This window comes from Mytilus edulis, chromosome 13, assembly GCF_963676685.1.
Source record: "Mytilus edulis chromosome 13, xbMytEdul2.2, whole genome shotgun sequence".
In the NCBI taxonomy this organism is placed as follows: domain Eukaryota; kingdom Metazoa; phylum Mollusca; class Bivalvia; order Mytilida; family Mytilidae; genus Mytilus; species Mytilus edulis.
Genome location: NC_092356.1, coordinates 19723886 through 19795974, shown reverse-complemented (window position 1 = coordinate 19795974; position 72089 = coordinate 19723886). Strand labels below are relative to the sequence as shown.

The following is a 72089-nucleotide window of genomic DNA, read 5'->3' as shown; positions in this document are numbered from 1 at the left end:
CAGTAGTAAATATAGTGTAAATATTGATATATTTAAAAGATAACAATTTGAAAATGTAATGGATGTCAAATGTGTACCGCCTTTTTATGTATTGCAATTGTTCGAAAGTCCTCAACAATGTGATCAATTGATTGATTCTAAAAAATAATCAGGACTGTCGACTTTTTCTTTATTCTGATGTTTATAGAATTCAGACAGCTATATACGTTATCAACAGATACCCGTATGATAATTTGCAAACTATTTTCTGAATATGTTGTCACCGCTCGACACAATTTATTCGTTACATATCAGAAACAATTGGACTTTTATTGTGGATATTTTGAATATATAATAATATGTGTATATATTTATCAAAATAGAAATATAGTTATATATAATTACTTCATTTTGTGTAACAATTCATGTGAATGATCCTCTTTGAAAACTTACATTCTCTATTCTGTCTTTCACAATTCAGCGTTTCAATCTGAGCTGTAAGTTCTTCCATTTGTTTTTCCTTTTTTACAAATTCAACATAGATGTCATGAAATGAATAGTCTAGGTCAGCATTTTGCAATATGCTGCAATCTACCTTCATCGTTGGACAGAGAATTTCTATAGCCTGAAAACAAAATTTGTATTCACTGGTAATACACATCAAAGTGCAACAAAAACAACCGACAATGAAACATATATATAACCGAACTATTTGATAACCGCTACCATATTCCTGACTTGGTACAGGACATTTGAAGAATAAAATGGTAAGCTAAACCGGGTTTGTGAATACCGCGTTGCAATGATAAATATACCGCTAAAATGACTACATTAAATGACAGGAATATAGTGCAAATCAAAACAAGAACACTCATGACAGAGAAATATATAAATAAATCATAAAATAGTACATTTCGACATGTTAAGGTGGTACCCAACACCTTCACTAAAATAAATTTGGCTCGTTTAATTTTCGTAAAATTTTAACAAGTTATTAACTTTGACCCTTTGACAAAAATATAAAAATTTCGAAAAATTTGAACCAACCGTTTTATCAGAAAAATTACACTGGTTATATAGCAGTTTGACAAACACTAATTTTGATCAGTGAAAAGCTTAATATTCCTTTAACAATGTAATGTAAATAAAACTTATAGCTGATTTTACAGAGTTATCTCCCTGCAGTGTTAGGTACCACCGTAACCACAGAATAACAACGAATACCACACAAGTAGGGTATCTGTAATAAAAATCCAATACGACAAATGCATAAAAAATTGAAGAAAACGAAATTAATAAGGAGATACAGAACATGCAGAATGAACGAAAGATATTGCAGGTAAAATAAAAAACGTTTTTATACCGTCGTTGAGAAAATTAATTTCATCTTGAATCACATAGTATTATTTTGAATCTTTCTAGTTATTGTTTTAAGGAGAATGCACGTGCGCCTACGAAAGATTGTATTGTCAACACTGGAAGAAAGATTAATTGTTAAATTTCTTTTTGTACTCAGGAAAGTATAAGAAAACAACCTTAATCGCTCAAATGCACAATTTGGAACACTTTATTTACGTAGCATTAATACATGAAGAACAATTGGTGGAAAAAAAATACCAAGGGAAAATTCATAAGTCATTATGTAATAGAAAACAAAATGGCATAATTCGAAAAACGACCAAAAACAATCAAAGTCTACAAAACATATTATAAGACAATAAAATAGGGACTGAGCAACAAACCAGACTTAAACCAGGATGATTCCAAATGACCCGGAAGGGAGAACAGAACCTGATCCAATAATGGCACCCGTCGTGGTGGTCCTGTAAATTCATTTGGCTACGAAAAATTCAAACATATGTTTCGTCTTCTCTAATCCGTCATATTCATCAAAATTGTGATTGCCTTATTATATTTTCAGAAAAATGACTTAAACTTTACCGTTTGGGACTCAGGCACAAGCTTCATTGTAAGCAGCAACCGTTTATTCAGATAATAATGATAGGACATTTTAGTTGTAATCTAACGTTTTAACTAGGATATATATATATAAAAGAAGATGTGGTATGATTGCCAATGAGGCAACTATCCACAAAAGACCAAAATAACACAGACATTAACAACTATAGGTCACCGTACGGCCTTCAACAATGGGCAAAGCCCACACCGCATAGTCAGCTATAAAAGGCCCCGATAAGACAATGTAAAACAATTCAAACGAGAAAACCAACGGCCTTATTTATGTAAAAAAAAAAGTATACTCTTTTCAAAAGCACAGCTGAAATGTAGCTACATCGAAATAGACGTTTACAATTGAAAATGGAAACAAAGTCTTTAATTTTTCACAAGTCAGAATACAATTGACATTGGTAATATAGCTACTGTTTTCTATTTTCTACTGGGTACGTTAACGTAGTTTTGCTGGTTGATTTGTCTAATACCAAGGGTAACATCAGTACTTGTTTTGTTAACTGTAACTGTTTCGATGCTTCATTTTTATCGATATGTTTTATGATAGATTATATAACTGTACTAAATATTTGGTCAGCGTTCCAAAGACAAATAGTTGATCTACGTTTTCTCTTTCATTTTTGATGACTTAAGAGTAGTATGTATCTGGTGTTTGCTAATATTAGACTCTGTTTCAAAACATGTTAAACGGTACTGAATTTAAAATTCAAAATGGAAATGGGGAATGTGTTAATGAGACAACAACTCGACCAAAGAGCGAACAACAACCAAAGACCACCAATAGTTTTTCAATGCAGCGGGAAACTCCTGGACCCGGAGGCGTGATTCAGCTGGCCCCTAAACAAATATGTATACTAGTTCATTGATAATGGATGTCATACTAAACTCCCAAATATACACAAAATAAAATTAAAAAACATACAAGACAAACAAAGACAAGGTGCTCCTGACTTGGGACAGGCGCATCAATTAGACGGGATTAAACATGTTTTTTTTTATCCCAACCCTCACCCAATACCTCTAGACAATGTAGGAAAACAAACACACAACAATACGCACAGTTAAAGTCATTTCAAAAGAAATCCGAGGCCGTTGTCAGAATAGGTAACAAAAGAAGCTAAAAATAATGACAATGATACATAAATTAACAAGGGATTACAAGCAGAGTTACTAACATGGATATGCCAGCTCCAGACCTCAAATAAACTGATTGAAAAATTATGTCTTCATCATATGTATATCAAGTAAAATCCCTCCCGTTAGTGGTTTAGTATTATACTCTCATAAAATATATAGTATGCTTTGTTTGAATATTGATATGCCTTTCGATTAATATGACATACTGTACTGTTTTCACTTATCAACATTTTATGGTGGAGTGTTCAATATACCGTTATAATACACCAAAGCGTACTGGTCATTGGAATTTGGGATACATCAAACCAGGAACTTTGTCCGTGAGAAACAGGGATTATTTGACGTCCATCTTTTAATTCATTCATACATTTGTGTTTAATTTAAAACTATCAGTCTATATGTGTTCTACAAAGATCACGAGTCTATGACCTTTCATTTGATATTTTAATTAGTAAATAAAATTGAGAATGGAAACGTGAAATATGTTATACAAACAACAACCCGACCAAAGAGCATTAAACATCCTAAGACCACCAAAGGGTCTTCAACATAATCCCACGTCCATAATAGGTCTCAGCTGGCCCATAAACAAAACTGTGTACTAGTGATACATAAATCAACAAAGAACTACAAGCAGTTACTGACATGACCCCAATTAAACGTAATTAAACGGATTGAGATATTAATGTTTTGTGTCTTCATATAAGAAAATGAATAACAGCACCTCCCATTAGGAGTTTAACATTATACCATCATAAAATATACGAGAAGAATAAAACATGTATAATGTCAACAACTGGTTTTAAAATAAATGTGTTTTATGCCCATGCAAAAACCCTATGTATGAATACATATATTTTTTTTTTTAAATTCATCTTTAACGACCTGACAACAGTATCGTAACTATATCCCTTCTGAAAAAGTCTCTTTGAAGGTTATTTAAGCTTTTGTGGTGACAAACGACATTGTTTGTGCTTTGTATAGAATATTTCTAGTATATAGGGTAGAACAATTAAAACGGTTAACAGATTTGAAATCTCAAATATGAGAATGCAATTGATCAAGTTCTTCCAACGTTTTTTTACACTCCAAAAGTACAAAATGAAGTAATAATTCAACTATTTTTTAAGAGGCATTATTTGAACAATGTATTATCAGGTTTTTGAATAGACAGCTGAGTAGTCGAACAATGGATTATAAAATAAATCTATATTTATGCAGCTTCGGAAGCCAGTAAATACTTGGTACTTTCGTGTTAATCGAATTTGCTAACAACGAGAAAGATAATAGTTTATGAAATAGGTACGAAAGATACCAAAGGGAGAGTCAAGCTCATAGATAGAAAGAAAATAAACTGACAACGTCATGGCTCAAAATAAAAAGATAAACAGACAAATAAAAGTACAGAAGACACAGCATAGAAACCTAAAGACTAAACAACACTAACCCCACTAAAACTTGGGGTGATTTCAGGTGCTCCTGAAGGGAGATTATGATTGTTACAGATGTCATTTTCCGAAAATGGAGTCAGTTGGAATGTGGTGGACCCGTGATATCCTTTTGCAGAACCTCAATATAAAATAATCGTCAAATAACATAATATCATTGCAGTCTTATTAGCTTGGACATTTACGAATTTCGAATTTCTAATAGAAATAGGGCTATTATGGTTATTTTTCAGGATAAAACTGTTCTTTAAAATATGTTCATTATGATTTTAAAAAGAATCTAAGTATTTTTCGTCAGATTTTTCTCGTTTTAATTATTGCATGCAGCAAGTATGGAGTGAGTCGTCGGTGATGCTTAGACACTCATTCCAATTAATAATTGACAGGGTTCAATATTTAGGTCCTTGAACGAGGAATGATTGCAAGTGATGTTTAGATTTCTTTTTATAACATTGAAAATAGAGCCAAAAATGCATTTGAAATTTCTACAATTTCATGACGTAGGTGTATTGACACTGATGTTTAAATCTTTACAAATTTCGTTATATCAAACGCATATTTCCGGGTAGATTTTTTGTTTGCATAACAAAAAAAATGAGCTCAGTATTATCAAAATAGTCAGGAATTTGTTTTATAACGGATTGATTATTAAAAAAACGGTCAATTTTTGACAAAATCAAAACTTTATTGATTTTAATATTTGATGTTGATGAAATGTTTTAATAATCTTTGGGCAATCCATGATTGGAAAAAGTAAAAACAAACGACATTAAACAATATGCAATTGTAATTTGGACGATTTCATAATGAGGACTGCTATATGTATATGGAATTGTGTTGCTTGATTATTAGATAATGTCTGTCGAATTTTTTAAAATATGAATTAAGTCCGAAACATTTGTTTTGTTGATACGAAATTTTCTGGTATGCAATTTATTGTACGCCCAAAAGAAACTATATACAAAATGTTAACACAATGGGTTTTTGATATATCACCATTTGCCATGATATTATCATTAAAACCGATATAATAGACTGTCTGTATTTTTTAGTACAATTTTATTGAATTATTTTCCGTGATCTTAAACATTTTGAATGAGATTCCCCAGACTGCTTATAATTTACTACTTCTAACTGTCAAAATGTTAAAAATATAATGGGAAAATTGTTCTTCTTATGATGTTTAAAAAAATTAAGGGGGTCTTTTAAAACTATACCACAATTGCGTGCATTTAGATAAATAGCGTCAAGTTTCACCAACGTACTGAATAACGCACCCCGGTTTAGTTCAGGTAAGTAAATATATTATACTGCTAGTTTTTCATTTTATATCAATTTCAAAATTGAGAAAAATGTGCCATCATTAAAAGTGATCCTAATCGTAGTGTTTGTGGAAAGACGAGGACATGTAAGTCATGGCATAAAACTATTCTATAGAAAGGTAAATAGTTATCAAAGGTACCAGGATCATAATTTAGTACGCCAGACGCGCGTTTCGTCTACATAAGACTCATCAGTGACGCTCATATCAAAACATTTAAAAAGCCAAACAAGTACAAAGTTGAAGAGCATTGAGGATCCAAAATTCCAAAAAGTTGTGCCAAATGCATCTACGGTAATCTATGCCTGGGATAAGAAAATCCTTAGTTTTTCGAAAAATTCAAAGTTTCGTAAACAGGAAATTTATAAAAATGACCACATTATTGATATTCATGTCAACACCGAAGTGTTGGCTACTGGGCTGGTGATACCATCGGGGACGAAACGTCCACCAGCAATGGCATCGACCCAGTGGTGTAAATAGTTATCAAAGGTACCAGGATTATAATTTAGTACGCCAGACGCGCGTTTCGTCTACATAAGACTCATCAGTGACGCTCATATCAAAATATTTATAAAGCCAAACAAGTACAAAGTTGAAGAGCATTGAGGATCCAAAATTCCAAAAAGTTGTGCCAAATACATCTAAGGTAATCTATGCCTGGGATAAGAAAATCCTTAGTTTTTCGAAAAATTCAAAGTTTCGTAAATAGGAAATTTATAAAAATGACCACATTATTGATATTCATGTCAACACCGAAGTGTTGGCTACTGGGCTGGTGATACCCTCGGGGACGAAACGTCCACCAGCAGTGGCATCGACCCAGTGGTGTAAATAGTTATCAAAGGTACCAGGATTATAATTTAGTACGCCAGACGCGCGTTTCGTCTACATAAGACTCATCAGTGACGCTCATATCAAAATATTTATAAAGCCAAACAAGTACAAAGTTGAAGAGCATTGAGGATCCAAAATTCCAAAAAGTTGTGCCAAATGCATCTAAGGTAATCTATGCCTGGGATAAGAAATCCTTAGTTTTTCGAAAAATTCAGAGTTTCGTAAACAGGAAATTTATAAAAATGACCACATTATTGATATTCATGTCAACACCGAAGTGTTGGCTACTGGGCTGGTGATACCCTCGGGGACGAAACGTCCACCAGCAACCACGGTGTTTAATTATTAAGAATGATTTTTATTATTAATATATATTCTACATAGTTTTAAATTTGAACCTATACGTAGGAACTATTTTGTTTTAAATATAAACTACTTTCAAAATATGTTCATTTTTGACTGGGTTCGATTCAGTCGTTTTACACCTTACAAAGTCTATCTGAATTATTTTCACAAAGAATTCCGCTCAGGCTGTTGCTATGGGCCGTCTTACACTTGCAGTGATGTGCGTTTTCTTTACTCTGTGTTGAAGGCTTCACTATGACGTTCAGATGAAGAACAGCAATGAAAGTATTCTTCCTTTGTTATTTAATAGAGAGCCATTTGTTTTAAGTTATTTTTTTATTAGGAAGTATAGTATCTTACCTTAGAAACTGCAGCAAATGTTGCATTGAAGTCTGCATCAGACATGGTACCCGAGTCGGAATGCGCAATTTGATTCCTGTAAAACTTGATTCTAGATACAGCAGCTCCTTCACTCATATCAGATGGTCGTGGTATATGGTCCTGAATAGTTATCGTAGTCAGGTTTCGGAGAAGACAAACCATCAAAGTTAGGTCGAAGTTATTTGATTTAGGATCGGAACCTAAAAATTAAATTTATTAGGTACGGACTTTTGCGCACATATGATGTAAGCCTAGCAAATAAAATTCATTACAACGCGTTGTACAGATTAATATCTGTTGTATTAATTTAGTTGTCGTCATCTACATTTATTTAATAAAACATGAACTTTCCATTTTGATTCAAACAGAATATTTCTTTCGAATGTTATTTGTCCTTAGTATTTATTTATCAAAATCATTACCCGTATATATCCGATGTTTTGTTGTTGAATTAGTACTGATCATGAAATAGGATTATGAACGAGTGCACATAAACATTAAATATATTTACCTGAAGGAAACAATAAACTCCATTGCGTCTGAGTAAGGACATGTTTCTTTTTCAGCTTATCAAGTGTCGTCCAGTTCTTTGAAAAGATTGATTTCAATCCACCGGGATTAAACTCTCTATCGAACAAGATTCTAACAGCCGTAGGAGAAAGTTTTATTAGTAAGTTAGCGACTCTAAGAAAATTGGATTCCTCTTTTGAAAGTACTGGTATTGCTGACGCCATTCTGAAATATTGATTAGTACTTACATGGTACATATATTGTAATTTGTTTGCTTGTAGAACTTTGTATCAGTATTAGAATTAAATTTAACAAAGAAAACATTCTGTATATTTCTAGTTTGGTGAAGGGGAAAGTGCACTCTGATATTTTAAACATTCAATCCTTTGCTCGAGGATGTTTGCTGACGAAATAATGAAAATGTAGCTGGCGTCTCACCTCTTAAACCGAACTGCTCAATCTTCGACTGTACATAACAGACACGAATTTTTTATGAAGGTCAGTTCAGTATTTTTCTGCTCAAACTTTTGGCTCAATTTAAATGGGAAAACTACCAAAAAAATGATTTGAAAAAAGCAATCGGGTGTATGCACAAGTAATCAATAAATGCCTGCTCACTACACATTTTGTAAACTCAAAAGATATGGCTGAACAATGTATTAATCATAAAAACAGAGGATGTGCATCCATTCTAAATAGAAAAGTTTTACCAAGATTTAAAAAAAGAGTACAAGCATATTCGATAATATTCATTGCCAATCGTTCGACATACGATAAGATTATGATTTCAATTAATGGCATGCAAGTGAGAGGTTTTCCTATTCATAAACATGTTAAGTACAATATTTTCTACATAACGACATGCCTGTACCAAGTTAGAATTGTGACTATGATTTTCCATTCGTTAGACTTTTGATTTTACCATTTTATAAAGAACTTTCCGTTTTTGAATTCCGCTTGGAGTTCGGAACTTTTATTGTTATTTTACTTTTTTACTACAATACCTAGATAACTGCAAATTTTTTTTTTTAAAACATCTTGTCAAACCGGTCCTTAAATTATTTCTTCAAAATATGAAATCCATCATTTAAGTGCCTCTGAAAATATATGTTGCGTATCATGTGCATACATTAAATTAGTCACGTCATTTGTAAATTTGTTTAGTTGTTATGTTTATGTGTTTCAGTAGAGACTTATTAAATTGACACGTGATCGAAAAAAACTTGATCAGCATAATAATATTAATAAAAATTGATGTTTTTCACATAGTTACATATGTACATACAGTTATGTTCCAGAATAACAATATGTCTGCATGGAAATCTGTTTGTATAAATTTCATTATATTTGTTGTGGCGATAGAGGCTAGATATTATTAATATTAATAACAACATAATCCTCCCTATAATCATAAAAAACGTTTTTTTCCTCAGTAGTATTATACAGTTTTTTGTTACTGGTTGCTGGAATTGAGCCAAATCCAGGTCCAGATCAGAGTTACAAACAGAATTTGAAAATAGTACACAATAATGTGTGTAGTTTACTTCTTAAGTTAGATCTCATTAACAATGAGCTACATGAGTATGACATTATTTGTATATCAGAATCTCATCTTGACAAGTCAATTACCGATGACCAAATTAAATTAAATGGGTTTTATAAGCCTATTAGGTTAGATAGAAATAGACATGGTGGAGGTGTGGCCATTTATGTGAAAAATAGTCTACATTTTATTATACAGAATGACATATCTGTAAACAATCTTGAGTTGCTTTGGGTTGAAGTGAGGAATTATAGAAATGAAAAAAATTTAGTTGGTGTTTTATACCGACCTCCAAACTCAAATTCTAATATATGGGACTTATTTAATGAGTCAGTAGATAAAGCACTTGATTGTAATTTGATAATTTTCCTTTGTGGTGATTTCAATTGTGATATGATGTCAAACACAAGTAACTCTTTTAACGTTACTTAACCGTTTGAACTTAGAAAATATTTTTTGGGAGCCTACCAACTTTACATCCCAAACTAGAACTTGTATTGATTTATGTTTGACTAATCGCAAGAACTTAATTAAATCAGTAACTGTTCTTACACCGATATGCAGTTCTCATTCTCCTTTTGCAGTCGAAATTTCATTTAAAACTTTTAAACAACACTCGTTTAAAAGACAAATTTGTGATTTTAAGCGTGCAGATTATGAAGGTCTTAAAAAACAGTTGAACGATACTCACTTGGATGATGTTGTTTTTAATTCAAATAATATAAATGATGTTTACATGAACTTTTTCAGAACATTCGAAAGTACTGTAAATAGATATATACCTACTAAAACTATTACAATAAGACCAAATGATAAACCTTTTATGAACAACTTTATACGAAACAAGATAAGACATCGTAATAGAATTCACCACAAAGCGAAAACTTCAAATAATCCAGATCACTGGACAAAATTTAGAGAAATTCGTAATGAAATTATCAGCTTAGTTAGAAAGGCAAAAGAAGATTATAAGTGCAAACTGACATCTCAACTTATTGACAAAAATATTCCTCCTGGTAAATGGTGGCGCACTGCCAAGTCTGTATCAAATTTTACTAAAAAAAGAGATCCCCCCCTCCTTTTTTTGGAACATGATGGCCAAATTTTTATTCATCCATTGGACAAATCAGAGATCCTGAACAATCATTTTGCTAATATAGCTAATATTGATACAGAACCAGAAATTCCTGATAATAATGAGCCTCCTCCATGTCATTTAAATAAATTTGTCATCACTGAGAAAGAAATTTTAGATCAGTTAAAAAATCTTGAATGTTAACAAACCAGCTGGACCTGACGGTATCAGCCCTAGAATTTTAAAAGAGGCTGCTAGCTTTATTTCTAATGGTAAGTTAGTTAATATGTCTCTATCAGTTAAACAGGGGTTCTTCTGTTATTTAAAATTACACATGTTAATCCTATTTCTAAAGGAAAAGGTAGTCCACATTAAGCTCTAAACTATCGTCCAATATCTGCTACTAGTATTGTTTGTAAGATTATGGAAACAGTTCTATTTAAACATTTGTATAATTATATGAGAAGTAATAACCTTTTGTCAAAGTTTCAATCTGGATTCCAGCCAGGTGACTCTACTGTTAATCAGTTAATTGAAATATATCATAAAATTATTAGTAAAATGGATAGTGGGAGGGATGTAAGGTTTGTATTTTGTGATGTATCTAGAGCTTTCGATAAAGTTTGGCATTAAGGACTCTTATTTAAACTTAAACAATCTGGCATAAATGATCAGCTCTTATCTTGGATAGAAAGTTATCTTTCAGATCGTCAACAAAAGGTCGTTTCAGAAGGTTTTTCGTCAACTCTAAGAAGTATACATGCAGGTGTTCTCAGGGATCAGTTTTAGAACCCTTTCTGTTTCTCATTTATATAAATGATATAGTATATGACATTTCTAATAATATTAGACTTTTTGCAGATGACATTTATTTATTTGTTATAGTAGATGATGATCCTGCTGTAGCATCTGCTGCTTTGACTGATGACTTGGATGTTACCTCAAATTGGGCAAAATCCTGGGCTGTTCAATTTAACTTAAGAAAACTAAAAATTATTGTATTTACTAGAAGGGAAAGGGAACACCCACTTGTATTTCTTTTGGGATAAATGGGGAAGAGGTTGAGAAAATAAATATTCACTGTCATCTTGGAATAACATTTCAGTCATCAGCTTCATGGAACTCACATATTGATATTATCTATACAAAAAGCATGCTCTCGTCTATCTGTGCTTCGTCAAGTTAAACATTTATTAGATAGGAGTTCACTTATACGTATTTATTATGCTTTTATTAGACCTAGATTAGAGTATGGTGATGTTGTATGGGGCAATTGCTCCCAGCACAAGTCTAAGCTTCCTGAAAATATTCAGATAGAAGCCGCTAGAATTATTACAGGTTTACGACGTAATTCCTCCAGACAAAAACTTTATATTGAATTAGGTTTTGAAACTCTGGAGAATAGACGTAATACACATAAGATTATACTATTCTATAAAATATTAAATGGGATGACACCTGCATACTTATATGAGTTAGTCCAGTCATATCTTCCCAGACAAACCCCTTATACTTTGAGGAATGAAAATAACACTTTTCATCCGCCTCTTGCTAGAACTAGCTCTTATTTTAATAGTTTCATTCCTTCCACTTTAAGACTTTGGAATAGTCTTCCTTTGAGTTTACAAAAATCCCCAAGTTTGGGTATATTTAGAAGTGGACTGGAAAAGTTTTATATGTTTGCAAGGTTCTTAAATACATGATGAGTAATTGCTTATATACTTAAATATACTTTGCATTTAGTAAGTAACACTGTAAACATATATTTGCTCGTGTGTGCTCATAAGTAGTATGCATGTTCCACTATATTGCATTATTTTAAAAACAGTTGTTATAATTGAATTATACCTTGAACATGTAATATGGAGAGAGCTTTTATAGGCTGTGCCTGTTGCTCAATCCTTTTCATATCTTAATGAATAAAATATGTATAAAATCTAGATATCTTTAAGACGTCGTTATTCCTGTAAGTTCATATGTCTAATCTTATTTCAGTTTTCAATATACATGTAAATTGCAGTTTTCAATATAAATTGAAACATAACAATTTAAAAAAAACATATTTAATATTTTATTTACAAAGACAAAATCATATAAAAGAGTAACTGGTTCATTCATTTTATAACTATTTGTATGTATAACATAAAATAATAATAAAAAAATGCACCATCCAGAGCAGAAAAATGATAGCAAGGAGCCTGTAAAAAGTAAAATCACAAACATACTGAACTTCGAATAAAATTAAAAAACGGAAAGTTCCTAATCAGATGGCAAAATCAAAAGCTCAAACACATCATACAAATGGAAAACAACTGTCATATTCCTGACTTGGAACAGGCATTTAATTATGTAAAAAATGGTTGATTAGATCTGGTTTTATGGCTAACTAAACCCCTCACTTGTATGCAGTTATGCAGTGTTTGTCGTTGGTTGCAGTTTATAGCATCTGTGCTTTTGTTTTTTTCACTTGAGACATTTGGTTTCTCGTTTGAATGATTTAACATTTTGTCACGCTGGTGCTTACTGTCGCTTACTATATACAGGATGCATTGTTCTGACTATTGAAGGCCTAAATCTACAAAATTCGGTTTCTGGAGGATATTTGAATAATTAGCAATCCTACTTTATCTTCTTCTTTTAGTAAGGTTTTTGGCATAAGAACTTTTGTAAGTACCTTTTATCAGGTAATCAGTATGTTGACGATGTAAATATCAGTTGTGAGTCACAATAGGAAGAGTTTGTAGAGTGATCGCAGCAAACGAGATCAAAAAGCCTTCATAATGTGTCGGACAGCTAATATTTTATAATACCAATATGCAGCTAGATAACCTGATATAAGACTAAGCTAACTAAATATTACGAGTATGTTATATGGATAAACATATTCATGGATCTACAATATCGATACCTGTAACTTGGCATTGCACGAGGTCATGTTTTTCTCTGGCTGTTTATGACGTCTTTACACTAAATCCATTAGATGTTGGATGTGTACAGATTGATAGTTTAGTCTTAGATGCATGATTTTTTAATTAGTTGTTAGTGGCTTTAAACTAGCTGTCAGATAACTGCGAGTACTCTCAGATCTGTTCATTGTGTCTTTTTGTGTCGGGATGTATAAGTACCGGGCCACGTCCACTTGTATTTTTGTCCATCTGATGAGTTCAGCCCTTTTCAATTGATTTTTATAGTTCGTTCTTATGTTGTACTGTTATACCACTATCCCAGGTTAGGGGGAGGGTTGGGATCCCGCTAACATGTTTAACCCATCCACATTATATATGTATGTGCCTGTCCCAAGTCAGGAGCCTGTAATTCAGTGGTTGTCGTTTGAATAATATGTGTTACATATTTGTTTTTCGTTCATTTTTTTATATAAATAAGGCCGTTAGTTTTCTCGTTTGAATTGTTTTACATTGTCTTATCGGGGCCTTTTATAGCTGACTATGCGGTATGGGCTTTGCTCATTGTTGAAGGCCGTACGGTGACCTATAGTTGTTAATGTCTGTGTCATTTTGGTCTTTTGTGGATAGTTGTCTCATTGGCAATCATACCACATCTTCTTTTTTATATTATCCGACTGTATTTGCATCTTTTGGAAGTGTTTTCTTATTTTAACCAGCAACCAGAAGATGACTTGCTAAGTTTAGGTCAAACTTATCAACGTCGGTTCAAATATTATGTCGCTGATATACTGAATATCAAAAGTAGAATTCCAGTACTACTGATTTTTGGTACAGAAATAGTTTTGCAAAAGAAGCTGTGTATAGAAACATAGATATAATATCTATGGTATAAGTAACTTGCTATGTTATATGAGTTAAGTATATACTTATACGAAATTTCACAATACATAATACAGAAATATATTGATAGTTTATTCATGTTACACTCCTTTTCAACAAGGTGTTACATAATAATTATTCCAGTAAGACATTTTGCATGTCTACAAGCGATGAAATTGAAATCGGTGTAACATGTACTTAAAAAAAATAAAATGTCTTGACATTTTTTCATTACACACTCCTTCTATTTATATCTACTACTGGGCATTTTGCATATGGTATATTATAAGGACTATAACTGTATTTGTCATAAAGTTGTAAATATCATCAAAAAGACTAGTGAAGTCAATATTATTAATTCTTTAAATTATGATTGCGTTTGATAAAAACCGCAATTTTTATACGTGTGCGTGTAAAACAAATTTTGTTGTAGAGGGGTCTAAATACAGAACAAACAACATTTTCCAAAAAAAAAATCCAAACTCCGATGAAAATATTGAACTAAAATATTAACCTCACAAACTATTCTAATATTATATCGGAAATTGAAATAAAAATCAACTTCCCAATTTTTTTCAAAATGGCGACCAGGAAATAATTACCTTGGAGTTTTAAATAACACTATTAAAGATGACGTGAACATGTTATTCAATGTATGTTTAGATTTTATACCTTTGTTTGCAAACACAAATACAGAAGGATATTATAAATCGCCGTCAATGTGCTAGCAGTATCTGTATTTAAAAAAATAATTGCAGTTATGAAAACCTTCATCACATAACAAAAACAAAAACAAATACAAATAAGGTTAGATAGACATTTCCTAATTTGTCCGACAATGACCTACACAACTTCGGTGTTACAATTCAATACATTAGGTTCCTTCTTTGCCTTTTACAAAAAATAATAGTTGTCGCTTTATTATTTTTACCAAAGCAATTTGGATTTTCTTTATGTCAAAATAGTTTTAGTTTTTACCTTATAAACTTTTCAAATGCTATTCCTAAATTCGATATCAAACCAGTTGTCTAAATCTTCTCAAAATGGCGACCAGAAAATAACTACCTTGCAGTTTAAAAAAAAACTAGATGACGTTTAAATACTATTTAATTTAAATTAAGATTTTATGTCTTTGTTCGCAACGAATTAAATACGTTAAGTTGTAATGCATCGCCGGCAATGTGCACACAGTTTATATGACCGTCTTTGTATTTAAACAAAATTCGGTTTTCAAAACTATCAACCCATAACGAAAAGATTAAAAATAACTGGTAAAGGTTAGCTACACATTTATAAATTTGTCTGACAATGACTTCTTTTGCCAATGAGCGACTACAATGGTGATATTTCTACCGTGACATTATATATAATATATTTAGTGAAATTGAATCTATTTGTTGAAAACGCTTTGGCATAGTCTCAAACCGAAAACTTCTCTTTAACAGTTACTACTTGGAAATCTAATATACAACAGTGCTTATCTAGTTCTTAATTAGGCGGTGTTTTGTACTAATATCATGACAATTATATTAGTCCTTTAAGATAGTTTTCGTTCTATTTCAGAATTAACAAGCTAGATGGCTTTGCTGTAATATCTTTTCCTTTTTAGCTCACCTGGCCCAAAGGGTTAAGTGAGCTTTTCTCATCACTTGGCGTCCGGCGTCCGTCGTCGTCCGTCGTCGTCCTCCGTTGACGTTAACTTTTACAAAAATCCTCCTCTGAAACTAACGGGCCATATTTGATCAAACTTGGCCACAATCATCATTGGGGTATCTAGTTTTAAAAATGTGTCCAGTGACCCAGCCAACCAACCAGGATGACCGCCATGGCTGAAAATAGAACAAAGGGGGTAAAATGTAGATTTTGGCTTATAACTCTGAAACCAAAGCATTTAGAGCAAATCTGTCAGTTGTTAAATTGTTTATCAAGTCCATATCTATCTGCTGTGAAATTTTCAGATGATTTGGACAACTGGCTGTTGGGGTGTTGTCCCAATTGATAAATTTTAAAGAAATTATGCCGGTTTTGGTTATTATCTTGAATACTAATATAGATAGAGATAAACTGTAAACAGCAATAATGTTCAGCAAAGTAAGATCTGCAAATAAGTCAAATGTCCAGAATGGTCAGTTGACCTCTTAAGGAGTTATTGCCCTTTATAGTCAATTTTGAACAAATTTCATTAATTTGGTAAATATCTGTAAATTTTTACAAATTTTTTTCCTCTGTAACAAAAGGGCCAAGTTTTTTAAAGATAGAGCAAATTGTAAGTAGCAAGAATGTTTAGTAAAGTTATTTCTACAAACACATCACCATCACTAAAACACAATTTTGTCATGAATCCATCTGTGTCCTTTCTTTAATATGCACATAGACAAAGGTGAGCGACACAGGCTCGTAAGAGCCTCTAGTTTGTTATTGTTTTTTTAGCTATTTAGTTTGAGGTCTTACGGAATGTATTGATGAATATTGCTAAAAAAAGATTGATATTCAAAACTAACTGATATACTAGTATAAAAAAGAGTTATGATATGATTGCCTCTGAGACAACTATATGTACAATGATGTAGCCACCAGAGTTCAAATAAAACGGATATACACATGACAAATATAAACAATTCAAACCAGAAAACTACACCCTTTTTTATATAACTCAACAAATATGCCTGACATTAACAAGAGATAACCACTGAACTACAGAATCCTGTCTTGGGACATGCACATTGAGAACATGTTCGTGTGAAACAAATTTGTAATTGCTTATCATTTCCTTTACCTGGGACATTGATGTAAGAGCCCGACATAATAAAAGCTGTTTAATACATTTGTTAAACTACAAAAGTTAGTACAGGGCGCAAATAAACCTCACAAAAACAATAGACACATTACTGATGTACTCGTTATTGTAAGCTAGTGCAAAACCAATCAGGTTTGATACATTGTTCAGATTCTTTAAGACTACATAATCATTCAGTACACACATAATTTAACTCTTGACGTTTATTAAAATGAAAATGGATATATAAGCACATTTTTTATTGCGATCTATGTTAATCTTTGTTTAGGCATGTATTAGTCTATGTAGCATAAACATCTGGCAAACAGGATTTTGATCGTTTACCATCAGACTTGATTAAAATGACAAATTCAAATGCTAAACATCTTTTTGTTTTTGAGGATTATTTCGGAAAATATTCTTTGAATGAATTCAAACTCAAATCCTTGGAATTGGAGACCGGACGAATTTAGAAGTTGTTAAGAAGACAAACCCCTTATGTAGTAGACTAGTGACGTGTAGATTCTATTAATATGAATTAATTGAAAACTCTAGAAGTAAACATGACTTATAGCATGGCACTAACCCTCTTGGTTTTATGTAATAATTCCATTGAAAAGAAATATCTCCTGATTGGAAAAGATAAATGTGATATCATGTTACAAGATTTAGCTGATGAAACGTATATCAGGAAATATCCGTCTAAAACTTGGATTTTGTCTAGTCTTCAAAATATAAAAAACATGTATCTAACAGAAACAGATTTTACATTCTTTACAAAACATGATAAACTATTTGACATAATTTCACATACCTTAGCAAACTTCCTTATCTGATGTATCTTCAGACACGGATACACGGCGTTCATCAGTAGTAGGTGCCAATTGAAATCACTCGACGAACAACATGGCGACTGTACATTAATGATTACAAATGATTTACAAACAATGTATTTCGATCGTATATTAAAAGACATTTAAAACGGACACAGCTGGGAGGTTTTTACTAGCATCCAAATGAAAGTTAAAAAATACAGAAATTTGTTGATGGCATATTTAGAAAAATGTAATGCAAAATTCTCTTCTTCAAGAATTGATTATACAACTGCACTACATGTCACAGTAGCAAAAGGCTATTTTGATATGTCAAAATATTTACTGGAAAATATAGGAAACAGATATTTTCCCTTGATAGTAAAAATATGTCTCCTTTGCATAGCACCTCCTTGAATGGTCATCGTAAACTTACACTTTTATTTCTTAAATATGGTGCTAGGATTAATCAGAAGACCAGCAAAGGATATACCCCTATGCTCTCAAGTTGTAATTATGGAATTGTGAACGTCATTGAAATATTGTTACAAAAACACGCAAATGTAAATAAATGTGATAATTATGGTTGGTCTCTCCTAAATATCGCAGCGTCTGATGGCAATACAGACCTTATCAAACTTCTAATTGAGTACAATGCAAAAGTGAACAAACACATGAATAACGGTATGACACCATTGTACCAAGCTTTTAAATAAAGGCAACAGTAGTATACCGCTGTTCAAAACTCATAAATCCATGGACACAAAACAAAATCGGGGTAACAAACTAAAACCGAGGGAAACGCATTAAATATAAGAGGAGAACAACGACATAACACTAAAATGTAACACACATGGACAAAATCCCACGAGAATAACAAATAAAACATATATATATAACATCAAAACCAAATACATGAATTTGGGATAGACAAGTACCGTGACACGTCTTATCGCAATGTGAATTTACACTCAAAAATGAGAGAAAAAAAAAACGACACAACGTTATAATGTAATACACACAGAAACGAACTATAATATAATAATGGCCATATTCCTGACTTGGTACAGGGCATTTTTAAAGGAGAAAAAGGTGGGTTGAACCTGGTTTTGTGGCATGCCAAACCTCGCACTTTTATTGGCAGTAGAACTGTCTGCTACTAGAGAGCATATCAGATGTTAAAAAATGTGAAACTCAAGGATGGTCTCCGATAAATATATCTTGCCTAAAAGGATTTTATGACATAGTTGAAGTACTAATTTGTTTTAGCGCAGACGTAAATAAAAATACCAATGCTGTACAAACACCACTGTTTATCGGTTTTAGAGAAAATCATATGAATATACTGAAATTATCACTGCAGCATGGTTCAGCGATTAATAAAGGGGATGAGAATGAAATAACGCCTTTACATATGGCGTTTCAGGAAGGTAATTTAGACATAGTCAAAATACTAAGCATATTCGGCACCTCAACAAATAAATGCAGTAAAAGTTCCGAAACTCCACTACATAGTTTGTGTTATATGATCCTCAATGCTATTCAACTTTATACTTGTTTGGCTTTATAACTTTTTTGATCTGAGCGTCACTGATATGCTTGCTTTACATTCGTAGCTGGCACTTATGGTAGAAGCATCGTTTTGGAATAAAGAACGAAAACTCTCTCTAATCGGCCCATCTGAAAATTTTCGTCACTCTGGTTAAATCTCGTACGATTTTTTTTTTAAATGGCTTCCGAATTTAAAGTTTCAACGCGAACTTGAAAAAATAGAACAGATCGGAAAAATTTCGATGTTTTTTAAAGTACCGGTCTTTGTAAGAATCATGCAGGTTCCTGTTGATAGGCGATTCATGACCCCTCTTCAAATGTCTTTATATTTTGTTTATGAAGAAAGTAAGGTATGGACATACGCTTAATGTATTATTTTTTTCTTTTGAACCTTGGTTGCCATGGAAACCATTCTTACAAAATTTTGCCTAAATACGTACATTTGTAAATAAGTAGCCTTTGAAAAATGAAATATAAGGGATTTTAAAAAAGCATAGAAATAAAGTTAATCAATACAAACAATATGTATATTTACAGTATTGACAAACAACACCCCAAGCTATACAAAAACGGTAAAACTTTGAATTTACTAAATAGTTTGTTTCCATAGCAACCATTTAAAAATGTTTTTTTTTTTTTAAACTCTTAAATTTTAAATCTGTTTATCTCCCAAGACCAACATTACTATGACATGTCATTGACAAATTTTGAAAGACCACATTCTATATATTAATAAAATAAAAAGAAAGTTGTGTGTTTTTTGTCTTTAAAAAAATAATTTTAGTCAAAAATTGTCAATTTTCACCAAAATTCAGATTACCAAACAGATGAATACTGAAACATTTTGAACCTAACAAGCTAAATCATTCCATTTATACTTGCATTTCTGACATAAATTTGGAAATAAATAAATTGAAATATATGATTGATAGAGATATTTTGGTAGAGAAGTAAAATTTTTCTCTTTGGGCATGGTGCCCCCCCCCCCCCCTTTTTTTTGGATAAAAATCATTTTTTTCAAAATTCAAAAATATGTCAAAAAACTAAAAGATGGAATTTAATTGTGAACATTTTGAGCATTAAAACATGAAATTTCTTCATTGGGTGAGGGCAACAATAGAACCCCCTACACCATTTTTATATATTAAGATTTTTTTTTAGAAATTGGAAATGTGTCAACAACCAACCCAAACAAACAACAGAAAATAGCCGAAAAGCTGATGACTGAATGAAGGATAGCTGCGTCCATAAATACAATTGTTTTGTGCAAATTGAAATTAAAAACCTTTAGATGCTATTTCATAGTTTTTGAAATTAGACTCTGTCCAAGTTTCATTTCAATCTATGTAAAAAAAAACTTAGTCTCAGACTGTCTTTAAATTTTAATTCTGAACAACAGGCTCTAAAGAGCCTGAATCGATCACCTGTTATTTTTTGGTTAAATCTTGCATAAATGATTATTTGTGCTTTTCAATATTAATCAATGAGTGGCTTAACAATTCCATTTAAATGTTCTTTGTATCTGTCTCTTCAACTTTGTACTTGTTTGGCTCTATAAATATTTTAATATGAGCGTCACAGATGAGTCTTTTGTGGACGAAACGCGCGTCTGGCATACTTAATTATAATTCTGGTACCTTTGATAACTATTTACTTTGCTGAATGATAAAGACAACAGTAGTATACCGCTGTTCAAAATTCCTAAATTAATAGAGAAAAAACAAATTCGGGTTACAAACTAAACTGAGGGAAACATAGCAAATATAAGAGAACTACGATATCACAGAGACATAATACCGAAATGTAACACACACAGAAACGAACTATAATGTAACAATCGCCATTATCCTGACTTGGTACAGGGCAATTTATGAAAACATGGTGGGTTGAACCTGGTTTTGTGGCATGCCAAAGCTCCCGCTTTAATGGCAGAGAATGATTTTTTTGCTTTTTACAGTTTATCTTTGTCATGAATAATATTCAAGATAATAACCAAAAACTGCTAAATTTCAGTACAATTAACAATTTAGTGACAGCAACCCAACAATGGGTTGTTAGATTCATCTGAAAATTTGCTCTTAAGGCTTTAGTGTTTGTGATATAAGCCACACAATGCATTTTACCCCTATGTTCTATTTTTACCCATGGCGGCCATGTTTTTTTTTACAAAATAGAAAATAAAACACACGCTTTATTCTAGTTATCCTAAGGATCATTCAGTTTAAGTTTTATTGGAATTGGTTCAGTAGTTTCAGAGGAAATGTTTCAAATATTTAACACCGTACGCACGACGACGGACGCCAAGTTCCTTTGAAACGGTGAGCTAAAAAAAAAAGACTGTCCGTTCTATCAGAAATAAGCTGAAAATAAAAAATAAAAAACTTGTAACATTGAGAGCGCTAACGAGGCTACTTTCCATAAATTTAAATATTTTTAAGGATCATAACTCTTTTACAAAAGTCCATTGTCCATCATTATAGAACTTTTTAGAGATATTGTTGATGTTAAACTAGTTTATATAAGTTTTATTAAAAATCTGGCAAGAATTGTACCTGTGGGAGCGCTAACGGGGCTATTTTCCATAAATTTATTATTTTCAAGGGTTATAACTGTTTTTATAAAAGTCGATTGGCCACCAATATATAACTTGTTTGAGATATTGCTTATACCTAAAGTATTAGTTTTGTAAAAATCTGACAGGATTTGTACATGTGCGAGCGCTGCAAGGACCGGACAGACAAACACACGGACAGCCAGATGGACACAAGGATGGATTGCAATCAAAATGTTAAGCAGACCATGTTTAAATAAAAAAAAAAAGAATTTTTTGTTTATGAAAATACTGTTTTTGATATAACAATAATAAAAAAAATAAAATATTTTTTTGGGGTCTTAAATCATTGGTTTTAATAAGAAAATAACACTCTGTAAAGATTAGACAAATGGGACAGTTTACGTTTGGTACAGTGTATCCAATTTCATTATCTATAGAAAATGCATTGCCTTGTATCATTTCTTTTGTTGACTAGTATGCTTACTATTGCGCAGAGTCAGATTATGTACCCATAATGGCTGTTACTATTTACCTCCCATGTATATTGACATGTATCGAAACCTTTATGTAAACACTTATGTGTCAATATGTCGATTTAACTGTGTTAAAATATAAATTGAAGAACTACAGAACCTTTCTTTCTATTATAATATATAATAATCTAACTTATGCAAAAGATTTGAAATAAATGCGGAATGTATCCATTGGACACAGATGATGCACCTGTTGCGTATCATAAAAGTTATAAACGGACATAACTGAAGAACGGTAAAAGTGACACTTACCAATTATGTACTAACTTTTATGGTGATAAGTAGTGTATACAAGTTTCATAACATTTGGTTGAGGCACACTAAAGAAATAAATACAAAACAAGATAATTCAGCAATTTTTTCCCTCTATAAAGAGGCATGGCATAGAACATAAAAGTGACACCACCAAAATTCAAACTTGATCTGTATTTGGTGATTTTAAGCATTGTGTATAATTTTAATAGCATTTGGTAAAGACAAACTAAAGTTAGAGAACAGAAACGGGAAATTCAGCAATATTTCCATTTGTAAAGGGGCATAACTCTTGGAGGGTTTAAGTGACACCACCAAAATTCAAACTTAGTCTGTGTTTTATGGTAATAAGCAATGTGATGAAGTTTCATAACATTTGGTTGAGGCACGGTGACCTATAGTTGTTAACGTCTGTGTCATTTTGGTCTCTTGTGGACAGTTGTCTCATTGGCAATCATACCACATCTTTCTTTTTTATAAAGATAGAGAACAGAAACCAACTTTGGGACATACTGACGGACGGACAAGGATAAACCTTAATACCACCTCCGCCACGGCGGGGGCATAAAAATGTGTAAATATAACAATTGATTAAATTAGGCAAAATTCAATGAATGGTCATTGCACATGGTTGTCATGAAGGTTTTAGAATCAAAACAGTATATAATAGTAAGAACCATAAAAGATGTGATTATTTTGCCGTATACCAATAATAGTTCAGTTAGGTTTTAAAAAAAAATAATAGACAAGCTGTCCTTTTCCACCATATACAATAGAAACATTGCCCAATTCTTGCACAATTTAATGTAAATCGTTGGTTTATATTTCCTCAGATAAAACATATAGAATGTGTATGCCCCACCGTAGCAAAGGGGGCATTATGTTGTACCTTTGTCCGTACGTACGTCCGTTCCAGAGTGATACCCTTATACAAATGGAAAAAAATCCTGATTTTTTTGTTTCTGTTCTCTCACTTAAGTTTGCCACAACCAAATGTTTTGAAACTTATACACAATGCCTATTTCCATAAAATACTGAAGAGTTAGAATGTTATTGGTGTTACTTGTACTGTCAATAAGTTATGCCCCTTTAAAAATGAAAAAGGTGCTGAATTTTCCGTTTCCGTTCTCTCTTTTTCATCTGTCAATCTTACCCTGACCTCATTTTCTTAGAACATTTATAATGTAAAGTTATTATGATACTTGTATCATTATCTTTACATAACACTTACAGAGTTGTAAAAGTAATTCAATGATAAATAAAACCAACCAGACATTTCAGGGTGAGCCGTCTTGTTTAGCAGATCTTAGCCTAGGGTTAAAGTTTTTAAAGAATCAATCTGTTTCAAAAACCATCAATGAGTTGCATTAAATTGTTACTGTAACTTCTTTATAACCATTTTGAAAGAGAAAGTATCCTGAGCTATTTTTTTTAAATGTTCATTAATATTTGTTATATAGATAATCATGTTATGCTCATTGTTGAAGGCTATACGGTGACCTGTGGTTGCTTATTTCTATGTCTTTGCTCTCTGGTGGAGAGTTAATTGTCTCATTGACAATTAAAACACATCCTCTTATTTTTATACATAGACTTACCATTAATTAAGTTTGGGATTCAACATTATTCTTTTTCACTGACAGCATCAGTCTAAAGCACGACAACGGGTTTTGCGTATTATCATTTAAAAAAAAACGTATGACAAATCTCACATATATAAGTTTGAAGGGAGAGGTACATATGCTGCCCTCAACTTTAGAAGTTGTGTTATGCTTAAATTCTTAATACACTTAGTTCACAAGTAAACACAATGAGATACCACATTTTTTTCAACAAATTTTATAGTTTTGAAAAAAAAAATCGAAAAAGGGGGGTTGCATTATACCCAGAGTGATGATTTTTCATTTTGTACAAGTATATCTTCATTTATGATATATTCTCGTTTAAAATTACCTAATTTTATGTCAGACATGCACGTATAAATGGAAAGTTTTAGCTTTTTAAGTTCAAAATGTTTCAGTATTCATTTCAACAAATCTTTTCACTGATTATGTCACATATCAGATATCTACCTAATACAGTCCCAGGAGATGAAAACTGGTTTGTTTTCTCTCTCTAAGTTTAATCATGAGGAGACTTGGGTCTGAGTAGTAAATTTAAGTACAGACTGTATATATTGTATGCTCCCATATTGTCCAAAATTGGATTTTATTGGAAGCTGGAGTTATATGATAACCGATGATAATACCATGACTTTGAAGTATGTGGGCTTCATCCTTTAAAACTCTAGCTGCAGCAGTCGCCTGTATATTTTATGCGTCAGTTTAAACCTGATCAAATAATTTTCACTCTACCGAGTGCTTTATCACTATATCAGGTTCACATTTAAACCTATTTAGCAATACACACTTATTGCTATATAACAAAACAGTACCAAAATTGCACTCAGTAACCCAATTGCGCCTATTCAACAAAAAAGCTGCAGAAATCTTACAAGTTTTCTTTCACCATTTGAAGTTATCTAATTATCATCTTTTTGAAATGAGAAATTTAAATTTGTTACCAGCATCCCTTTTACAAAAAATAATATCATGGAATAATGTCAAATTGTTCGAAATATTTGAAGAAATAAAACAAAACATCTGTTTATATTCTAGTCTTAAGGATTTGAAATTATTCATGTAATGATGAATGGAATTTGGGTACAGAATCAAACTCATTTTTCTATGACTCTACATGAATTAGAATGTTTGTAACTATATTGTAAACAAGGATAAAACAAGTCTCCAAGACTAGTTTGCAATTCCGCTGAGTGAAAAAGTTGTCACCTTAATTTTTGGAGTTAAGTCAAAATGAAGTTGATAACTTGGTTGGTATTGGTTCCCTGATATTTGTCCTATTTTGTTGGAAAAGTTATGCCCCTTATTTCAACAATTTTCTCAGAGGAAAAGTAGTTTTCCTCAAGGGAAATCAAATTTCCCTAAAGGAAAAAGATTTTTCCTCAAGGGAAATTGTTTTTTCCTCAAGGGAATAAGATTTCCCTTAGGGAATTTGCTGCATAAATATTTCCTATGAGGAAATTCTATTTCCTTAGAGGAAATTCTTTTACCTTTGAGAAAATTATTTTTCTTTGAGGAAATTCTTTTTTCTTTAATTAGTCTTACCTAAAAAATAAGCACAGCATGGACTTTTGTCTGGTTCATGAAAAAAGTTTGTGAAAAAACTGACAATATAGGTAGCAACTTCACAACTTCAAATTTATTTTCATGACGAAAATTTAATAAAAATACAAACCTAAAGACAATAAAAAGCTTTGCCACGCACAGCCTGATACTACTACAGATGTATATTTAGCATATATCAACACCAAATTTTTTATGACTGTTGAAATCAAACATATTTTAATTATCGACCTTTCAACTTCAATATGGACTAATTCGAAAACAGGTATTAGGTGAACCCAAACATTTCTATTAAGTAGCAGTCTCTAACTACATATCTACTTAAATTTATATGAAAGTCCTACAAAATGTTGAAAATGTGTACATTTAATTTGTTTTCTAGCTTCTCTCATGTGAAAGCGATACCTCTTTGATTACTATTTATGTATTGCGTCTAAATAAGAATTGTAACACTTTATAGTGACTGAACAGTTTAAACAAATACTTCCAAAGAAACAGAAAACTTGGAACAGCACCAGCCATGCCAGTAGATGTATGAATAAAAACTCAGATCAGAATAGCATTGAATATGTCCTTGTGAATATATAGTATAATTAACAATAATTCTGCAGATAATGTAATTTTATCAAGTGTTTTGTACGCAACGTTAGAATGTAACACACACAAAAACGAACTATAATATAACAATGGCCATATTCCTGACTTGGTACAGGACATGTTTAAAGGAAAAAATGGTGGGTTGAACCTGGTTTTGTGGCATGCCAAACCTCCCTCTTTTATTACCATGTGAAATATAACATTAAAATGACAACTCAACACCACAGGACTACAATATAAATAAATTGGAGAACACAATTGACAAAGCAACACACAAACAATAACCAACAACAGGCAACAAGTTTAAAATTTTAATACGCCAGAAATGCATTTTGTCCACTAAAGATCTACTAGTGATGCCCAGATACAAAAGTTTGAAAGCCGAAACAAGCACAAAGTCGAACAGCATCGACATGATCGAGGACCAAAAGATCAAAAAAGTTGTGCCAAAAACGGCCAGGGTTTTCTGTTAGTTACCAGAACATCCCTATTATTTAGAATAATTTATGCTTTTGCAAACAGTAAATTTATGAAAATACTATACAAAAGATGTACATGATAAACTGAAGTATTAACTTATTACAGGAAACAACTGAAATACCTTACATAACCAGACATTTGCAACACAAAATGTAGACACATCCGAATAAGTTTAAACCTCAACGCCAAGTGACGTCATATTTGAAATTGTAAATCGTATTTTCACCTAAAAAAACTACTGTGTACAGACTTACCTGTGCGTTTCTGGCAGTTTTAAATGTTTTTAGATATATGAAAGACTTAAAAGTTAAATTTATGCAGATGTAAACTATGCTACAAAGAATGGAAAGACCCCTAATTACTTGGCTAGTGTATGTGACAATTTGGAAGCAGTTAAATGGCTTCTACATCACGAAGCCGACTCAAATAGATGTCATGAAAATCGATGGACTCCATTACATATTGCTTCTGCAAACGGTAAAGCAGATATAGTAAATATATTGTCAAGAAATGGTGTTTTCATTGACCATTGCAATACAATTGGTTTTACCCCGCTTCTTTTTGCCTGTTCTTATGGGAATAAAAATATAGCAGAAATCAAAGTTGGAGCAGAAGTTAATAAAATTGACGGGATTGGAAACCCCGCATTACATTTAGCTTGTAATCTCAGACACAATGAAATAGCTCTAGCATTAGTTGAGAATGGCGCAGAGATAAACGGTCATGATTAAAATGGTCGAACTTCATTACACTTTTCTGCGTAAGATGGAAACACAGAACTTATTTTAATTTTGTTGGAACATGAAGCCGATGTAAACTTCCAAATAAATAATGGAATGGCATTTTTTTTTATATAGCTTGTCAGAAAAATTATTTAGCAGTAGTGAAGATGCTGCTTTCTTATAAAGCTGAGATAAACAAATGTGGGGAAATGGATGGATTCCATTACTTGTATCATCTCATTTCAACCATAATGAAATAGTTGAATATCTATGTGATCACAGTGCTGCTTTGATGAACATCTCTAATAAAGATGGCAAAACACCATTACACATTGCTTGTGGAAATGATAATGCAGATTTAGTAAATATATTATTAAAACATGGTGCTTCCATTAATAATGCGGATGAAAATGGGTTCACTTCGTTCCATAACGTTTGTTCCGAATGTAACAGCAACATAGTAGAACTGTAGAGAATGCAGCAGTTAACCTACCTAATAGGAGTAGTAGAACCCCATTGTATATAGCATGTCAAAGCAGATGTCAAGATGTAGTAGCAATATTACTGAAACATGGAGGAGAGGTGAACAAAGCAGCTATAGTTTATTCCGAAGAAGGATGGACACCTCTACATGTTTCCTTGGCCTCTTGTAGTACGGATATTACTGAGTTATTATTGAAATAATGCAGCCGTTGATGGAGAAGATTCGAACGGACATACTCCTTCATATTACGCTACACAAAATAATAATGTTGATTCAGTTAAGCTTCCTGTTCGTCATGGAACTGTTATAAACAACCATGATAATAAAATTGCCTTTACCAGCCGATGATCAAGGAGACGAAAATATTGTGCATTTCAATTAGAAAATTTGACATTAAAAACAAATTGCATGGAATGTAGGTTCATTTTCATCTTTCACAGATGCAATACGTGTCAACTCGGTACTATTTTGCTAATAAATGATATACAGTTGAATGATTAAGTTTTTCTGCAAAAGTTCAAATCAATGTAATAAACATTACAGTACTGTAGTTTAACATTAGACAAACAGTTTTAAAAATAATTTGTGTAACTCCCGTCTTATATTCACCATGTATTTCATAATTGCAGCTGATACAATGTTAAAAAATGTAAATGTTTTTTTTTTTCTCAAAACTTCAGCATGTTAAAAGAAAGTTTAATAGATACGAGTATTAATCGATTCAAAAGATGTTGGTATTGCTTTGTTTCATAAAGAAATGGCCAACGTAGATACACGTATCTTATCTGAGGAGGGATAAAGCCTACTTTGTAAAGAATCACTCTGATTCAAACAAAAAAATTCTCTGAAACTTACTTTTTCAAGATGCTTAACTCCGTAATAAACGTCATATTTCTTTCATTTGGAGGACGTGTTTCGTAACAGACTATCGGCATTCCAATGGGAACCAATTGTGCCCCTCTTCTTCCCGAATTGTTCCTTTATTTATTATGAGGCTGACTTTATACATGAACTTCTTCGGAAAAAAAATAAGAATTTAGCACTATCTTTTAACTTTACTTTCCGCTATATAAATGATATTCTCTCTCTAATTAATATAAAACAAATGGTGACTATGTTGAACGCGTCGATCCCATCGAACTAGACATTAAGGATACAACAGATACAGCTAAGTCTGTCTCATATATTGGCTTACATCTGGATATTGACAAAACGGGTCGATTGAAAACAAAACTTTACGACATAACAGATGACATCAGCTTCCAAATTATGAACTTTCCATTTCTATGTAGCAACAATTCAGCAGCGCCTGCATACGTACATGTAGTATATATCTACCAGTTGATACGATATTCTGGGGCTTGTATTTCCAACATGATTAGCTTGATGTTGCTGCTTATTAGGAAGTTGTTAAACCATGTGTTCGAAACGGTAAAGGCCTTCATAAAATTTACGGACGTCATTACGAGTTGGTTGACCATAATGGAATAACCGTTTCACAGATGATATCGAATATGTTCCTTGTGTCGTAACTACACAATACGCTTCCCATTTCACGAATATGACCTTCAAAATTAGACTAATTACCAGGTATGTAATAACATGAGCAACACGATTGGTGCCAGGGTATGCCCTTCCGGAGCACCTGAGATCAACCTCAGTTATTTTTGTGGGGTTAGTGTTGCTTACTTTTTTTAGTTTTCTTTGTATTGTATTGTGTACTATTATTTCTTTGTTTATCTTTTTCTTTGGCGTTGTCAGTTTATTTTCTATCAAATTGAATGAGTTTGACAGTCCCTCTGGTATCTTTTGCCCCTCTTTCATACACATCAAAAGAATATAAGACAACTGTTTTGACTTGCTTCAGGTATGTAGATGAATTGTGAATTAAGGATGTTTGCTCCTCCATTTATTGATTTTTTGCCTAATTTTCGGAGTCCTCTGGTTTTTCCATGTATTGTTATTAAAAAGTTTTGCCCACTTACCCCTACTTTTCTTTTCATAATTTTATTATATAAAGTTTAAAAAGCCATATGTTAAATATATGAAAAGTCTAGAGAGAATTATTTCCAGCCAAATTTTCAATGGCTTTTATCTTGAAAACGAGCACACGGACCCTCCCTTTTTTCTACTTTAGTTTCTTTATTAATATACTATCAACTCATGATAGTCTTTTCAAAAGCTTGTTATTTTTTAACAGAGTAGCGAACATCCTTAAACCTGGTTTTATAGCTATTTCCTTTTGACCCTTTTAAAGACAATTAAAGTTTACGATTTTCAAACGTGGATAAAAACAAAGATTGTATTTTTGGAGTCGAGTATAGGACTCAATTCATATTTTCATAAAATAAACACAATTTGGTGTGTGCAAACAATCCGTTTCCACAATATTCCAATTCAAATAAAAAGTTAAAGTAACTAGTGGCTCTAAAGAGCTCACCTTGATCTATGTGCATATTCACTCAGGACACTCTCCTACATTGTAGACTCATAATTCATGACCAAAAAAAATGTTTTTTTTATCCTGTATTGTTGATAATTTAGTCTGTGTAGTTTCTGGTCAAAACAAAAAAGAGGGTAAAACAATCTTAATCTAAGGACAATAACTGCTTTAAAAAATGACAGTATACTAGTAATATCGGCAAAATTGTATTTGTTAATAGATCTTGTACATGTCTTGCTGATCTTTTTTGTAATTTAAAGTTTCTCTCTATCTATAAATTTCAACTTTCAAGATAATATGCAAACAGAAAAAAATGGTTAGATGTCGTTTAAAGGAACTGATTTCCATAAAAAGTCGTCTGACAGTTTTGACGTATATGTGCATCAATATTCTGAGCATATTTGGCTTTTATATCCAAAATATGATTACTCTTTTTTTGTATTTCTTGTTATGGTTTTACGAACCTGGAAAGCAGCTGCAAGTATTGACTGAACAGACAAATTTATAACCTGCAGTTCAAACAATTCTTTCAAGTAACAGTGCAAATAATTTCACCCCGCAATGATTTTCCTGACTTTAAATAAAAATGAATATATGCGGACACTCAGAAAACAAGTCCTAAAACTTTTCATGGGGGTGATATTTGAGTATCAACATTTAAAAAATGCTTTGATTGATTTTGTAGTATGAATTGTACATCTTCTGCAGAAACAATCAATTTAGTACTAAAAATTTAAAATTGAAATAGTAAAGATGACATGATTACTTTTTAGGCCGCTACTACAAGTTGTTTGACATTAAAGGGAAACTTCGCAAAAAAATCAAAAATTGATATTATGTTTATTCTGTATAAAAATGCTCAAATTCATAGATATTACAGTTTTATTCTGCTAGATAAGAGATCACCATCGATTTTAAATTTAGAGTATCAATTCTCTGCGGTCGGCCATTTTGTCACCTTCTCCGATTTGCAGTCAAGATATGGCTAAGGACCAAAACTACAGTAACCCGATGTAGTCGTAATTGCGTGTCGATATCTCGTCAATCGTACGGTTGTTTTATCCGACTAGTTAACTAACTTGATACGGAAAATTTTATTCTTTTTTTTTTTAAATAACCAGGATCTGTTATTTATAGACTGATAATATAGGAATTAGTGAAAAAGTCAAAATTTCAAATCATAAATAAGTCTTCCGTGAAACTTGAATTGTTTTCGGAAATCTAATTAGTTCATAATTCTTTTATGTAATAAACTTTATTCAAATAAATTAGGATCTTCGCTCCACTGATCACTCGCATGGCTAAAGGTATTACTCCCAAAGGTATTGGAGGGGGTGTGAGGTGACACGTCCAGGTATTCAAGCGATTTCCTGTCGAGTTTGCAAATTCATGCATCGTTTCACTTCTTAGTGTATTGATAAGTGTACAAGGCCGATAACTTATAACTTTCCATTTTGAACTATTAGGTGTATAATATACATCTCTATCTTGCGTGTCCGAAAGTGATATTACTAAACTCATACGCTTGTTTATGAATAACATTTCTGGTGAAAAGAAATTTATTTATAAAATATAAATAATACCAAAAAAAAAAAAAAAACAGATTTGATGAAATAAAAATCTATATACGTATTTTTTCCAAGTGTAAATTTGGTAAAATGTAATATATACTCGTTGTCAATGGTGAAGGCCAGAAATATTGATTTAAAAAAATGTACGCACTTGTCGACCATTCGTATATACGCCTGGATTATAAGTTACGGAACTATAGCGCAAATTAAAATATATACATGTATACATAGAACATAAGAAAGAAACATACATTTTGCGTAAATTGGGGTAAAAGTTTGGTAAAATGACAAGTTCACGTATGCCAACAGTATGTAATCATCAAATGTCGATAGACTATTGTATACCAAAAGAAGAAGAAGAAGAGATTTAAATACTGGTCGATATATAACTTTATTTGGCTCATCGAAGTTATGGACATTTATATATCAATTAGATTGTTCTCGAAAAAAAGGAAGAAATTCGCCATCATCACAATTGTTCCGACATGCATGTAATATATATACGCAACTGGAAGTACACTAATACCGAAGGATGTGAATATTTTCCAGGAAAACTATAGAGTATCAAAGTTTCAAATCAATTTCGGGATTTATCTTCTCTCTTGATATTCAATGACAGCAATTTGCAGAATAAACTGCTCGTCCGCTTTACTGGTATTCTTGCCAGTTGAAACAGACTTATAATTACATTAAAAAATAGGGAAAGATGACATTTAATTCGTTCATTTTTTTTTATACATCGTTGGTCAAATAGCTAAAGTATTATATATAGTTACGGTGTAAGACGAAGAGTATTTTAAGAAGGACATTCCCGATTATGTATAAATTTTGTTGATGTTTTTCACACTTGAAAAGCATATCTGTTCGTAATTTGTTGATTCCATTCCAATTAGATCCTTTAATTTCCTGTCAATTTTTTAAAACATCTTTTTTTCAAATATCTGAAGTATTCATGTGTTGTGAGATTTAAAATATTTTGATGAGCACATTAATTCCTAAATAGATAATTAAAGATCACTTTGGATTGACTAAAATATATAATTGCAATTGTTAATGATCTGTTTGAAATATTTAAGGCTGCCGATCCTAATTTGAAATAGTACAATTTTTAGTTCATAAACTCGTGTTTAGAAGGCTATTTTTATTTATAAATACTTCAATTAAAATAATTCAGTATTTTATCGTTACTAAAGTATTCAAAAGTCATAATTCATTAAAAGTGATCTTATGCAAAATATAAAAATATACAACAGCTATCCAGTTATTGTGCGATCTTATCATTCCCGTTAATTAATTTTAATTATTTTTTTTTACATTCATGTGTCTGAAACTTTGTCTGACTCCCGTTTACAATTGATACGAAATGTTCTTCACACCTGAAATGCCAGTGAACCGTGACGCCTAGATTTCACTGAATCAGGATCAAAAGATTAGAATTACATAATGCTAATCTTTTAATTACCTTGAGTTAAACTACGCATTCCACATTCTTTAGGTGTCACAAAACAATACACATTTTATTGTTTCCACCGTACAAGCAAGTGAAAATAATTGCTGGAATGAAGCAAAAAGGTCAGAATACAAACATGTATTTTTAATACACTATCGATCATGTCAGTTTCATATGTTTGTTTAAAGTATTTTTAGAAAAAAAAATCATAAAAATGTTCTATTGTATGATTTACTTTTATTATTAAAATTCGTTTTTAAAAATCCACACGATCTAATTTTAAAAGTTGCATGGCTATCACTTATTTTTCGTTGGTTAATAGCTACCCCAAAAGTCGTCGATGCGTTATTAGATGGTTAACGAACAAGACTTAAATGAGATATTTTCACTCCCGGCATGCATCAAAGACTTAAACTACGTCACATAAGTCAGGAAGTTTCAAAAAATAAAATTAATAATTCCCAATTTTCTTCTTTATTAGATTTCATATCAAAATAAAACTTGGTGAATATGTTTTTTATGGTATTATGAACATAATAAGATGAAAAGTGAAAAATCGCGAATTATCCCTTTAATGACTGTATTAACATATCTTGTCCTAGAGAAATTTCAAATGTCAAAACCACAATCCTGTTTTCATTCAATGGATTAATATACAACCAAATTAACTGGTTACCCGATTTATTCTTGTATGAGCAAACACGACGTTGCCACTTTTAAAAGCAGGAACTTGTTACCCATTCGGATCACATGAAATCACCGAAAATAAATTATTTGGATTCGAAATTCTCAATCATTTGTTTTCTATTTAATGTGTTGTTTCGTTTTTTAGTTCTTAAAAGTATCATTGTCACCTTTTGTTCGACTCAAGTATGCGTTTGTTTGGATATACCCTGATACCTGTCTATTTTGAATATAGTTTTTGTCGATACTAATATTGATTTGTTTTTTAATTTCAACAAAATTAAGCATGCTTTGCTATACAGTTATGTATACTTGTTGTCTTTCATCCTATATCTTTAATGTAATTGTATTTAAGCATATACAAAGATCATGTTTTCTCAGAATGTTATTAACGTATTTATACTAAAACCATCAGATGTATTCAGGTGATTTTTTTATTGCGGGAGAACATAAATTATGTTTGGCTGTGAAATAGCTTTGTCATGTTTATGTTACTGCAAATTTTAAAAGTTAAAATTATTCTTTGAAGTAAAGACAATCATGTGATAATAGATACATCTCGACAAAATGGTAGAACAATGTCTTTGACGCATATATCTGAAATCGAATATTGAGTACAGTAAATTCCATTTTGTTCATGTTATCACATAGAAAATGCCATCGGAATGATAGGTTAAGTAACTGTATTTTTCGTTAATGTTGTTAGTTCGGATTCAAGACATATTTTCCACTCAATGTTAAACAACCAACAATTGCGCAATCAATTGATAGGAAATGTTAATGTATCGCAACAAAAGGTGAACATTATGTGAGATAAATCAAATAATGCAAAACTTAAAATTACATTTTTAAACATCCAAACTTTTAAATAACTACTTTTGCCAGACACTAGGACAAACATGTTTTCTGAATAATCCATTTAGAATTGTTAAAAATGTAACAAAACAAGAAAACAACATAATACACTCTTTTATAAAGTTGTGTAATGGAATTTAATGCGACGTCATACAGGTTAAAGGTTTAACTAGCTTTAAAAGCAGGTTTAATCATCCATTTTCTATATAATAAAATCACTTGTATTACATTCGCATTTAATTGCATTTTATTTACAATGTGTGAACAAATCAAACAGACATAATAGGTACAAACGTCAAAAATAATATAACTGCACCTGCATGTTATATATAGATGATTAAAATTATCTAACATCTTGATTCGAGCGTCACTGGTTAGACGAAATGCTCAACCTGCATACCAAGTTATAAGCTCAGTATATTTGCTGGGTGTTTCCAAGAGGAATTAAACTATTGATAGATACTTATATAAATTAATGGTCTTCAGTCGTTCAGAAGGGTACCAAAGGGATAAGTCAAAAACAATTATCGTAAGATGACGATAATCAAAATAACAGTACAAACAACAGGTAAAAAACTTAATACCAAGCAACACTCATCCTGCCATTCAGGCTCGTGAATAATTAATAAAGCTGTCCCTAATCAGTATTTCAGTGGTTGTCGATGATTAATTCCTGTAGGAACCATTTTCGTAAATTGAATTGTTTTGAATAAGCTGCAAAAGTCTTCTTAGTTTAATGTGGATCCCGTCGAGTTTTTCATGGAAGTACAAACCCAGTAATAAATATAATTTGGTAGGTCACATTTGAATAAAAGATTACAACATTGGTACGACATTAGGAACATATCCATCGTTATATTCAAGTTGATAAATTTTCAGTACAAACTAACATTGAGTCAGCTCCAATTATACAATACATTGTGAATAGATTATGTGAGTGAAAAAATAATTTTACAATCTTAACTTGTTGATAATTCAAAAATTAAGGTAGTTATATGCATATGATATCCGTATTGTAGACAAAATAAAGCGATGAAAAAACATATATATAAAAAAAAATGTTTAAAGAAAACCGAATGAGTTTGGAGCTCATTGTCGTATTTTTACTGCTTCTAAACTTGTTCATCACTGTTGCTTAACATAGTTCCTTAGGTAACAAGAAACTCAATAATGTCTTTGCAATTGTTTTGAATAACGTAATATAAAGGAGTATGTTTATTCCGAACTGTGACATTGATTGTTGCATTATTTTTCAATAACAATTCAGTAATACCCCTATCACCAGATGCCGCCGAAACATGAAGTGGTGTCCAGCAATCTTCAAATTCATACTGCCTCGGCTTATTAAACTCTACTCCATGTTTCACTGATAATTCGACTACATCAGTGTGTCTGTTTTAACAAGCCTTATCACAATGATTAATGAAAGCACCGTGTTTTAATAATAATTGTACTACATCTTCGTTACCTTCTTGACATGCAAGATACAATGGCGTTGAACCATATACATTGGAAATGTCAACCAATGCATCACTGTGATGACATAAAAATGCTACTTCTTCCTTATGATTGAAATAAGAAGCAACATGTAAAGGACTCCATCCAATTTCATCAGATATGTTTATGTCAGCTTTATAACTTAACAATTTATAATCTGCTTCGAAATGGTTTTCCCTACAAGCTATATAATTCGGTGACATGCGATTTTTCATTTGAAAGTTAATGTCTGCAGCATGTTCCATCAACATTTTAATTATATCAATACTTCCGTTTCCCGCGGCACTGTTTAGTGCAGTTCTACCATCTTCATCAGCATTGTTTACTTCTGCGTCGTTTTCGAGCAATAACTTAGCTACGTCTTTATGGTTGGCATACACAGAAACATGTAATGGACTCCATTCATTTTTCTCACATTTGTTTGTGTCAGCTTTATATCTTAACAGCATTTTGACTGCTTCTAAATGGTCATGCTCAGAAGCGATATAAATAGGTGTCATTCCATTATTCAGTTGTACGTTTGCATCTGCATCATGTTCCATCAAAATTAAAATAAGCTCCGTGTTTCCATCTTTAGCAGCAAAGTATAGTGCAGTCCGTCCATGTTTATCAAGACTATGCACGTCTGCACCCTTTTCGAGTAATAACTTAGCTATTTCATTATGACCATGGTAACACGCTAAAAGTAATGACGACTTTCTAGTCTCGTTAACACCATTAACTGCTGCGCCCTCTTTGATTAATATTTCTACTATAGCTTTATTTCCATATGAACAAGCTAAATGAAACGGGGTGTATCCCTTTGCATTGCAATAATCAATAGAAGCACTCTTTTTTATTAGTAGTTTTACTATATCCTCATTCATATTTTTACAAGCAATACGTAATGGCGATTCGCCTGTTTTATTACAACGGTTTACCTCTGCATTACCGTGATGACAAATATATCGCACTATTTCCTTGTGGTTGCCATAAGTAGCCACGTGTAATGGACCCCATCCAGTTTCATCACATTTGGTTATGTCAGCTTGATAAGTACACAAAAGTGTTACTGCTTCTAAATGGTTTTCCCTACAAGCTATATAAATTGGCGTCATTCCATTATTCATTGGAAAATCTAAGTTTGCACCATGGTTCATCAGAATATTAATCAGATTGTTATTTCCATCTTCAGCGGCAGTGTGGAGTAAAGTCCGACCATTTTCATCACTTGCGTTTACTTCGGCACCATTTTCGAGTAATGGTAAAGCTATTTCATTATGCATGTTGTTACAAGCTAAAAGTAAGGGCGTGTTTCCAGTTTCGTTCACTTTTTTAACTATTGCGCCTGCTTTAATTACCAATTCTACAATATTTTTAATACCATTAGAACAAGCTAAATGAAACGGGGTTAATCCATTTTCATTGCAATGATTAATGAAAGCACCATGTTTTATTAACAATGTTACTTTGTCTTCATTGGCTTTTTGACAAGCAAGGTGCAAAGGCGATTCGCCTACTTTATTTGACAGGTTTACTTCTACAGCACTGTGATCACATAAATATGCCACTAATTCTTTATGGTTGTCATGAGAAGCAATATGTTATGGGCTCCATCCACTTTTCTCACATTTGGTTATGTCCCCTTTATTACGTAACAGCAGTTTAACGGATTCTATATGATTATTCTCACTAGCTATGTACATTGGTGTCATTCCATTTTTCATTTGACAGTTTACGTCTGCATCATATTCCATCAAAAGTTTAATGAGATCTGTATTTCCGTTTTCGGCGGTTTTTGAATGAAGTTCGACCAGGTTCATTTGCACGATTAACTTCTGCACCATTTTCGAGTAATAACTTAGCTCTTTCATTATCAATATCGGTACAAGCTAAAAGTAGTGGTGAATATCCAGTATCGTCAACCATATTAACATTGTTTTGATATTCCTGATCACAAAATAATTGTAGGGGAGTGAATATACTTTTAATGCAATGATTTGGTGAATCATCCTCGATGTCGAATAATACTTCAACTATGTCTACATTACCCTCCTGAGAAGCCAAATGTAATGACATTATTTCATTCGCATCTCCTCTATAAATCGCTGAGCCATGCTTGAGTAATAATTTTACTATATTCATATGATTTCGCCTATAAGCGTTATACAGTGGTATTTTTCCAACATTGTTATTTTTATTCACATTTGCACCATGAGAAATTAATTCTTCAGCTATATCAATAAACCCTTCCAGGCAAGCTTTATTTAAGGGAGACCATCCTTCATTTTCACATTTGTTAACATCGGCGTTCCTCTCGAGTAATAATTTTACTGCCATTCAATGACCAACGTGACAGGCTAAGTACAATGATGTCATTCCGTTTTGCATTTGCTTGTTTACATCTGCCTTGTGATGAATTAAAAGTTGATTATGTCGGTATCACCATCATACGCTGCCATATGTAGTTGATACCAACCGTCTTTGCCACTTATGTTTACATTTGCATGTTTTTTTAACAGAACTTGAGTGGTTTTCAGATATCCCTTGTAACAACTTGCAAGTAAAGGGGTGTATCCAAAAATGTCAATTTGATCAATTTCAGCACCACTGTTAAGAAACAAGTCTGCAATTTCATGGTGTCCATTTAAATATGCCTTGTGTAAAGGAGACCTATTGTTAAGATCGAGGAAATGTATATGTTCTCTGTTTGAGTAGATATTTTGAAATATTATAATAACCTTTAGCCGCAGTGACGTGTAATGGAGTTGCGAAATCATTTATTGACGAAGAAAATTTTGGATTCATCTTCTCCAAGTATCGTATTAACAAACTTCTATAGCTTTTAAATTTTATTTTAATGCTAGCAAACACCTCCCAGTTATGACCATTTTCAATGTCTCCGAATATACGTTCGAAATACATTGTTTCTAATTCGTCTGATATCATAATGGTACAGTTGCCATGCTGTTCATTCAGGGAAGTTAATTGGCACCTACTACTAATAAACGCCGTGTCTCCGTGTCTTAAAATGCATCGGATAATAAATTGTGCTACAGTATCAGAAGTAATGTCAAAAATTTTATCGTGTTTGGTACAAAATATAGACTTTTTTTCTGATAGATACATATATTTTAGATTTTGAATATTGGACAAAATTGACGTTTTAGATGGATATTTCCTTGTATCAAGTTCATCGAATAAATCTTGTAACATGTTATCGTATTTTACATGGCCAATCTGAAGACCTTCTTTCTCGATTGAGTTATTTGATAAAACTAAAAGTGCAAAAACTATGAACGATACGTCTTTTTTACTTTTAAAGTTTTGAATTTCGTCCTTTAGAAACTCATTAGGATTTTGAAAAAAATCCCCATATTCAATTCATTAAACATAAAACATAGCAAAGGGAAAAAGTTGTACATCATTATGATTTCATCATTCAGTTGACTCACAACATTCTTAGTAAGATATAACTTGCTGATTTCTCTTCTTTCCACTAAAGATAAATGTATTTCATCCGATTGCAAGTTGAATTGCTCAAATGGTTGAGAAGATAAGCTATCTCTAACATTATCATAAAGATATGATCTGCATGTTACCATTACTTTAATGATTTTTTTTTTAATAACATCTTAATACGTCCTGTTTCAGACTCCCAGCAGTTAAGGTTGCATTCATTTAAAGAATATTTGCCGAATACATCATCCAAAACAAAGAGTTGTTTAGCATTATAATTCGTCAATTTCAATAATTCTGATGGTAACCAAATAGGTAGAACTGTGTAGCCTTCGGTTTCTTGCATGTGTATGGCTATATGATAAGCAAGTGCAGATTTGCCAGATCCAGGTATACCAGTAATAATAGTGCATTGATTGTCTTTGACCACTTTAATTAATCTAGTAGCAGCTTCAGTCACATAGAACTTTTCTAATTTCTTTTTCCATTCAATTTGAATACCTGCAATTATAATGTAAGAAATGAAAAATGTAATTATATAAATAATTTAACAATTCAGTTTGTTGTACAATCCTTAAATATGTTCAATAAGATATGCATGTCAAGGAAACGAAAGGTGAAACATAAGTCAAATTTGCTATTGAGGTTACACAGGTAAATTATCGAATAACATGAAAGAGTAAGTACTCTCCTAAGGAACCCTCAAACCCAAAGCGACCTAAAGTCAACGATGTATTAATACTGGAATGGTGGTGAGCGTAATGGAGAAAGGGACACTCAAAGTATGACTAAATCCATATAAATTTAACTCTCCTTGGATTTGGGGTCTTAGTCTTGTAACGATTTATTAACCCAGAGTTCCAGGAAAAGAATATGTTATAATTAATGAAATTAACTATATATTCCATACATAACGAGAAAATTATGTTTCGATTAAAATAAGAAAAGACATGTAATTGATGCGCATGTCTCGTATTACTACCTCAGCAATATCAAAAACTGTCGCTTATTTACGTATAATGTTTATAATTCTGTGTATATAACGATACCTCTGGATAAAACGAACATTTTGATAGTAACACATACCTCATAGTGCCTTTAATTCATTTGAATAATCATCTTTAAAAACTTACATTGTATATTTTGTCTTTCTAAATTCAGCGTTTCAACTTGAGTAGTAAGTTTTTCAATTTGCTTTTCTTTTATAGCAAATTCTACATACATTTCATGGAATGAATAATCTAGGTGAGCGTGTTGCAATTTTTTGCATTCAGATTTCATGGTCGGACAGATCATTTCTATAGCCTGAAAGAAATAAACGGTTTTATAGGAGAATTATAGCTAACGTGTATGAATGCTCCGAAAGGGTAAGCAGGCTCCATACGTAGCGCCTGTCGTGTTGTCATTGTAAGTACATATTCGGTGATAAGTCTCATTTTAGTTATGTAATAGTTTGCGGAAAAGAAAACGACTTTATGATTACGACAATTGGATCATATCTGTTGTCATTTGTGAAGCAGATAGCTCTTAATGGTCAATCAAATAGTGATGTCGTCCATTGAGTTTTAAAAAAGATGAAATCAATTTAAAAACTTGAGTTGAGAAATATATTTTATTTTGTTTGAAATTGGTTTTTTTCCCGTTTGGTATTTGTAGTAATTATATATAGATGGGAACTAGTGTAACTAGTTCTGCAACTAGTTCTGCAAGAGTATGTACTATTTATAAAGTTTGATGTTACGTGCACATACACGAGAGAAGTTTGGACGGTTTGTACGGGTGGGGGTTTTATGGTACTATATAAAGTTTGGCATTTTAATGTATTAGTATCGAAGGTGCTCGCAATTACGTCAAATCGCACGAAGTTAGTCACATTAATGGCTGCTATGTTTATTACATGTATTTATATCATGCTGTTTGTATCGAAGAAACCTGTATTATAAAGTTAAATACAATTTGTATCGCAAGAGAAGATAATATTGTTACTGCGAGCAACTAACCCTATTTCTGTGTTTGTTTTGTTTAAAGCCTATTGAATTTAGAGTAGAAAATTTTTACATTCGAACGAGCAGAGCGAGGGAGAATTTAAACTGTAATTATCTCTTAAAGTAAAGTACCGACCCTAATTGTCAATTTCATGTTGTAAATCAAACTTTGAAGCCAACATATATACCAGTGATATCCTTTATTTCATATCTCAACATAGTAAACAAACAACACATTATTTACTGAAAGGACAGAATCTAAGAACCGAGCAGGAATAAGTTAGGGATAATACTAGGTGCATTTTTCAATAGACTCTCCAATATGACGTCTTCCTCATCTGAATAAAATTCTGTAAACAAAGTATGGATACACATGTTGTAAACAATGAAAATAGTTATACAATATTTGTTTTATACTTTCTACTGGATATATTTCTCTCCTGGTGGATCTGTCAGTTTCTAAGGGTAACATCGGTACTCTGTCGATGTTGCCGTTTTACTGTAAATGTTTTGATTATAAAATACGTCTCTATCAAAACTTAGTTCAGTGGGAACTATAACCGATTACTTTTTGGTTTATAGTTTTACTCTTTCGGTTTTGATACTAGTATATGTGTCTCTCCAAACTATACGTATGTGAAGGACAACATGTAACAGTCGTACTTTTTCTCGTATGCTTTGTCACGAGTATTTTGTACATTGCAAAAGCATTCGAATTACACAAAATACATTAATCATTGTTAACATGTGATATTTTAAACATAGTGTCAAGTATAACCATGAAGGTTCGTCTTACTAAAAAAATGCTTTAAAAAAACTTTAAAAAAGTAAAATAATAAAAACATCGAACTCCAAGGAAAATTCAAAACGGAAAGTACCTTATCAAATGGCAAAATCAAAATCTCAAAAACATCGACCAAATGGAAAAACAACTGACATATCCCTGAATTGGTACAGGCATTTACTTGGTGGATTAAACCTGGTTTAATAGCTAGCTAAACGTGTTTCTTGTATGACATTCGCAATGAATTCCAGTTTAATAATAAAGTTGAGATTATGTATGGTAAGTTATGTTGATCGTTCTGATGATTCATGATTAAATAACATTAAAATCGTATTCGATGAAAGTAGCAAGGACGTTACGGATAACTTGACTGATTTTAAGATGATCTATATATTGTTCAAGTTATTATAATATATTATATGAAGATTTTTAATCAACGATACTCGAGAATCATTTGTTTTTCTTTCATTCATTTTTCTTTTCTTTTGTGGTATGGTATTGATTCCTGAAGAACTTAATTCTAGATACCGCCGCTCCTTCACTAGTGTCGAATGGTTGCGGTAGCTGGTCCTGGATAACTAAGTTCGTCAGGTTTCGGAGAAGACAGACCATTAATGTCAAGTCGAAGTCATTCGAATTAGGATCGGAACCTGAAAATGAACTTTAATAAATATCATTGGTAGCTTACATATATTGTGAGTTTTGTTTTCACTTACTTCAGATATTTTAAGTTAATATTTCTCTTATAAAAACTTATTCATTACGGCATTTGTATCCTATTTATACTTGGCTTACAATTGTATAAATAACCATGAGGGATTCGATGGAGCTAATTGAGGACTCGAAGGACATGATGGGCTTATAGAGGATGCTTACCTTTCCGATTCAACTGAGTTTGAATACTTGCATATTTTGTTGTTGATTTTTGGGGCTGAGGTTTGAATATTTTGTCATTAAGTTGTAGTAATACGACTCAGTGTTTTATTTCCTTTTTTATATTGACTCCCTGATTGTTTTATTGTTCTCTCTTCCACTGTTCGAAAAATTTTCAAACAAAATTTATGACTGTATTTTTTTTTTTAAAGTGTTCAATTAAATACATCAATAAAATCAATTTAATTTCGAATGCTAGAATTACAAAAAACGTCTTATAACAGAATAATTTTCAACTGCCTATTTTTTCTTTTAAGAAACGGTTACATATATCAAGAATAACCAAGATATAACGCAGTTCACTTATTAGTTGATGTGAAATGATATATGTTATAGAAACTATTTTAAGAAGTCGGATTTTTTTCAAACTCTTATTGTTTTTTGTTCATTCATTTGGTCATTTAAAATATGGACAATATGGAAGGGGGTCAGATTCCTCGTTTTCTCAATTAGATGTTAAAATGTCATACAGGTGATTTTTTCCTAAATTAAGGTAACGATCGTCAAAACAGAGTTTTAAAAGCAACTTTATTTTCAATTTATATCAGCTTAAGAAATGTTACACTTATACATGTTATATATAGAGAATAATACACGGCATGTGATACGGATTTTGCCATGTTTTATACGCTTTATCATATATTTCAACAGGAGAGTTATATTATATGAACTGTTCACTGGGTTACCTTCAGTTCTACTTTTGTCTTGTTTTAAAAGCCTTAAAAGAACTGCTCAATTACTTATACAAAGCACCTGGGTTAACTTTACCATTTAGTGTGTCAAAAAATATGAAAACTTGACGTTCGTGACGTCACATGTACATGCCAAACAATGACGTCACGCCCAAATGATCGTACCTATTTTGAGGAAAAATATTTTTTTAGCTTACATAAATAAAAACTGACATTATGTAAAAAAAAAAAAGTAGGGGTACGGTGTGATAAAGGATAAAGGCGTGATAAAGGGTATGGGATAAAGGGTTTGGGTGTGATAAAGGGTATGCGATAAAGGGTGCGCATCAAAGTTGCGCGATATGGATTAAACAGCAGGCTATTTATCAAAACTACTGTATTTATTACTAAACATATGATAAATTTAGAGGACATATTCAATACGTTTATTGGTCGGATATTTGGAGATGAAATTAAAGACACAATTGGATTGAGAAAGTACCACCTTCGTCCCAAATTTATACATACTTAAGTTGGGAGTCTTAACTATTAGATACCAAACAATAACTTTTTCAAACTGAATTTTGTTCTTAAAGAGTGTATGGACCATAATGTACCTAGTGATAGGATTATTCAAACTTGTGTAAAGGAGTAGGTCCAGTCAGACCCCTTTTTGGCCCCAAAATAAAGCAGTTTTACAAAATTGTAAAATGTAAACTTTTAGCTGTTTATTGGAAAGTAAAATACTTCTTTTACATAGATATGTGTTGTTTTGACAATACTTCGCAGATGTATCGGGTTCCAAGATAATTAAGTCTAAATTATTGAAATCTTCACAATTTTAGCATTTGAGTAAATATTTAGACGGTTTCCGTTTTAAATGGAAATGGCCGCATTTGTGTACATTTTTAATATTTAAATGTAAGTTTAAATTTCATGATAATACATATATACAGGTTGGGGATGAAAACGGATGCGGCCACTTTCATTGACAAACACCATCATATAATTGCATATTCGATAGATTTTTTTTAAGCTTGAGCTAGTTTGCTAGGTTTCTAAATCGAATTGAGGACTATGTTTTATTCTTCCTATTGCCTTTCATTCAATATTTAATTCGGTATAAAAATAAGGAGATGGGATAGTATTGTCAATGAGACAACTATCCACAAAAGTGAAAATGAAGTGGGTGAAAGCAATTACAGGCAATCGTGCACCCTTTGTCAATGTTAAACAACACATACTGTATAGTCGGCTACAAGTATATACATCAGGCCCAAACATGAAAAGTATGAAACAATTTAATTAAAATGAAAATCAGCTGAAAAGAGCTAAACTCATTCGATCGAAACAAAGTAGATAAACATCTAACAAGAATACGTGATATGGTAATTTAAATCCCACACAACAAGAAAGATTCAAAGAAGAAAAGAGCAGTATACTAACAGCTATGTCAAAGACATTAACAACTAATGATAATACCATGTATCTAAGACTGTTATATCAATCAGTACATATACGACATCCACCAGATTTTGTATAAAGAGGTCATTAACTGTCAGAGAAAAACAGGCCAATGTATAATTCCAGATATAGGTGTCGACATATTGTGTATAACTGTAAAGGTGTATGTGTGTATAACAATAATATTAAGTATGGTTTTAATTTTTCTAATGAAAAAGGGATTTATAAGTTTACCCGGATCGTATCTAAATTTCCGGGCTAAGTAAAACAAACACCTTACTAACAATAAGGATGTGCTTGGTTTTAAATAATTCTGCAACAGGTACAATGCAAGTCCGATTTCCAACCCAAATCTTTGTATCTAGAGAAGATGTATGTAAGTAACTTCTGGTAACAAAATCCCTGACTTAACAATATTTAAGTAAGACATAGAATTCGCTGTTTGAAATAAAAAAAAAAAAACACGTCACAACAGACATGGCTTAGCGAATGAGTACAGATTTATAAACAACGGATGATGGTACAGAAGGAACGACAAAAACCAAATGAGAAAAACATAACTACAGGGTAGGAAAAATCGTTCCTTTTGTCTTGTATAACAGAAATATCGAAATTGAGGAAAAAAACAGTTATTGCTATTCATATTTTTTTTTTTTTTATAGTAAGTACATATTGGTATATTTCGGCAATTTATTCAGAGTTCTCAATTATTTATCCTCGGCTGTCAAATATTCGGTTTTGAGCGTTCATGATGAAGATTAATCCAGAAAAGCTCTTCGGACACATCAACTTTATAACGTCTTGTTTTTATTTTTTAACGAAAAGAATAGTATAAACATAACGTAAAGCGTTGTCAAAGGTATCAATTAAAAAAAAATAGTGCCCATAAGATTTCACAAAACCTGTCGATTAACTTTATTGCCAAAACGTGCATACATGTTGTGAAGGTACATTTTTTTCCATTGTATTTCACAATTTGTCAAATAATTTTTCTCTCATTAAACATGTAGAAATATTCAAAACAATAATAAAAAAACCTTGTGATTACACAAATAGGAAAGCAATTGTTTCTTCCGGAATATTTGGTTTATACCAAATGTGTAATTTTAATATAACGGATACACAATGAAAGTAACCATAATCACCTGGAGGAAACAATAATCTCCATTGCCTCTGTGTTATGACATATTAATTTTTCAGTCTATCTAGTTTCGTCCAGTTTTTTGAGAAAACTGATTTCAATATAGTAGGATTAAATTCTCTATTGAAAAGATTTCTGACAGCCTCAGGTGAAAGTCTTTAACTAAGTTGGCGACTCTAAGAAAATTTGTTTCCTCTATTAATAATGTTGGTACTGCTGATGCCATTCTAAAAAATAATGATTTTTAGTTGGTTACATGAATTAATAAAAAACGTACACAAATTGTTGTTTTTAATTTATTATTTTACTTTTACGTTTCAATTTTTGATAAGAAAACAAACCACAGAATATAAAATTTCCTTTGCATTATTTTTAGTTTTTGAGTTTCATAAATAGAAAAAAAACCGGTTTTGTCTAGTTTTGATTAGGAGAACAGTACATTCGGAAAGTTTGAACCTTTAATTCTTTGCACGTAGATGTTTGACATGCTAGTAAGCAGCATGTACCTTTAACTTAGTTTCGTCAAATTGCTAAATTACCTGATTCTGGCAATTCCACCTCGAGTATATTATAGGGTAGCAACGAAATGTAGATATACTAGTATTCATTCTTTGTTGGTTCGGGTGCAATTTTTTCGTTCTAAAATAATGTATTTGATTGGTCAAAAATAAGACATAAAATGATAAATATACTTACTCTATATGATCAGTTCACCATGTGACAAGTCCTTGTTTATAGTTATAAAAAAACGTTGATCCTAAGTATACAAACATATACTTATTTGTTTAACAATATGAAAATCGTTTAATATAGCAATTGACCAAGTTTATATGTTTACACTGTGAAAAAGAGAAGTATATCCGATTTCCATGATACTGCAGTCACCTCTACTTTTGAAAGGGTTAATATAAGTAAAGTATGAAAACAATGAATTTCACGAGTCAATACCTCGTTGTAATATTAAAAAAAAACATTGTTAAAAAAAATAGTAATTACTAAAGGGAATCTTTACATTAATAAAGAAAATCACAAAACAATACAAAATTGTCTTTTCAATCAATTAAATCTATATTCATTAGACACATGCATGTTTACTGAACAATGCTATCTTGAAGTTGTTAAACTAGGGTGAAAATAAATCAGATTTGAATTTTGGCTGTTTTAATATTATCATTATTTTATTAATAGTAAAATGATTTGTTTTAACTAAATATAATTCAATTTATAGTATAGACAAACCGTTTGATTGCATATATGTATACGGATTATTGTGAAGAGTAGACGGTTTATAATAAAGTAAATCTTATCGACATGAATTAAATCTATCAAGTTTTCATTAACCTAAATCAATGGGGAAAAAACTCGTTATTAACTGATACTTATAGATTGATTGATAAATTGTTTTTAACTATTTTCAAAGAATCTGTACTAGTAAGTGAGTTCTGATGTTTCTAGATTAGGCGTAACGAATCATAATGTGTCAGTGGTTGTATCCCATCGTAATCCTAAGATTTTAATTTGTTGATCTTTGTCCATAACGTTTTCAGTTCTTCTTAATACTTGTAATAGTTGACTGTTCCACTGTCTGATTGTTTACTCAACCAGAAAAACCTACTCACATCTCGGTTCTCAATGTCCAGTAGCAGATTTGGAAACTTTTTTCGATGTCTGCAGCTGCAGATACTGTAGACTTATACATGTACGAATCTGAGTAGTTATGGTGGTGACTTATTTAATGTTGGCGATACTTTCATTTAGCAAGCATTCGAAATAGCACTATCTGGTGTTTGTTTGCAACTACAATCTTCTCCGATCCTGAGAGGCGTCATGACTGAATTATTCTCCACTGGATGACGTGGTATGTAATGCAAAGACAAAATGCGCATTGCTTTGTGTTTATCTTTTTATTTCTTGTTGAATACTGTTTGTGTACGTAATTTTGCAATGGTCAAGAATGTAGCGGATGCGAATTTACTTTCTACTTTTTGAGGTACTTTTCAGGCTTCCATGCTAACTAACTCGTATAAAATTGCTTTGTGTAATCTATTTAGGGTCCAGTTTGTTGACCTATGTTCCCTAGCTAAGTTTTGGCGTATTTCTGCGGGCAACTTGTTCAGAATAACTGGTACGACTATCGCACTATAAGTGTCACCAGTTAGTGACTCTATATTACGCAAGTTTCAGTTTTGTCATAATAATTGCGGAGGTTTAATAAAGAATATATCAGCGGCTAAATATCAAGTAGAGCTTGCCGGTATGTTTGTATAATAGTATGTATCTGTCCATACCTCTCTTGTTATAACGAAATAGCTTTGCCGTAACAAGTGTTTGTAATAGAAAAACATGATATGGTGTGCAATACTTCTTTTTGTAGGAGGGACTTTAAGTAGTTAAACTTTTGTACATCGCTGATTGTTGGATTTGTGTGAATAGATGTCTCATATCAATCCCAAAATGATTTCCAATTTAAAATACTCTCGCCAAAAGTAGGATAATTTCAACTATGGTAATTTATGGTGCTGAGTTTTTGCGGTAGAAGATGAATGTCAACTTGGAATGTACTTAACCGGGTTCGTTGTAGGGACAATCTCTGATATAGCGGGGTTACTAGTATAAAACGATGATGTATTTGATTGTACATCAGATGTCGTCGTGAAACAATTGGGTGCAATTGAGGGCAGTCGTTTGCAGGTACACTATTGCATATATGTGAATTCATGGTATGTATTGGTATATTAACGGGAGAACATAACTAGCTTGAAAACGGTAATATTAATGGGTAAATTATGACTTTTTGACTGTGAGGATTGCATGAGTTTTCTTATTTGACGGAGTGTTCAATCTTTATCGAACATATACTCATCTATTTGCTGCATTTTATCAACCGCGTCTTCATCCGAGCTCACTTCCATAATTTTATCATTTAAATCTTATAGAATGTCTTCTTTCTGTAACATGGAATCGAAAATTGCTGTGACTTCCTCAACTTTTATTTCGGAACTGTCTCTAAAGTATCTATTTTCTTGTTTGTTAGATTTTGTCTTTCATTTGAGCCGATCGTGTACAGGTAAATTATATTTTTATGCACCATTTATTATGTCCTATTTATGTGCATTATGTTTTCTGGTCTGTGCGTCCGTTCGTCCATCTGTCCCGCTTTAGGTTAAAGTTTGTGGTTAAAGTTTTTTGTCAAGGAATATTTTGATAAAGTTGAAGGCCTACCTACCTAAAACTTAATACATGATATGGTCCTTCTAATTATAATGCCAAATTAGAGTTTTGACTACAATTTTACGGTCCACTGAACATAGAAAGGAATAATGCGATTGGGGCATCCGTGTACTATGGACACTTTATTGTTTTATATATCATATCATATTTTTTAGCCAGTTGTACATATGTTATGAATTATTTTAAAGCACCCCAAAAAGATCACTAAAAACGTAAAACAATGGATTATTATCTGTCCTTGCCGAGTATTTATATGCCACACATCTGTTGTATTTGCGAACAACGAAGTCTATCTTTTTCTTTTTCGTGTCATAACGAAGTTATCGAACAATATGACCAAAACTATTTTAAAACATAAGAAAACATAAGGGAACACTGTTTCTATCCATATATGACCAGTATATACTCTAGGTTTACTGCATGTACATGTATTTTTTTTAAATCACCCAAAATCTCATACGCCTGTGTTACTTTACACTGGTATATTTTAATGTCTTCGCTTATAATTTGAACTTATGTGATTTCCTAAATTGCGTATTCAGAAGATTAGGCCGACAAACAATAATTTCTAGAGGTTTCGATATATTGTTAACGTATGCATGTTTAAAAGATTAACTTATTTCTTGATTGTTTTCTATAAATAATGTCCGATCGTGCAATAAAATTATAATTTATTTGCACTGCTTATTCAAAAAAATAAAAAAAATAATACTAAAAATAAAATTATGACAAACATGTGACAAAGTTCATTGTCGTTTGTCAATTGTTTCATTTCAAATTGTCTTAAGAAGAAATAATAGATATTTCGCATGATCTCACTGAAGCTTACAGCTAATTTCCTAATACATATAGAGAAACACTTTGATTAACTTCTTTGCTTTGTTTGTATAATTTTTAAAATTAAATTGGGATAACGTCCAATTGAATTCTAATATCATATAAACAGGTGTACATACCTATATATTAAGATGTCAATCTTAATAACAAAGTCTGAATAAACATTTATACAAACAAAGCAAGGAAGCCAACCAAAACTTTCTCTACAAGCATCCGGTTAGTATCTGTAAGGCAAAACATATTAATAAAATTAATACTCAGCAAAGTGAATTAAAATTTAAAAAATCGGATTTTAAAACTAAATTGTTGTAAATTTAACTTATTACAAAAACAATTGCTCAAAGAATAATATCCAACATACAATTTTAACTTTTACATGTATTAACAATGATTAAGCTACAATGACCGGAAAGATTGAAAACAAATCTCGATTTCAATGCCGACAACAACCTTTTATTTGTTTCAATTTCCAAAATGATCAATTTAGATTCATTGTATTTGATCCTGCTTGGTGAAATCCTACTTTGCAATTTCAACGGAAAACACGTTAGGTAGTAATAACAGGGATTGTATTTCATGATAGGCTAAATGGCTGTATAGCATTTTAGAATCAAACACTTTCAATTCAAATATTTTACCTATAATTTTAATTTTTTATATCTTAAATATTCAGAAATAATGAATTCACAATCTAAATGGAATAATTTCTATTGCGGTTCGTCTTAGCCGGGGAAAACAATGGTATAAAGAAGTCCATCCAGGCGTAAACGGTTATTTCAAACAATTTTTTTTCATTCCGACGGATTGTGTTTCTGAAGGTTAATATTGTGCGGCAACAACGATATCTGATACTGATACATTCATTTAATTTCTTGTATTACTGGATAATAAAGTAGGTGAATATAGTTGTTATTCTTGGAAATTTAAAAGTGGGATTCAAACATCAAATTTGTGACTTTTTTTCAAATAGTGTGCCAGCATGGAAAGCTTGTACTATGACGTTAGATTCAATGTTCCGAAAAAAGACAACTCTTTTCTTCAAACGAACGGAAAAAAACATGAAAATTATTGACATTTTTTTTTAAAGGTTGGTGACCTACACTGTTTTTCCTTTATTTTGAAGAGTTCACTTTCCCTCTTGAAATTATTATAAAGAAATCATTTATAGATAATTTTTAATACTGGAAACGTTTTTTTCATTTTTACATTTAATTTTGACGGGAATGAAATAAATCATATTTTTAAAGCTCAAAACAATGAAAGTCTTAAACTCTTGAACATGTATTTGATAGATACAAATCTACTGTTTAACGTGGAACAAGAATTATGCTATGTTTGATAGAAAGGATTTGTTTTAAAGATTAATAGATGACAAGCAAATATCATGTTAATATTCGGGAAAACACGAAACTGAGGTTGCTATAGTGACAAAACTAAGTCGATGACACCCAATTTTTTCATCATATTTCGTTCCTCAAAACATGAAATACCTTCACCCACAGTTTAAAGGAAAAATCACTGGTAGAACTGAAAAGGCTGTTTGGTATTTAATTGTTTGTATTTAGGAGCCACTGATAAGTATGTTGTTGACGAAACACGCAAAGGGCTTTAAAAATTATCAGCCTGGTATCTTATATATTTTTTTTTGTATAAAAATGGACCCAAAGCAGACATGTTTAACCCCGCCACATTATTTATGTATGTGCCTGTCCCGAGTCAGGAGCCTGTAATTCAGTGGTTGTCGTTTGTTTATGTGTTAAATATTTGTTTTTCGTTACTTTTTTTTTTATATAAATTAAGGCCGTTAGTTTTCTCGTTTGAATTGTTTTACATTGTCATATCGGGGACTTTTATAGCTGACTATGCGGTATGGACTTTGCTCATTGTTAAAGGCCGTATGGTGACCTATAATTGTTAATGTCTGTGTCAATTTGGTCTCTTGTGGACAGTTGTCTCATTGGCAATCATACCACATCTTCTTTTTTAAATTAAGCCATTTCTTGACAATTGGAAAACGCCTTTTAATCTTAAGACAGTCAAACTCCCATAACAATAGAAAGAGTGTGTTAAATTTAAATATTCCACCAATTGTGCATAGTCCCCAGAAAATTAATTTAGGCAAACACAAGACATGGCATACCTTTTGAAAAATGGACTGAAATTTCTAAAAGTATCGTAGTTATAAAACCACAATGATTTTTTCTTTAAAAGTTGCCTAATTTTATCACTTTTGGGAATAATGAAGATAGTGCGCGATGTGTAACAAATACATATCTAAAATATAATCGTAACAGTATCGTAAGTCCGAAACAAAGAAACAAAACATTTTCAATCTCTAAAAAGGGGCTTTCTTTCGTCAATTCTAATGCTGTGCTTTAATAACATGATAACTCGTTAAGCGGTTATGGGCGGACGAATTATGGTATATCAGTCATTTCAAAACGTTTCCTTCACTAAGGGATGAACATTTGAGTTTGTGTGTACAATAAAAGTTCACATTTTTCTGTGTCCGACCGTATCCTTACAAATAATATGTTCCAAACTTCATGGTCAGAGGAATACGTAATCGTGTTGAAAATCATTATGATTCTCAATGCCAAATCTTAAAGAGATGAAGAATGTTACGACACCCCAAGGTATTGTATCATGTAACCACTATAAGAAATGTATTGTAGACTATGTCAACGGACAACAACTTGACTACAAAATAAACTGTTGGACTATTATCAGAGAAACCGCTAAGGTAAAAAAAATATCCACTCCACATAGCTTTTATATGAAAAACAATACTTTATAACACCGTTTTAAAGTATATTCGTAGCAAGCTATAACCAATTTTGACGCTCTTTAAGAACTGAATTGTACTTACTATGAATGTTTGTCGATGCATAATACCAATGAATTTATTACCCAATTGTTGATTGTCATCTTGAAAGGCAAATTAAACTATTGATATACAACTATACAAAAATAAAAATAAAAATGAATCAACTGCAATTATGTTATATGCAAATTTTATAAATAAACAATAAGAGCCACACTAGTTATGTTAGGGTCTCAAATTATTGCTAAATTATAACTTCAGTTCATTTCGTTTATTCGACTTCATATTTAGGACAGTTGAACACAGCTTAGATTTTAACAATAATGACTTAACAATATAACCAAGTTAAAAGTATTAATATTCAAATTTCTTGCAATTCTTTTATGCACAAGTGCTCATTGAACTGAACATCGGTTTCGTCTGTTTGATTCTGTGTTTTGTACATCACTGTCGCTAAAAATGGCTCCATGGCTAACAAGAAGCTCAGTGATGTCATCCGATTTATTTTGGGTAGCGTAATATAAAGGTGTATGTCCGTTTCGATCATTAAGATTTACAGTTGCATTATTTTTCAATAACAATTCAGTAATACGCAAATCTCCGGAGGACGCTGAAACATGCAGAGGTGTCCATCCTTCTTTAGATTCAACTTGGGCTTCCTTATTAACTTCTACTTCACGTGTCAGCAACAATTCGACTACATCATTACATTTTCTTTGACAGGCTATATATAAAGGCGTTCTCCCATTTCTGTCAGGGAGATTTACTGCTGCATCCTCTTTGAATAACAGTTTTACTATATTGCAATTACCTTCGGAACACGCTTCATGAAACGGAGTGAAGCCCTCCTTGTCACAATAAATAATGGAAGCACTGTGTTTTAATAGTAATTTTACTATGTCTTCATTACCTTCTTGACAAGAAAGATGCAATGGTGTTTTACCATATTTATTGGAATGGTTTACTTCTGCAGAACTGTTTTCACAAAGATATGCAACTATTTCTTGATGGTTGGCATGCGAAGCAACATGTAATGGAGTCCATCCAGTTTCCTCACATTTGTTTATGTCAGCCTTATATTTGAACAACATTTTGACTGCTTCTAAATGATTAGTTTCACAAGCTACATAAATCGGTGTCATTCCATTTTTCATTTGAAAGTTTACATCTGCATCATGGTCCACCAGAATTTTAATGATATTTGTATTTCCATCTTCAGCGGCAGCGTGAAGTGAAGTTCGGCCATTTTCATCACTGTAATTTACATCTGCATCATTTTCAAGTAATACTAAAGCTATTTCATTATGTCGATCGTTACAAGCTAAAAGTAATGGAGAGTTTCCAGTTCCGTTAACTTTATTAACTACTGCACCCGCTTTAATTAGTAGTTCTACAATATTTGTGTTACCTTCTCCACAAGCCAAATGTAATGGTGATTTGCCTTCTTTGTCAATAAGGTTTATTACTGCAGAACTGTTTTCACAAAGATACGCAACTATTTCCGTATGGTTGGCATGAGAGGCAACATGTAATGGACTCCATCCAGTTTTCTCACATTTGTTGATGTCAGCTTTATAACGTAATAGCATTTTCACTGCTTCTAAATGATTATTCTCACAAGCTATATAAATCGGTGTCATTCCATTATTCATTTGAAAGTTAACATCTGCATCATGTTCCATCAAAATTTTAATAAGATCTATATTTCCGTCTTCAGCAGCAATGAATAGTGAAGTTGGAGCATCTTCATCATGATTGTTTAATGTTACTATGTCTTCATTACCTTTTTTACACGCTAGATGTAATGGCGTTGCGCCTTTTTCATTGAAAAAGTCTATTCCCGCAGAATTTTGATCTAATAGATACGCACCTGCTTCCTTATAGTTGTAACGAAAGGCAATAGTTATTGGACTCCATCCATTTTTCTCAAATATGTTTATGTCAGCTTCATAACTATACAACATTTTAATGGCTTCTAAATGGTTTTCCATACAAGCTAGAAAAATTGGCGTCATTCCATTATACATTTGCTCGTTCACTTTTGCTTTATGCTGAACTAGTAGTGTGATAAGGTCGGTATTTCCATCACACGCTGCCATGTGTAGTGGATACCAACCATATTTATCACATTTATTTACATTTGCTTTCCATTTTAACAATATTTCAACTACCTGTACATATTCATTATCACAACTGGCGAGCAGAGGAGTTTGTTCGTCATTGTCACTGTGATCAATTTTAGCACCGTTACTAAGCAATAGTTGTGCAATTTCATGATGACCGTTCAAGGAGGCACTGTGTAAAGGAGTCCTATTTTGATCATCCAGTGAACGTATCTGTTTATTATCTTTTTCCAGTAAATATCTAGAGATATGGTAATAACCTTTGGCCGCAGTGACATGCAATGGAGTTGTGTAATCAATTCTTGATGAACGCAATTTGTTATGAGACTTTCCTAAGTATTGAATTAACAAATTTCTATATTTTTCAAATTTCATTTGAATGCTTGCAAAAACCTCCCAGTTATGCCCATTTTCAATGTCTTTCAATATACGTTCGAAATACATTGTTTCTAATTCATTTGCAATCATTATGGTACAGTCGCCATGTTGTTCATTGAGAGAAATTAACTGACACCTACTACTTATGAATGCAGGTTCTCCATGTCTTAAAATACAACGAATTATAAAATTTCCTATGCTATGAGAAACAATGTCAAAAATTTTATCATGTTTTGTACAGAATGTACATTCTGTTTCTTCAAGATACATATTTTTCAAATGTTGAATGTTTAAAAAAATTGAAGTTTTCGACGGATGTGTTTTGATATCTAATTCATCAAATACATCTTGTAATATTCTATCGTATTTATCATTTCCAATCTGAAGACCGTCCTTCTCGATCGAGTTATTAGATAAAACCAAGAGTGCTAGACTTATGAACGATACGTCCCTTTTACTTTTAAAGTTGTCAATTTCGTTTTCTATAAACTGATTAGGATTTTGAAAGAAATCAGCATTGTCCATATTTTTTTCTTTAAACATAACACACAACAAAGGAAAGAAGTTGTACATCATAACAGTTTCGTCATTCAGGTGACATACAACATCATCAGTGAGATACAACTTACTAATTTCTTTTCTTTCAGATAAGGACAAATTCATTTCATCTGACTGCAAATTAAATTGTTCAAATGATTGAGAAGATAATCTGTCTTTAACATTGTCAAATAAATAGGATCTGCATGTCACTATTACTTTAAGGATTTTGTTGTTTAATAACATATTTATACGTCTTGTCTCAGATTCCCAGCAGTTAAGGTTGAATTCGTTCAAAGAATATTTACCGAAAACATCATCCAAAACAAAAAGTTGTTTAGCATTTGAATTTGCCAATTTTATCAGTTCTGATGGTAACCATATAGGTACAACTGTGTAGCCTTCTGTTTCTTGCATGTATATGGCTACATGATAAGCAATTGTAGATTTGCCTGATCCAGGTACACCTGTTATAATAGTGCATTGCTTGTCTTTGACCACTTTAATTAATCTGTTAGCAGCTGCAGTCACATAGAACTTCTCCAGTTTCTTTTTCCAATCTGAGATGTTTTCGGTTTGAATTGCTGAAATGTTCATGTAAATGTTGATAAATAATACAAGTACTAGTGACAACGATGCAACTACTGACCTCATGAAAATATAATGTTTATATTTCTAAAAATGTTAAAAACGGTGTGATTATATAAAATGTTCTATATTGAAACCTTTAAAAGTTAAGTAATGATTTGACACCTTTTTTCAGTGTTCCAATGATCATCTAGACAGTGAAACGGCGATTTGCAAAACTCATATATGTTATTTGCAAAGAAACCTTTGTGAAAATGGTTTTCAAATTTATGTTTACACCGTTTCAGTTTTTAGGTTTATAATGGGTTCTTGGAAATGATTTGGGTTTTGGCTATTGTTTTTAGGTATCTGGTGAAAATATATAGCTTTTCACTTTTTTCTTACACAGACATTCTAGGTGATTACAAGTTTTGCTACTAGTGTCCCTGATGAAAAGCGCTACGTTCGCTTCATATCAATATGTATAATTTTTATCTTGTACTTGTTGAAAGCATTGAAAACCAAAAGGGAGGAATGTTGCTCATGTTTCGAAGCCAACAATTGCTCTAATCTATACCTATTTGGTTTTGGGACAAAGCTGTCAAATTGTCAATCACACTACATGATCTTGTTGCTATGCCCGCTATCATGTATATGTATATTCTGAAAAGGTTCTTTTCAGATGCCTCGTGCCAGCAATGTATTGCTTTTTTGTGAATTTCCAGGACAAACTAATATGTATAAAAACTCTTGTTTTTTTGTTTTGTTTCACACAAATCAACATATAAATAACAGCCAAAATACAGCAGAGGTAATTCAATTAAACACACACATGAAGAAACGTAGACATAATATTTTGATATTTTTTCTCAACCATATGAATTTATCCATCCAATTTATTCTCTCTAAAAACAAAATTAAATAGTAGTTGTTGTCTTTTTTCAGATCTTGATATACAAAGTTTCCATGGTAATCTTTAAATTAAAGATTAAATCACCCGCAACATATAACGGTGATTTCATCTATAATGTGATATCTAATTCAGGAGCTTAATATTGTTATCCAAACATCACGGTTGTCTTTTTTTGTCCAATAACAGTAATTTATAGTTTAAAATCAAGACTATTATGTTTTATCTTATTCTAAAATGTATTCAATAAATATATTTTTCTCATTACATGTATTATGTACCCTTGACAAAGTTTTAAAATTTAAAAAGATTTTTTATTTAAATTTGTTTCCTGTTGGAAACTATTTAAATACAAGACTCAAAAGGTCGTTAGAAACATTATGTAAAAACGGGTATATATTTGAAAGCACTTTTATCGACCCAGTGAGCATACATTCTTACTCAGGTGCCAATTAATCGCAACAGTTATTTACCCTCACTATATCGGGTATACTCTTAAGTTAAGTAAAAATTGAAGTTCATGTATGTACATGCCCAATTCCTTTAGAAGACACTAAATGTAAAAAAAAGTACTTATATGATTTTGCATTGTAATGTTATTGTTTTTTTTGGCCATTGCATTATTTCGTGAAGCATCCGAAAGTGATGTAGATCAACCAATTCAAAAAGTTATTACGATAAAGGACAATTCAATTTAGGTTTTAAATGTCATATATTTCGGGGTCTTAGATTTGTTATTTCAATAAAGTATATTCAAACGACAATAAGAAAGAGTTTCCCACCCCAAGTTTTTAGTGGGGTTCGTATTGCTTAATCTTAAGTTTTCTATGTTGTGTTTTGATGTACTATTGTTTGTTTATTTGTCTTTTTAGACAAATCGTTTTCTGTTTAACTTTTACACATGAGTTTTAATGTCTCTCTGGTATCTTTTATCCCTCTTTTCTACATATATCCTTTTTCAAATCTTCGAAACTTACATTCTATATTCTGCCTTTCAAAATTCAAAATTTCAACTTGAGCAACAAGTTCTTCCTGTTGCTGTTTCATTTCTTCCAATTTCTTTTCATTCTTAACAAACTCTAAGTAGATATCATGGACTGAATGATCTATGTGGGCTAGTTTTAATGTCTCGCAATCTGTTTTCATAGGAGGACAGATTATTTCTATTGCCTGGAGAAAAAAGAAGATAGTTTAGTTCTACTTGTATTTGTACATATTAGGGAAAACAATAGTGTTATAGGTTAATGTGGCAATAGTATCCACTAAAGACAACTATTATCAATTTTAAGGTTTTCCGAATAATTTTTTGAAAAGACCCCAGAGTGATTGAAATTTGACAACTCCGGTATAATTCATTATTAAATAAATTGATATATTTGATCTGAAATAACTGGTTTAACAGCTAGAAAAAAACCTTCTCACTTTAATGACAGTCGCATACAATTCCATTATAATGAAAAAAATGTGTAAGCAATAAAGGCAATAGTAGTATACCGCTGTTCGAAATTCATAAATCGATAGAGAAAGAACAAATCCGGGTTACAAACTAAAACTTAGGGAAACGCATCAAATATAAGAGAACTACGACACAAAACAGACATTAAAGACACGTCACCTTAGTGGATACTATGATTTTATGTAACTGCTCGTTCATGCAGTCAATGTGCATGACAAGTTTAATTTTCGTTTGAATTTGTATTAAGAAATACTGTTCCGTTTCAAGTTGATACGCCTGCTGCACTTGAAAAATGGAAACCTTTTTAATGGTCAGCTATTATGTGTATCAATGCGTCCACTCAATGTAAATATAACATTGAGAATGGAAATGGGGAATGTGTCAAAGCGACAACAACCCGACCATAATAAACTAGAGTCACCACACATTTTCATTCAACTACCTCTTGCTTTATATAAAATGTAATTCATATAAAGGTCTTTTTTTAAATTCTATGGCTATAGACAGCTATAAATGAATAAATATTTAAGTTTAATCTTGCCAGAATCTTGATAAGCTCCCACAGAAGGATGAAATTTCATTGAATAAAAAAGAATGAGAATTTTTCTTTGAATTTTCCACTTATTGCATAAAATTTTAAACACAATTACTTCTCGTCGTGAGCAAGGATTGGCATCACTAATATACCATTTTCATTAATCTGTTATCACATCGTCAAAAATGTAATCGACCCTTTCAGGTCTTGGTCTAAATTTGTATCCTTTCAGGTTAAATGTACATACAATTGAATTGGAAAACATTTCTATTTTATTAAATACACTCAAAGGAACATTAGCGGTCATTCATGTGCATCGATTTGACTCAAATTCTCATATTTAATTCATAACATACTAAACGAATACTATATTATATAGTATTTAAATTATATAAAAAGTCTTAAATAAACAATTGACAATGCATGGGTCCGATAATTTGTTTCAACATTTTTGTGTATTTGATTCAAGATGCCATTTAATTATACATCGAGGTGACATCCAAAGATTACGAACGTTTATATAACAAGATTTCTCTAATTTTCGTCAATTTATCCCTTTCTGCACCCATTGTATAAAAAAAATTAATCAACGTGTGCTTCGTTTGATCTCAGTACTTCATTGGTTAAAACCCGATTATGACGTCGAATTTTCTTGTTTTCCTCTAAATTTCCTCTTGTGACGGTATGAAAAAAGGCGACCATGCCTGATGACGTCACATAGAAAAAAACACATCTTTTTGCAGATCAGTCGCAAAGAAGGAATACGTTTGCCTGCGTATTGTTTGAAAATCATTAGAGAAACAGATTCCAACACCAAATCTCGTGTAATACAATATTTATTCACTCTCGACAGTTAAATTTTGAATATTCAAAACGGTCGGCGAGCCTCGCGTTTTATATTTGAAAATTTAACTGTCTCGAGTGGGTAAATATCGTATCACACTCGATGCAGTGGTCGAATCTATTTATAAACATAAATAAAGATGTAGATAGATAGTGAACTCGCGCAATTAGATTTTTCTAGGTATTTTCTATTTCATATTAGAGGTTAAAAGTATATGTTAGTTATTATTTATACCTATACCTATACTGTTTTTGAAGGAAGCCGATTTGCGAACTAAAGTTGTTTTAAATAAAATTGAGAATTGAAATGGTGAATGTGTAAAAAATACAACAACCCGAAGGTTACCTTGAATGATAAGAACGAAGTCATGGATCGAAAATAAACTGACAACGCCATGAATAAAAAAGAAAAAAGACAGAAAAAACAAATAATAGTACACAATACACGACATAGAAAACTAAAGACTAAGCAACACGAAATGTAAATGTACGTAAAATGTTGATGTCCTCTTACCATAGACACTTCATCAAAGGTTTTACTGAATTCTGAGTCTGACATCGCACCTGAGTCAGAATGGGCAAATTGATTCCGGTAAAACTTTATTCTAGATACAGCAGCTCCTTCACTCAAGTCAGATGGTTGTGGTAGCTGGTCCTGAATTGCTATATTTGTCAGGTTTCGAAGAAGACACACCATCAATGTTAGATCAAAATTACTGGAGTCTGGAAGGGAACCTAATAAATACAAAAATGACTTTAACAGACATAAAATTTATATCACATACATATGTATATCATGATGTGAGTTTTTTTTTCAATTTGATCTACATCTTTAATGGTCTCGTAGTAGCGGGATCGTCTTGAGTGCAGCAGGTCGTGTTTGTAGTGACGTTATATAAGTGTATGTGTAACAGTGAATTTGTATAATCAGGGATTATGTAGAATCCCTGATTTTTCAGGGAATATGTAGAATCACTAAAATCATTAGTAATTATATATAATCCTTGAAAATGACCAGTGATTTTACATAATCACTGAACATTTTAATAATTATTCTACAAATTCCCTAATATGATTTTAGGGATTACGAATAATTTAATGATCCTTTGTTTGATAAAAAAAATATAGACACATTATATTTGTTTCTTTCATTAATTCCTTGCCAGATGAAATAATTATGCTTTTAAAGACAGAGGATGATCTAAAAGATATAACCAACACAGGGTTTCGAGATAAAGTTGAAGACTTCAAAATTAATAATACCAACATTCCCTTTATAGCAATAGCTTAACATGTATTGTTTGTTTATTAAAAGCCAGCGTCAAATGAATATTCAGGTAAAAAAAGATGTGGTGTTATTGCCAATGAGACAACTGTCAACAAGAGACCAAAATGACACAGAAATTAACATCTATAGGTCACCGTACGGCCGTCAACAATGAGCAAAGCCCATACCGCATAGTCAGCTGTAAAAGGCCCCGAAATGACAATGTAAAACAATTCAAACGAGAAAACTAACGGCCTTATTTATGCTATATTTTTAAATCCACAAAGCATGTTATTTATATCTGCTGTTTTTTTTATTTGGTCGGGTTGTTGTCTCTTTGACACATTCCCCATTTCCATTCTCAATTTTATTTGTGATACATGTAAAGCAAATGGTGAAGAAGATTATGGAACATCTGTTTTGTGTGTTTTGTTTTTGTTTAAATGAACAAGACATTCAAACTGTGAAAACTTAGGCATCTAAATGTAGGAAAAACAGGCAGAACTTAGGATTGACACATAGAAACAAATTTTAGAGAAAGCTTGCATTTGGTGTAATATTCCCATAGCAATTCCACATGGTAAAAAAGGAAAGGGAAACCCGAAAAATATAATGACAATTGTTTTAAAAAAGTCTGAAAAAGGATATTTTCTGACTACAAAACATGGTATCTTTCTTGCACGAACCGGTTCAAGGTTGCAAATTCCCATCTTTTGTTGGGGGGTACCTTCAGATGTTTTACTGAACACTTTATTTCACTTAGGCGTGTCGTTAAAATCTTATCCGATATGTGCAGGAAAAGGTTTTCTAAAATGTGGATATTGTGGTAAAAACAGATGTGAAGCATATTATTTTGATATATTGTGTTTCACATTTTCATGTAGTGCGCCTAACATTTTAGAAAAATTGGGTTATCATTTTGATATATTGTGCTTAACATTTTACAATTTATGTTACTTTATACATGTTATAATGATGTTTTTATGTGATTTTAAAGAATAAATAGTTTCAATTTTATTCATTTTCTTTATAAATAAAACTATTTCTTCATTTCAGTTATTATGTAGAATCCCTGATGTTTTTTCTAGTTATTATACATAATCCCTGAAAATTTTAGTGATTATATATAATCCATTAAATAGCCAGTGATTCTACATTAAATTTTAGGGATTCTACATAATCACTGATTATACAAATTCACTGTAACATATGTACGTTATGTATATTTGTTAATTTTTAGAACCTTAAATTCGACGTTTTGGGGATTTTACTTTTCGTCTGCATTATTGTATAGCTACAATGTATGGTTTTGAAGTTTGGGTGCACCTGCAGTCAATATGGTACTAACAGGACAGCTAGTTTATTCTAATTATTACGGTAATGTTGATTTAAGAGTCGGTAAATTAAGAAACTATCCATGTAAACTTAAAGATCTTTTCGATAAAATGATTTTAAAAGGCTATGGTTTAAACCTTGTGATGAGATCTTGGAATAGTTTAATATTAGCTGTTATTGGCTTTATATTAGTTTTCTTGACAGAGATAGAGGCTAAAAGGGTTCCAAGTAGTGAAGTTGAAATCGGACCTTCGTAAATTGAAATGACGCCATCATGAGTTGACCGTTATGGATTTGTCCCAATATCGTAACTACAATTTTGTCCCCTATTCGTTGAATGTGATCTACCAAATTAGACTTATCAACAGGTTTGTACTTTCATTAGCACCACGATGGGCACAACATGTGAAGCAAAATCTGCTTACCATTCAGGAGCACCTAAGATCATCCCCAGTATGTTGATTGGATTAGTGTTGCTCAGCCTTTGGTTCTCTATGTTGTGTTGTGTGTACTGTTATTTCTCTGTTTGTCTATTTCTTTTTTAGCCCTGGTGTTATCAGTTTATTTTCGACTAATGAGTTTGAAAGTGCCTTTGGTTTCATACGCATTGCTTTCAGAAACAGAATATACATGGACCGAAAATTACAAATTGTTACAATATTTTCTTATTTTTTGAAAGTTCTTTTCATGGTTTCTTCAAACGATAGTTTCCTGTACTGTTAGATGGAAGATAATGGTTTATAGAATGTTCAAAATTAAGTGGAAATCAGACTTTTGACAATTACATATGTTTCACGTGACGACAGGTTCAATCTGTGAAAGGCGCAAAAACACAATAGTTTCTTTGCTTGTTTACGTTTAATAAGCAACGTGAAGGTTTCTACATAGAATTGCGGACTATTTTTTTTTTTATCATTTTCTTTCAACCTTTTGTGTTTATAATTCTTGTTTTGACCCCAAATATATGACTGGTTTGCTTCTTTTTGGTAAATTTGAAAAAGACCAGATGTGAAATGTGAATATAAACGAGTACATCATACATGTAAGTATATTCACCTGAAGGAAACAACAAGCTCCACTGCGTCTGTGTAATGACATGTTTCTTTTTCAACTTATCTAGTTTAATCCTATTCTTTGACAGCACTGCTGTCAAACCACTTGGATTAAACTCTTTATTGAATAAGATCCTTACAGCTTTTGGAGAATGTCTAATCAACAAATTGGCGACTCTTAGGAAATTAATTTCCTCTCTTGACAATACTTGTAACGCTGACGCCATTCTAAAAGATACAGAAAATAATTGGTAAACTTGAATACAACGTTTCTACGGCATGATAGCAGATATTTTTTTACTTCTAGGTTTCTATTCTGTTAAGAATTAAAATGAGTAGCAGAACTGACTTGCTATGTATTATAACTAAATCTTATTTTCATTTTATAGATGAAAACACCTTAATATAATTACTGGCAGTAGATAGTGTTAGCCTTTAATCCAATAAACGAGGGTGTTTAAAATACAATATATAATATATAAGATATGCCTGGAATTTCCCGCAACATATGACCAATATCATCGACAGCACGAGAACCGAAGTGGACTTAAGGAAATCACCTTCAGTCACCCGTAAATGAAGAGAAAAAACAATGACATATATGTTCTCCTCTCCAATTTGTTCTATATGATTGTGTCCAATAAAATGAAAGAAAATGTTTCAACATGTCAAATGCTTACCTACCTGATGACCCACATTAGATAATTATAAAGCAACTTTGCTATAAAGGTACTATAACTTAGGTCGTTTTATTTAATCATGTTTTGTCTAGACTTGCTGCTTTTATAGGTCAGTATATCGTTAAGTTCTAATGTAACCCCGTAATTATGTTTTTTGATTGTGCTGTTTTATTGAAGTAAACGAATACGCTATGGATGCTTTTTATCAGTGTAAGAGCAATAATATGGTTTGAAAACACTCTTTTTATATCAAACTTTAACGTTCGAATAACTCTTTGTAAATTTTAATAATTGACTTCAACGATGGTTTATGAATTTGATGAGGACTAAAGGTAAGAAAAATTCTATAATGTAAAATGATTATCAACGGCTAAGACTTACTTTAATCAATGTCGTTAAACGGCGGGTTTTGTTTTTGTTTTGATCAAACAATTACATTGTTGTAGAGATAATCGAAATTATCATTAAGTATCAGCAACAATGTAGGTACACTGAAATGCAGTCAACTTTAGCGTTTGATAGTTCATTGATAACATTTTGGCGTATAACAAACAAACAACTTGTAACGTCTCATTTCATTGGTCGAAAGATTTGAATACAACAACATTTGTATTTTGCACTTGAATTGACACAGGTGACTGACTATGGAATGTACTATGTTACTACGAACGTTAAAAAACAAGGATTTGACAATGTATAGTTTACAAACCTTTGGTCAAAAGAATTAGATAAATGTTTTGTGATCAAATTGTTGTGTCGAAATATTATACTGCAGCAACATAACTATCGTGTACATAATATACCGCATTATGAAACATAAAAGGATAAAATAAAATACCTGTGTCGCTTTTATACATGATTAACAGATTAAGTAACCACTTTTAATTTCTTTCAATGTCGTAGTGACTTATAATAAGGATCTCATAACATGCATAATGCTGATCCATTACAATAATTACAAAAAGTTATAATGTGTTTCATATTCCTCTTTTTTATAGTATTTTCATGCTATAAAACGAAGATACAGAAAGTTACACAGTAGCTAAGCGTTGGCATGGTCATTAAGAATTTACGTATCATAAACGGAGCAAATTATCCCCGAAATATAGAAACAAAAACAAAAATAATAATTGTAATATTTGTGCACGTGAAGAAGACGTAGTATGCAATGTACTATCATGATCACCACGAAATTCAAATGAATTCAGTGAAGGCATTTTGGTGTAAAAAGGATTGAAATGTTACATCGGCGAAGATTTTTTCTTTTGTATGTGTGGAACGAAAAAAAAAATATTATCGTAGTTTATTTTATTTAGTAATATAAATGTACTGTTTTCGATTTGAATTGGCTAAAAACCTCTCCTTTAATTTAATACCGTAAGAAAGTGATATGCATAACATTGTTAAACTATCCGCCAAAGTGACGTGAAGTATGCATGCGTATTCAAAATGAAATACAAAATCATATATGTAAGATAAACTGATAAACGAAATATTAAGAAATTATAAATAAGTATGACTGAATGCATGTACTAGAAGGGGTCCACATTTTTATCAATACATTTAATGAATAAACACGCTTTTAAAAACTGATTGTTTTCTCTATCAATATTTAGATATTTACAAATATATAATCTACGTTCGAATTTCAACCGATAATAGCAAACCAGTAAACTTATAAAATTAATTAAGTATATCGCTGGAGTTTATAAAGTACATATTTTCCACTGTGCCATGGTTTGCCATCTCTATTTTTCTCTAAACAAAGTATGGTTGGTTACATGTTCTGAATTTACTTAGAATTTCGGGATTTTATCTCAAAATTAACTGAAGTAAACTGAATCACAAAATAAATCACAATATTCTTAGTCGAATACCTTAAACTTGCGAAAGATAAAAAAAAAAGGCAGGATGAGCAACTTGGCAAAAAGGCCGAATAACGATTTATGTAAAAAAAAAACAGGACAAACTAATAAAAACAAAACCAGCAGGACCAAATAGACTAAAAATAAAAAGACAGGACAGAGAATACAAAAAGAACTAGCTGTTTCATCAAAGTCCACCCTCCCATCAAAATAAAATGGTAGGTCTCTTAATCCAGAAACAACTCACGGAGAGGAGAAAGTTGAATTAAATATTTCGATGTGAAACCTTAAGATTTTTAAGTTTAAAATTTTACTAGTGCACAAAATTATAAATTCAATGATTTTTACATGCACATACATGTATCATTGAAAAGCTAGAATTGCTATGGGATTACCAAGAACACAATCATGTACGTGAATACGACGATGGAGGTTATAACAACCTTGACCGGCTACGTGAATACTGATCAGTCCATTCAACTTATAGTACGCGTGTTCTATTTTCGCAGGCGTGAGGGCGAAGGTTTGAATTGGCCAATGAAAACGATCGTTCCTTTACGAGTTAATCTAATAAAGTAGCATATAAGTGTAAACGATAACATGGCAATAGCTCATTGGTCAAATGGTCCATTTATTGTCTAAAATCTCAAATGAACAATGTTACTGTATCAAGTTTCAAATGTTATCTTTTAATAGGAATATGATACACAAATATAAAAAACTACAGATAATTAGTATACAAAAATAATCTTAACGTTTACCTACAATATTTGAGCTCTAAGCTCTATTTCAACTGCAAATAAAAGTACAAATAAAAAATAAACGTGCTGTTTTGAAAAAATAAACATCTGACCATTATTCTATTCTAAGTTTTTGCTTTCTAAAATTTTATTAGTCATTTATCAAATAAAAATTTGAACAAAATCTTTATTTGTTCATGAAGGCATTTTTGTATATTTTCCTTGGACTCGTAGACTATCTTGTTCTCATTCAATATTTTTTTTAATACCGTATGGCATCGTACCGTATCGGATTTTCAAAGTTTGTATTTATATGAGCCGAAACAATCTTAAATATTGCTCATGCTACCATTTGTTTTGTGTCAGATCATGACAAGCAGCATGTTGCAATGTGGAAGAATTGTTTGGCAGAAAACGGGTTTTTACTATGACAGTTATAACATATTATAATTCGAAAATAATTGATAAAAGTGTTATCAGTTTTAAAACGACATACATTGCCATTTTCCAATATATCAACGGTAAAAGCAAACGTCGTCTATATTGAGCTTGACTCCTATTTCGTTATTATATTATAAAAATACAAAATTCAAAAAAAAAAAACAGTCAATAAACTGTTAACACAGAGATATGTCTGGTCGGTTTGTTAATTTGATAATGCAACTGTTGAAATTAAAATAGCAATACTTTTCCATGTAAGTTATGCAACTATTCCAAGTCAATGAACCATGGCTGGAGGTACAGGGTTAAACAATCTCCATGTACATAAGATGTGCCAATGCTAATACAATTGCATACTTAACACCACTGAAATCTCGTAAGTCGTTTCCTTTAAACAAACACTAACATTAACTTGTAAACTATGTAAAAGTTTCAAAGTCAATGAACCATAATGATGATGTGGGGTTGTGCAATCTCATTTGAAATGAAACTTGCAAATGCCAACAATCATTGGCTTAATATTAGTGGTTCATCTTAATCACAAACTGCATGATAAATGTAAACTAAGCAAAAGATTCAAAGTCAAAAGACCATGACTGAGGGAGCGGGGCAAAATAATCTCCATGAAAATGAGTTATGTAAATACTTATTCAACTTGACGTACCAAATATCATTGACTTACCACTAGTGGTTCCCAGTAAAGTGACCTAATCACAAACTTATACATGTAAACAAAGCAAAAGTTCCACAGTCAATGGATCATGACTGAGGGGGCTGGGCCAGATAATCTCCATGGAAATGAGATATGCCAATACTTAAACAACTACATACTAAATATATTTGGCCTACCACTATATAGCTAGTGGTTCCCCATAAACTAGACCGAATCACAAACTTATACATTGTTGACGACGCTGCCGCCGCCGAAACCGGAAACAGCATACTTATGTCTAGCTTTTTAACTCCGTCAAGGCAAAACAATAACGGTTCATATTTGATTGTATTGAAACTCTTAAAAGCCGCCTGCCTTGTCCTGTTAAACCAGTTAAAAGTATTACAAACAACGTAGTTATATTGCCTTACAAAATGTAGTAGTAAGGTTTATTTAGCGCCATTTCAATATAATGGCTTGCTACTTTTTCTTGAAACTATGTATGCCAAAATAAATTTGATAAGGACATAATAAAATGTTCAATAACTTGTTCAATTCGAAATAAAACCAGTTTTCCAAATCTTTTCAAAATGGCGACCAGGAAATAAATCCCTTGGCATTGCTGGATAACTGTTTTTAAATACTGTTCAATTGATCAATTGATTCAAGGTCTATTTCGTGTGATAACATTTTGTGAGGGAATTTGATGTTTGCTATACCACGTTATATCTCAACCAATTTTTTGACAATACCACTATACCATGTAGAATTGATTTTTTTGCAGTATTTTAAAAAACGAAATTACTTTTTATACAATTATTATTTGTAAGGAGAAAATTTCTGCATAAAGCCGATAACTATGTAAACGTTTGAATCCCAAACTTTGTATTGCCTTAAATATGCAAAATGTAAATTCACTCCGAGGAAAACTCAAAACGGAAAGTCACTCATCAAAATCAAAAGCTTAAATTAACACACCATGGAATGGTTAACAACTGTAATTTTCCTGACTAGGTACAGGCATTTTCTTCTGTAAAAAAAATATCAACGGTTTCGCGGAACCCAGTATTTCGCCTACTTTAGCTGTTAGTCTCAGACAAAAATGGGGGAAAAATGTTAAAAATTTTCCTCTTTTTACTATCTTTTCAATTTAAGAAGCTCTGTCCTAGTTTTGTAAAAATCCAGGATGCTTTATGAATCTAATAAATGTTTTAAAAAATTTAACTGCAGACTATGTTATGTCAAGTGGAAGAATAAACTAAGGCCGTGTTTACATTGACCTAAACTCGGTTTTGTGTTAGTGTAACTCACATATAAACTAAACATAATTACGTTCCCATTGATAAAACTCAATGTTTACATGTAGTTTAAATCATGTTTTGTCTACATGCAGTCGATAGTCGATGTAGGCTTTGTGTAGGTTAGGTGTACACAAAACTAGACATTCAGAACTTTAATTTTTCCATGTATATTTAAAAAAGAAACAAGTTTTATATAAAATTGATACTTATAACACTTAAAAATAAAGTTCTTTACAGAAATATTTGTCTAAACTTGATATATTTATTTGTTATAAAAACACTTTACGTAGCCTTATTAACCCCTAATCAAGACTCACCAATCATCATTGCCGAACACATAATTCATTCGAAAAGGTCTTCCCGAATCGATTGGACGTACACACTGACAGAAATATTTGCCACCGGTCTTTATACTCAAAAAACGATTCACTCATAAATGCATTACTGAGAAAAGGGTGAGGTTAATTGTTTGTTAGTGTAGTATCTGAGACCCGTTAAAATACAATTAGAAATAAAAAAAAAAAAAACATTTACCCCCCCCCCCTTTTTCCAAATAATCCTTGGAGAAAAAATAACATTCGAAACAAACAGAAAAGAATGAAATGTAATGATCCTTAACATCGCAATTATTTTTCTTCGTCTGCAAGAACGCTGATGGCGAGCCTACGGTTTTAATGCGTAATCGAGACATCTTTAAACTACTGCAAATAATTCAAAATGACTTTCTTAAAGGAGCAACCACTTTTCTTTAAAAAAAAAAAGGAGAGGGGTTCTGAGTCAAAGGTACCAAATCAATATTTAATACTATAATGTATGAGGAAACTTTGGATTCAGAATATTTGTTCATTCTATAATCATCTGAATGACACGATTTTTTTTATAATCAAATTGTGGAAAAATCCATACCCCTTCTTTTTTTTTAAGTCAAACGGTCGTTTCCTAACTGCTAGAAAATTTTTCGAAAATTTGAATTCGGTTCTACGTGATGAACATTTAAATGACATATAGTTTACATGTGTGAACAAATATTATGTACAGGTAGCCAAACAAGGTGTATAGATGTGAACACATTTAATGTGAAACTAGTGTGCATAACAATAAACCAAATGTAAACATGTTTACTGTATACGGCGTTTGTTGTGAACACAGCCTAAGTCTACGTATAAGTAGACGTAGAATACAGAAAAACATGAAAACAAATTTCACAAAATTTCCTTCTAGCTTTTGATAATAAACAAGCTTTTGTCCGAGTTTGGTACATATCCAGGATTAATTCTTTAAGAAAGTTAATAAAATTTTAAAAACTTAAACCACAGAGTGAATG

General features: G+C 31.7%; 3 protein-coding genes across 3 annotated transcripts in view; all 3 read right to left on the bottom strand.

Annotated features, from left to right (window-relative positions):
- Window positions 1–8153, bottom strand: part of LOC139500160 (serine/threonine-protein phosphatase 6 regulatory ankyrin repeat subunit B-like) — a 13010-nt gene extending 4857 nt beyond the window's left edge. The window contains exons 1-3 of the mRNA XM_071288899.1: window positions 7931–8153; window positions 7399–7619; window positions 433–604 (exon numbers count right to left, since the gene is read on the bottom strand). Coding sequence (XP_071145000.1) covers window positions 433–604; window positions 7399–7619; window positions 7931–8153 — 616 coding nt within the window. The remainder of the gene's footprint in view (window positions 1–432; window positions 605–7398; window positions 7620–7930) is intronic.
- Window positions 8154–36675: 28522 nt separating this feature from the next.
- LOC139500159 (ankyrin-1-like) lies at window positions 36676–41437 on the bottom strand. The gene is made up of 3 exons (XM_071288898.1): window positions 41347–41437; window positions 40397–40714; window positions 36676–38120 (listed from the first exon to the last, which is right to left on the bottom strand). Exons 1-3 carry the CDS (start codon window positions 41435–41437, stop codon window positions 36676–36678), a joined length of 1854 nt encoding a protein of 617 aa, XP_071144999.1.
- A 12932-nt stretch (window positions 41438–54369) lies between these two features.
- Window positions 54370–70075, bottom strand: LOC139500158 (serine/threonine-protein phosphatase 6 regulatory ankyrin repeat subunit C-like). The gene is made up of 5 exons (XM_071288897.1): window positions 70012–70075; window positions 65091–65314; window positions 61947–62167; window positions 59576–59768; window positions 54370–57705 (listed from the first exon to the last, which is right to left on the bottom strand). Exons 2-5 carry the CDS (start codon window positions 65311–65313, stop codon window positions 54479–54481), a joined length of 3864 nt encoding a protein of 1287 aa, XP_071144998.1. The 5' UTR covers window position 65314; window positions 70012–70075; the 3' UTR covers window positions 54370–54478.
- Between the last annotated feature and the right edge of the window lie 2014 nt (window positions 70076–72089).

Coding starts and splice junctions, on each gene's coding strand:
- LOC139500159 (XM_071288898.1), bottom strand. CDS start 41,437: ATGTATGTAGAATTTGCTATAAAAGAAAAGCAAATTGAAAAACTTACT. Junction 40,715..41,346: donor AGAAAGACAAAATATACAAT/GTAAGTTTTTAA, acceptor TTATAATTGCAG/GTATTCAAATTGAATGGAAA. Junction 38,121..40,396: donor CTGGGAGTCTGAAACAGGAC/GTATTAAGATGT, acceptor AAAATATTGTAG/AATTGGTAATTAAAGCAGGC.
- LOC139500158 (XM_071288897.1), bottom strand. CDS start 65,313: ATGGCGTCAGCGTTACAAGTATTGTCAAGAGAGGAAATTAATTTCCTA. Junction 59,769..61,946: donor CCTTTGATGAAGTGTCTATG/GTAAGAGGACAT, acceptor TTTTTTCTCCAG/GCAATAGAAATAATCTGTCC. Junction 57,706..59,575: donor TGAAAGGCAGAATATAGAAT/GTAAGTTTCGAA, acceptor TGAACATTTCAG/CAATTCAAACCGAAAACATC.